This window comes from Plectropomus leopardus, chromosome 4 (genome assembly GCF_008729295.1).
Source record: "Plectropomus leopardus isolate mb chromosome 4, YSFRI_Pleo_2.0, whole genome shotgun sequence".
NCBI lineage: Eukaryota > Metazoa > Chordata > Actinopteri > Perciformes > Serranidae > Plectropomus > Plectropomus leopardus.
The window spans coordinates 12,201,249-12,254,808 of record NC_056466.1 but is presented as its reverse complement, the minus strand read 5'-3'; the positions used below and the strand labels follow the sequence as shown (position 1 = coordinate 12,254,808).

At 38.0% G+C, this 53,560-nt stretch overlaps 6 protein-coding genes across 6 annotated transcripts; 3 read left to right on the top strand and 3 right to left on the bottom strand.

The window, feature by feature from the left end:
* The first annotated feature begins 848 nt into the window (after window positions 1-848).
* Window positions 849-7,887, top strand: LOC121941618 (solute carrier family 22 member 7-like). The gene is made up of 9 exons (XM_042484444.1): window positions 849-1,210; window positions 1,321-1,424; window positions 3,966-4,134; window positions 4,251-4,374; window positions 4,467-4,576; window positions 4,796-5,010; window positions 5,558-5,666; window positions 7,414-7,620; window positions 7,710-7,887. Exons 1-9 carry the CDS (start codon window positions 849-851, stop codon window positions 7,723-7,725), a joined length of 1,416 nt encoding a protein of 471 aa, XP_042340378.1. The 3' UTR covers window positions 7,726-7,887.
* A 331-nt stretch (window positions 7,888-8,218) lies between these two features.
* LOC121941819 (solute carrier family 22 member 7-like) lies at window positions 8,219-12,302 on the top strand. The gene is made up of 9 exons (XM_042484700.1): window positions 8,219-8,645; window positions 8,775-8,878; window positions 8,982-9,136; window positions 9,255-9,423; window positions 9,952-10,075; window positions 10,230-10,339; window positions 10,494-10,708; window positions 10,862-10,970; window positions 11,873-12,302. Exons 1-9 carry the CDS (start codon window positions 8,265-8,267, stop codon window positions 12,081-12,083), a joined length of 1,578 nt encoding a protein of 525 aa, XP_042340634.1. The 5' UTR covers window positions 8,219-8,264; the 3' UTR covers window positions 12,084-12,302.
* A 75-nt stretch (window positions 12,303-12,377) lies between these two features.
* Window positions 12,378-22,221, bottom strand: LOC121941818 (pre-mRNA-splicing factor ATP-dependent RNA helicase DHX15-like). The gene is made up of 14 exons (XM_042484699.1): window positions 22,071-22,221; window positions 20,027-20,369; window positions 19,716-19,909; window positions 19,449-19,608; window positions 18,572-18,790; window positions 18,301-18,468; window positions 18,063-18,149; window positions 17,136-17,285; window positions 16,895-17,003; window positions 16,600-16,791; window positions 14,399-14,521; window positions 13,258-13,448; window positions 12,955-13,124; window positions 12,378-12,830 (listed from the first exon to the last, which is right to left on the bottom strand). Exons 1-14 carry the CDS (start codon window positions 22,133-22,135, stop codon window positions 12,713-12,715), a joined length of 2,289 nt encoding a protein of 762 aa, XP_042340633.1. The 5' UTR covers window positions 22,136-22,221; the 3' UTR covers window positions 12,378-12,712.
* Window positions 22,222-23,385: 1,164 nt separating this feature from the next.
* Window positions 23,386-28,447, top strand: LOC121941815 (extracellular superoxide dismutase [Cu-Zn]-like). Its single transcript, XM_042484695.1, has 2 exons — window positions 23,386-23,539; window positions 24,988-28,447. Exons 1-2 carry the CDS (start codon window positions 23,517-23,519, stop codon window positions 25,616-25,618), a joined length of 654 nt encoding a protein of 217 aa, XP_042340629.1. The 5' UTR covers window positions 23,386-23,516; the 3' UTR covers window positions 25,619-28,447.
* Window positions 28,448-28,452: 5 nt separating this feature from the next.
* On the bottom strand, window positions 28,453-35,385 carry LOC121941814 (coiled-coil domain-containing protein 149-like). Its single transcript, XM_042484694.1, has 12 exons — window positions 35,191-35,385; window positions 33,825-33,986; window positions 33,676-33,714; window positions 33,111-33,218; window positions 32,800-32,916; window positions 32,182-32,354; window positions 31,839-31,911; window positions 31,633-31,717; window positions 30,183-30,330; window positions 30,006-30,082; window positions 29,599-29,664; window positions 28,453-29,503 (listed from the first exon to the last, which is right to left on the bottom strand). Exons 1-12 carry the CDS (start codon window positions 35,239-35,241, stop codon window positions 28,971-28,973), a joined length of 1,632 nt encoding a protein of 543 aa, XP_042340628.1. The 5' UTR covers window positions 35,242-35,385; the 3' UTR covers window positions 28,453-28,970.
* Window positions 35,386-36,316: 931 nt separating this feature from the next.
* On the bottom strand, window positions 36,317-43,704 carry LOC121941813 (leucine-rich repeat LGI family member 2-like). Its single transcript, XM_042484693.1, has 8 exons — window positions 43,277-43,704; window positions 43,014-43,085; window positions 42,723-42,794; window positions 42,331-42,402; window positions 42,108-42,179; window positions 41,287-41,456; window positions 39,622-39,786; window positions 36,317-38,311 (listed from the first exon to the last, which is right to left on the bottom strand). Exons 1-8 carry the CDS (start codon window positions 43,450-43,452, stop codon window positions 37,476-37,478), a joined length of 1,635 nt encoding a protein of 544 aa, XP_042340627.1. The 5' UTR covers window positions 43,453-43,704; the 3' UTR covers window positions 36,317-37,475.
* Between the last annotated feature and the right edge of the window lie 9,856 nt (window positions 43,705-53,560).

The window sequence follows — 53,560 nt, the reverse complement described above, 5'->3', positions numbered from 1 at the left end:
CAGCTGTCACCGAAGCGGAGGCCGTTTGAAGTAAGTTTTGTTTGTATGTTCGTTTGTTTTTTAAACGTTATAAAATTAAAGTTTGGCAATTGCAACATCGAAAAAATACAGTTCAAACTGTGAATTTAAAAAATCACTGACTGAGCTCAATATGCCAAAAAAAAAAAAAAAAAAAAAAAAAAAAAAAAAAACAGGAAAATGAGCTTAAAACAAAATAAATGAATAGGTCAGAGGTCTGATCTGAAGTCGATATATGTGTGTTAATTCATTCATGAAGATAATGATCAGTGGACTCGCGTGTCCAGGCTACTGTAAGGTGACGTCAGGTCATTTCAGGTAAAGTGAGCCAGATTAGGTTTTACATCTTCACCTTTTTTAATAGGCCAATTAGCAGCCAATAACATGTTATTGCATTAATACTACAGACGTGCTAAAACAATCATTTTTGATCGGTCTGAGCAAAAAGTAAAAAATGTATATTTTATATATTGCATATTTTTAAACTGTCTATAACCTTTGAACTACTTTCTTTTCCTCAGGAAGCTGCAGTTTTTTTCTTCTTCAAAGCAAAGAAGTGTGGTTCTTTGTTAAAGGGCGCCCTGACCTGCATTGACTTTGGTGTTCTTGGGTCATAACCTAATTATATCTGTCTAATGCACATTATGTCATTGTCTGTTCAATGCAGTTACACAATCTCGTAGCTGTCCATTAACCAAAAGTCTGAGTATGCAAAGAGGCTCACTTTCAAACAAACATCTTGTGTCCTTTGTGTTTATCAGGAATTCTACTTTTTCTTGTCTAGAAAATAATTCCTTTCATTATTTTTTCTTTGCTTTCTTATCTTGAAGATGAAGTTTGAGGATGTGCTGGCAGAGGTGGGCAGCTTTGGGAGGTTCCAGTTAATGACAATCTTCTTGATGGTAATTCCTCGTTTGACTTTGGCTCTTCACTTTCTGCTCAATAATTTTATTGCGGTAATTCCCTCTCACCACTGCAACATCAGTTCTCTGGATGATGGAGGTATTTTTAGGAATTTATCCCAGGCCGAGAGACTTGTTGTTGGTCTTCCAGTCCAAAAGGATGGGACGCCAAATTCCTGTCAGATGTTTGCAGAGCCTCAGTATCATCTGCTGCGTAATTCCTCCAGCATGGCTGAGCTACCCACAGTGCCGTGTCAGAATGGATGGGTGTATGATAACACCACTTTCAAGTCTACACTGGCCACAGAGGTGAATCTTATTTCCATTTACAAAGTGATAAAAATCTCAAATAAGCCTCTTTAGGCACTTCTTTTCTGATTCTTATCTGTTTCTCCTATAGTGGGATCTGGTTTGCGATAAAAGAAGAGTTAACAAAGCCACCGCCACTATCTTCTTCATGGGTGTTATGTTTGGAGCTGCAGTATTTGGCAATCTTAGTGACAGGTGACTTTAACTTTTAAAGTGATCACACTGCCACCTTGCGGTTTTACTTGGTTTCATGTTTTTTTAAACAGCAGGATGTGAAATAATATTTTTCTACAGTATAACACAGTTTTTAGCTTGCATTGGTCTCAGTGCTGTTATTTGTTATTAGCCAGGTTTCAATTGTGCATAAGAGAGTTATGAAAGCTATAACATCAACTAAATGCAAAATTAATAAACGAAATCTGTCACTTCTTCAGTGGTAGAGAGTCAAAGTTAAATACTTGACTGTTGGCTGGTTTTGCTGTCAATGGTAACTTGACCTGTTTCTAGCCCAATTGTAACCTTTAGATTATTAAAGGTTACAATCATCATCCACTTTTTATGCAGGAACAGTATTACTGGCACTCAAAAGTCAGAACTTTATGCATTTGAAAAAAAAGATGTTTTCAAAGTAAAATGTCATCATTCATTCCTCTGAAGTATTCAAGATATTTTTAAGATTTTTTTTAATACACAGACCCCATCACCAAAAAACAGCCCAGCTGCTCTTCCCTAAGACACTGCCATCATAGAGAGCATACTCATCTTATCCATAACACACACACGTGCAAAAAGCTGCAGTGCATGAGCAAGAATTTTTTTTATGATCATTGGTTACCCCTCCATCAGTCGAATCATTGTATCACACATGCATAATCGAAAGAGCAAAAAAAAAGAAAAAAATCCCCACTGACCCCCTCACCCTGCTCAACACCACCTCCAGCTCCTGCCCAGTAAATCATCCTGTTTCAGACACAGCTTTTTCCCCATTGCAATAAGGACTCTGAACACTTTCACCAACCCTGACAGTCGTACTGCAGAAAAAACACTTGTCAGTTCTGCATACTGTCTTAATTTGTCTTGACTAATTTGATGTGATATTAATTTTGTCTGTTTGACGTATATGACACCGCTATCTATTGAGCTTACTCACCATGCACTACTGATTGCAAGCTCTTTGGCTGTGTATACCTTAATAAATGATTGAGTCGCTGATTTTACCTGACAGACAGGGTATTAATCTATAATCAATCTGTCTCACAGGTTTGGCAGAAAAAGAGCCCTTTTGGTCTCCTACACATTAACCACCATCTTTGGATTTGGAAGTGCCTTCTCATATAATTTCACCTTGTTTGCTGTCATGAGGTTCCTCACTGGATTTGGAATTGCTGGAGTCAACATAATCACCATCGTCCTTTGAAAGTTTTACTTTATAGTATTTTGTTGTCTTTTCAAATCAAATGAATGAACAGAAAAATCATACAAGACAGAGCAGACACGTTGCACAAATTAGTAAGGACAAGTTTTTTTTTGATTGAACACAGCAAGGAAGAAACCTTTGACTTACAAAGTTAAATGAAAATTATGTGATTTCAGCTTTATTTCTTTAAAACAGTGATTTAAAATGGGTCTAGGTCTGAATATGGCTTTAATCAAACCAATTCAACAAAACCATATATAGGAATGACCTGCTGCACTCAAAGTATAAATCATAGACTCTATAAAGAAATGGATGCAGCAAATGTGACATTACCCATTTGTCTGTAGAATACTGTTTTGCATTTTGGCCATTGCCATAGGGCAATGGTAACTGTTACCTTTAAGGTAAGCCCAAAATAACCCAGCGCCAAGAAGTACCAAAACATCTCCAATCGAACAGTACCAGGTGCCATTAGCACATAAAAATGCTAAGGCATCAGTGCAGAAAGGTGAATCCACAATTCATGTTAATGTTATTTTGGCGAGTGAACAACTGAATGTACTTACCAGAGTAAATGAACAGCTGACTCTTTGGAGCAACATTTCCCAAACCTCTCCTCAAGTACCACTTGCTGCATGTTTTAGATCTCTCTCTGCTGCGACAGAGCTGAATTAAATGAGCATGTTATCAAGCAGCTTCAGGAGTTCATAACGAGAAGATCATTTGAATCAGCTGTGTTGGAGCAGGGAGAGGTCTAAAACAAATGGTATTCAAGGAGAGGTTTGGGAAACTCTGCTTTTGTTTTTGTTAGTACAACTGAACTCTGAAAAAAATACATTTTTAGGCAACCAAAATGCTATAATTATTATTCATAAACTTAAAACACACTGTGATAGGGTCCAGTTCCAAAACAAAAACCCAAACAACACCCAAAAAGAAGTTCACTGCTATTTAAAGTTATACGGTGGTGGTCGCCAAGCCCTAAAACATACCATGCTTTATCATCTACTTTTTACTCTACCATAACTTACAAAATGAACATCATGCTGCATTGAAAAAGACCTAAACTAATTAGAAAAATGTGAGTGAGGAGTCAGGTCACAATCAGACTTATTTTTGCATCTAGTGGAGTCGCCTCCTGCTGGTTATTACAAGGAATGCAGGTTTAAGGCACTTAGGCATTGGCTTAACTTTCAGACCTGGAGGATTACGTCTACTTCTTTCATCAATTCTACCAACTCACCCAAGTCTACACAAAACAATCTATTATCCTACATGATAATATTCAGATTTGATTTATTGGTCATTATTCATTGCAGGTATTGAATGGGTGGACATCAAGCATCGAACTGCAGTGGGCATTTTAATAAGCATGGACTGGACCGTTTCTACAGTTCTGCTAGTTCTTTTGGCCTATTTTGTGAATGACTGGAGGTACCTGACTGCCACAGCAACTGCTCCACTTTTGCTAGCAATTGTTACCTGGTGGTAAGGATAAAGTACTAATACAGCTTCAAGATGAAACAAGCAATTTCCTGTCTTAAAAATCAATATGTTACTAATTTTTTGAAAAGGTGTCCTTAATTAAATATTTTTTTCCACAGGTGGGTCCCTGAGTCTGCCAGATGGCTGATAAGCAATAGAAAGGTGAACAGTGCTCATTTTTACCTGAGCAAGTGTGCAAAAATCAACGGCAGAGAGCAGGTCATGGCTGATCTAAAACCTGAGGTACAAAGTTTATATGATCTATCTTTTTTTAAGTCACTGATATTAAATGTGGCTCTGTTATCTAGCAAATGGTGTTCTTTTTCACCTTCCAGGTACTGTCTAAAGCGGTACCAATAGATAACCAAAGCAAAAAATATTCTTATTTGGACCTCGTGAAGACCCCAGAAATGAGGAGGCTGACTCTTCTTACCGGCGTTTTGTGGTAAATAACGCTATTTTTGGCATTTAATGGTCTAAACATTAATATCTTCCTTCTAAAGCCTTAAAGCATGCACAATGTATGATCTAAAGCATGATGTTTACTCTACATTTACCTATGATTTGAGAAACAGATGAAAGTTAAATCACAGAATTGTAGGTTAGGATATTTTAACCCTAATTAAATAAGCACAGGTTTAATTTGCTCCTCTTCTGTTCATAGGTTCGGAGTGTCTTGTGTCTATTATGGAATCAGCTTAAATGTTGCTGGATTTGGTGTAAACATTTATCTCACACAGTTCATCTTTGGCATGATTGAAATTCCTGCAAAGACCTTCATCTTTTTCACCTTGCAAAAACTAAGCCGAAGGTTGAACCAGGCTGGAACGCTTGGCCTGACTGGACTGTGTTTATTCTGCAACATGTTTGTCCCACGAGGTAAATGATCAATTTATATTTGAATATCTTTGAATGTATAGGGATGTTGTGTAGCTATTACTACAACAACTTTAACAACAAAAATCCAATTAAAATAACTCTGTTATTAATTAAGGAATGTCTTAAAAAGGCATCAACTAATCATGTTCTGAATTTTCATATTGTTTATCTGTCGCACCATGGGTGGGTATAGGCCTTAAAGCTATGATCTTTTAAATTGTGTCTAACTGTGTATTTGTATCTATAATTTAGTGTTTAATTAGTGTAAAATCTGGCGTAATAGTGTCGAAGTAAGTATAGTAGTATAGTATATTCTGGGTCTAATAGCAGAGGAATTTTATGTGTTCTAATTACAGCATAATGTAGGTAAATACTGTCTAATAAGGTTAAAATTGTGTTCATTTACATCAAATAGAGTATGTTACTTATAGTTTTGGTCTAATTTTATACAAAGTACAAAGTATATCTTATTAGTGTACTGTAGATTATATTTGACCATACATTTCTCTGTGTTTAAAAGAAGCTGGGGTTATTGTTGTTTTTTCAGATATGACACTCTATCGCACAACTGTCGGAACTTTGGGAAAGATGTCCGCAGAGGGAGCTTTTACAATTGTAGTTTTGTACACATCAGAGCTCTACCCTACAGTAATGAGGTTAGTGAAATACCTCATACTAAGTTTTTCTTTCGATCCATCCACTCTTTGCCTTTTATGTGAATGCAAATCATAGTTGCAACGATTAAGCAACATAGCCATAATGTCCTTTCTCACAGTCATGTCCTCAAGCTCCTTCTAAGGGATCCCAAGGTGTTACCAGGTCACCTGGGATTTAAAATCTGTCAAGCTGGGTTTGAGACTGCCTTTAGGTCTCCTTTCAGTAGAATGTGCCCAACATAACACCACCAAGGCATCTAAACAAATCCTTTTAGCTCAGAGGACAGTGGTTCTGCTCCAAGCTAAATAAAGTTCTTCACCCTTTCTCTAAGGGAGCATAGTCATCTTGTGAGGGAAACCCATTTCATCTACTTTCATCAGATGATCTCATTCTTTTAGTCTCCACCTAAAGTAATGACCCTAAGCGATGGTTGGAATGTAAACTGACTCATGACCCGTAAATTGAGAGCTGCACCCTCAGGCTTAGCTCTATTTTCCACACAAGTCCTTCACAGGAAAGTGGAATGGATGAAATAGGACTAGGGTCTGACCAGCAACTGAAAATCAGGGACTTTTGTGCCCACATCTTTGCAAAGGCCCAACAGAGTGCAGGACTCTGGTGGGACGCTGGGAGGTGGACACTTGTGTCTGTTATTTTGGGAGTAGTTAAAGTTGATGGACAATGTTTGATGATGTCAGTTATTTACTGTTATTAACATCATGTTGTCTGCCCAGAGAATTCACTATTGTTTTTGTTGCTGTTTGCAGTCCTCCTGATGTGAAATCAATCATGAACTAAAGGACTGCACTACTGTTTTGATGTTTTGTTCTTGTGCAACAGAACAATCATTTTGTTGTACAACCCTGTGATGTGCAATGACAATAAATAACTGAATCTCCAACATCCATATTACTGCTTCCACTGCACCAAACTGTCAACTGATTACCTACTCTATCTTTCCCTTGTGATCAAGGCCACAAGATACTTGAACTCTTTCACTTGGGACATTGATTCCCAACCTCCAACCCAAAGACAGCAGTCCAGCATGGTCTAGCAAGGTACAATAGCCTTAGATTTTTGGGGTGTTGACTCTCATGACAACTTCTTCTCCACAATGCAACAAATATTCATCACACTGGAAGTCACAGTCAGATGAGGCCAGCAGAACAACATCATTCAAAAAAAGCAGACGTTCAACCCCGAGTTGACCCTAATGGACACTATTCACCCCTCCTGTGCATCGTGAGGTTCTGTACGTGAAAATCTAAGTTGGTGACCAGGCACAACCGTGATGAAGGTTAGCCTGCACTAATGTGCTTGAATTGGAAACAGCCCTCACTTCTGTTATGAAATGACTGAATGGCTAAAAGTCCTGCAGAGTGGATTTCATGACCACAGACATCAGGGCAATGGGCCTGTAGTAATTTAATCCTGTGTTGGAGGTTTTGTTGGGGGACTGGGGTGATTGTGGAGCTTTTGAAGCAGGAGGGGACTTCATACAGCTCTGGTGTTGTGGATTTGTGTGAAGATTGGGGGCCAGCAGGTCAACACAGACTAACCTGAGAGAAGCTGCTTTGCTACAAATTTGCCATTTCATAGGGGTTCTTAAATTGCTCTTTCATATTAATTCAGCAAAGTTACTGAAAAAGTAACTCAGTGCCCCCCCTCTAGGAACACGCCCCTTATTTTTAGTAATTGACATGCTTTCTAACCTGTAGTCTGAAATATTTTATTTTTGTTACACAGGCAGAGCGGATTGGGTTACAGCTCCTTTGTGGCCCTCATAGGTGTGTCTCTGTCCCCTCTGATTATGGTTCTTGAAGACGTGTGGCTGTATCTACCAAGTACTGTTTTCACCTTCCTGGCCTTTGCTGCTGCTCTGTCAGCGTGTTTACTTTCAGAGACCCAAAATGTTAATCTACCAGAAACCATTGAAGATGTGGAACAGACAAGGTACTGACCCTTATTTTGAACAGTATTTTTAAGTTTTGAGCTGTCATAACGAAATGCACTTAAAGATGATACTTTTTTGTTTGTTTCAGAGGCCGATTAGTCTGAACATCTGAGGAGACTTCTGCTGTTTAATTGTTTTCTTTATGGCAATGTATAGCTTCCAAGCTGGATGATCATTGATTGCAACATGTTTAAATAACAAAACTGAAACCACCCCAATCTGTCTTACTTAAGCAAAATTTGCATACAATATGCTGTTTATTAACAAATGCGATCCATTTTACACTATTGCTGATTTATGCTTTTTATGCTATAGTGCAATAAAGAGATATTGAAAAGCAATAAAATGATGGCTCATTTAACCACATAATACAAGGTAGATGAGTATCCCACTTTAACTATTACCAAAAATGTGTATATTGCTTTACACTCAGACAGACAAAAGTTATTTTAATGGTTATCCAGGTAAAATATTCACTCACTTCAACCATAAACCACAACACCTGGGTTGAGGAAATGCCAAAGGTTACTTTGTCAAAGTCTTAGAGTCAGGGTTGCTGCTCTGCTTCTTTTTAGTGTGGATGCAGGGGCATATGAGGATTGTTTTCTCAGCTTCAGAGGATTTTGCACAGTGAAAGACCACAATGAAGTTTGAGAATGTTCTAGCTGATATTAATGGATTTGGAAGATTTCAGATAATGATCATTGTCATCAGCTTCATTGGCCGTTTTACAATGCCCTGCCACTTCATGCTAAACAACTTCATAGCGGCTGTTCCCTCTCACCACTGCGACATCAGCTCTCTGGATGATGGAGGTATTTTTAGGAATTTATCCCTGGCAGAGAGGCTAGTTGTTACTATTCCAGTCCAGGAGGATGGGACTCCAAATTCCTGTCAGATGTTCACAGAGCCTCAGTATCATCTACTGCTCAACTCCTCCAACATGACTGACATACCCACAGTGCCGTGCCAGAATGGATGGGTGTATGATAACACCACCTTCAAGTCTACACTGACCTCACAGGTGACATTTATTTGTTGTTGTTTGTAAAACAATGTGAAATGTACTTGTTCGCAATTACAAAGACATTTTAGGGAGAAGTCACCCATGTCCTCAAACTACAGAGTAACCCTCTTTCTTTCTTTGTACAAGTGGGACCTGGTGTGTGACAGAAGAGGGAAAAACAAAGCAACCGCTACGATTTTCTTTATTGGAGTAATGTTTGGAGCCGTGACCTTTGGAAGTCTGAGTGACAGGTATTGCAGCTTGGCTACTTGACATTCAGCTTATTACTTTAATTATCTAATATTTCAACCAATCAGAAACATTTAAGTTTGGAGTCTTTCTGACTTTCCATAGGTTTGGCCGTAGGATCATGCTGCTGGTGTCGTATGTCTCTGGAATGCTTTTTGCTGTTGCAAGTGCTTTCTCTACATCCTACGTGATGTTCGCAGTGCTGAGGTTCTTCACTGGGTTTTGCATCACAGGCATCATCATTGTCTCTACAGTCCTCAGTAATAATACATTTTAATTTCTGTATAACCTGTCATGTTGAGTTGATCTCAGAAGCCTAGGCTAGCAAACGTAGATCTATAGAATATAAAACACGATTTAAAGTGTTGTTCCTTGCAGGTGTGGAGTGGGTGGACATCGAGCACAGGAAGTTGGTTGGAGTGATTGACAGTTTATCCTGGACATTTGGCAACACAATATTTGCTGCTATTGCCTACTTTGTGACTGACTGGAGGTGGCTAATTGTTAGTGTCACCTCACCTGTAACCTTGGCCATCATCACCTGGAGGTATGACTCAAAAGCCCAAAGATAAACATTGGGATGAAAAAACTATAATTTGCACACTTGTGTTTTGCAAACACTTACAAATGTCATTAGACAATGTTTCAACTATCAAGGTTTCCTCTCTTAAAGTTTAACTGTGGCTTAAGACCAAATGTGCAACGTGCAGCAAATAAAACATGAGCTCACAGCTTCGTCTGGTTCCCAGGCTAGAGGACACTGGCTTTTGACAATGATCAAGGATGCTTGGAATAAAAAAAAGGAGATATCTCAGGTTTGATGTTGTTTAATCATCACAAGTCTGACAAAGTTATAGCCTTGCAACGTTAAATTGGTGGCCTACTCTAACACTAGTATGCAGACTTCTTCTGTTTTGCCTTTTTATGCTACTTTTGTGCTGCGTCCAAATCCAACTAGATACATAGGTTAGGTCCATATTATTCATCAAATTTGTTTTTAATGCAAATAGCAATGAACCTAATAACCATGTTTTACATCGGGAGTAAAAGAAAACATCTTTACCTTCAACATTAGGTGGATGCCAGAGTCAGCAAGATGGCTCATTGCAAATGGAAAGCTGGAGCAAGCTCAGATGTATCTGAGAAAATGTGCCAAGATGAACCAAAGGGAGGACTTGGGTCACAATCTTAAGACAGAGGTTAGCGTATACCATCTGATGGTTAATCAAGAGAACTGACAAAAAAATCTTACAGATTACATCTAGTTTGTGTTGTCTAATACACAATTCGTTTTTAATAATTTACATTTTCATCACATGGTTTAGAGAATAATGCTGCTTTGCATTCTTTCAGACACTATCCGCTATTGTTGTGACAGAAAAAAGAGATCGTCACTATTCATACCTTGATCTGATACGAACACCAAAAATGAGGAAACTGGCTCTTCGTACTGGTTTACTATGGTCTGTATTTCCACTGCTATTGTGCTTAATTACCTTAAAGTTGCCAAATATCTTATGTTTGGGCCTAACAGTCAGCTTTACATTTTAAAAAATCCAGGTGAATAATTTTGATTATTTCTAAATGGACTATATATTTTGATTTCTCTTCCTTTAGGTTTTGTGTGGCAAATACATTTTATGGCATCAGCTTCAACATCACTGGCTTTGGGCTCAATATCTACCTCACTCAGTTTAGCTACGCTTTAATTGAGGTCCCAGCCAAGGTATCGGTTTACTACTTACTGGATAAAATAGGCAGGCGACCCACTGAGGTGGGAACTCTGCTGATGGCTGGCATCTGTCTGGGAATCAACATTTTCATACCTAAAGGTAGGCATTTGTTGATATCCATGGACTTACATCTAAGGTTTAGACTTCAGTAGGGGTTACAGTCATTATACTCAAAAACAATAGTATTTTATAATAAAAATCAACATTTGAAGCAATAAAAGCCATCCCTCAGTTACTTTGTTTTGTTTTCAGATATGTCTGTTGTCAGAACGGTGGTGGCTGTCGTTGGAAAAGGGTTTTCTTCAGCATCCTTTGCAACGGTTGTGCTCTACAGTTCTGAGCTCTATCCCACTGTAGTAAGGTAACTATGCATGCCTCCTTTTCATATATTTCTTATCAGTCTCATAAAAAAGCCTGTCACATATTCAGATTTGTTACATACAGAAATATGTCAGCTACAACATTCAAAGCACTGACAAGTATTGAGAGAATAACATTGATTATCATGTTACAATGCAATGTTTTGCATGGAAACTTGTGGTCCTGGCATTACCATCTAGCCAAGTACACCCTTTTATGGTGACAACATTCCCCGTGGCAGTGGCCCCTCAAACAGGACAATGTGTCATGTCACACTGCAAAAACTGCTCAGGAATGAGCCGAGACAAATTTCCCACATCCCAATCTCATTGAGCACCCGCAGGACATGCTGGTAGCTAAGAGGTCCCGTGCCAATGTCTGTAAAGGTTATAGTCAAGTCTGATTCATGGTTGTGCAAGGACACAGGACCTTGGGGGTATCCTGTTGTGTCAGAACCAAGGTGTTGGCGGTGGATCTTTTGAGCCCTGTGGGTCGCAAGGTGGAGAACTAGTGCGTCCCAGGGATTTTCAGTTGGATTGGGATCTGTGAAATTTGGATGCCCAGTTGATGCTTTGACCTATTTGACACATTCCTGAGCAGTTTTTGTGGTGTAGTGCATTATCCTGTTGTGGGCCCTTGCCATTGGGGAATGCTTGGTCTGCAACGTTGTCTGATGTTTGTCAAATGACAAACCACTTGAATGCCAGAACCCAAAGCTGTCATAAGAACATTGCATTGTAATAAGATGATCAATGTTATTCACTTCTCTGTCAATGGATTTAAATTGATGGCTGATTGGTTTATATCAACACTGCCAGACAATGAAAATATCTTTTTTTTTACGTTAAACTCATACAATTATAATTTAGAGCCCTAAAGTTAGTGTACTCTGTGTTTTTTTAGGCAGAATGGTATGGGTTACAACTCCTTCATGGCTCGACTTGGTGTAGCTATGGCTCCCTTGATTCTCTTACTGGATGATGTGTGGAAGCACCTGCCACAGGTCGTCCTGTGCTCTGCAGCTGCACTGGGGGGACTTGTGGCTAGCACTCTTTCAGAGACACGCAACCGGTGCCTGCCAGAGACCATAGAGGATATTGAACAGCAGTGGTAGTTAACAGTTACTGATGTGGATTTTTAATCATGTGGGGAAAAAAAGTAATAACAGTACAGTCTGAATTGGATTAATTCATTTTCAATTCATAATTTAAGTGACTATATTTTGAAATTGAACTCTGTGCTCTTTATATAAAACTTATATTAGCATTTTTTACAGTAAAGAAAAACTTAATTAAGGTGGTATAAGGCAGTGATTCCCAAACTTTTTTGATTCATTCGAGTCAAGCGCAAAACAACTCCACACTATTTTTGCTGTAACAAGCTTCACTAATTAATATGAACACAGAAATTAAGTCAAAGCTCCTTTATTAAAGAAACAAAGCAAGCACAATTTTTTTAAAGACTCAGCAATCCCCTAAAGGAAAGTCAACCACATCTAAATGACATGTTTCTGATATTCCTTTTGAAAATCTTTATAACCAGGTCTAATATTTGCTGCTGATATTTCATCTGACATAACACTTAGTTACAGAATTAACATTGATGGGAAAAAGAAACGAAACAAAAAGCAAACAAAATATAAAAATCAAAAATGCCAAATTTTAAACATTAAGATACAATGATACAGAAAGATCTAAAACTAAAGTATGCAGTTGTGTTTCCAGGACACTTCTTGGCTATTGTTTAGTACTGGGAATACTCCTTGCTCTCTAGTTTGGCAATGATTCGCTCCAGCTGTCTTTTAGCTTCACATTGTGGGAAGTTACTCATTTCATAGTACTGCGGTGCAATCTTCACCAGCCTGTAACAGAAGAAAGAAGGCAATGAGCAAGTCTGTCATGCACAATCATGCACAGTCAAAGTTCAATTTGTATGTATCTTTATAAAAGCTGTGTTAGTAAAAGTTTTAATCTTGGCACACGTACCACTCTGGTTTGATGTCTGTGCAAGTGCGGATGTAGTTTTTGGTGGTGAGGACAAATTCATTGTAGAGCACCCACTCTGGTTTGTGGTCCAGGACTGTAGATGGGTGCAGTTGGACCACTTGGTTGTCTTTGACTGTGAGGTAATGACCTGTGCGCTCCAAATGGGCCACCTGCAGGGTAACAAAACAAAAAGTATTCATTAACAGATAAATCTAGACTTCTCCTGTTAAAATATCACAAAAGATATCATTACATGAATGTCTTACCAAAGAACTATCCAAACATTTCATAATCTGTACTCACCTGCATGAAGAAGCCGGTGCAGAGCGCTCGGCGGATGTTCGTGTAGTAATCTCTGCTGGTGAACTCTGTGCTCCTGCGCGGCAGGTTAAAGCGGTCCATGATCCTGGACAGCTGCTGCCGCACGTTGTCAGCAGACATCAAAGAGCGGTAGTTGACAAAGTTGTCATAGCACCACTGGTTAGACTCGTGGTCTGAAAAAAGTACAACAGGGATTTAGACATTTGGTTGAGTGTCAGGCAAAAAAATTAAAGCTGCACTCATCAATATTTTTCATACAAACAATAAATCAAATGACTGTTTGTGATGTAAAACAATCACTTTTAATGACAAACCCACTGAGAATTAGCAACCATTTTTGCAACTTCTATCTCAATGAACGGTTGTTGTCCACTGTTTTGATCTCCAGCACCTAAGTTCACTCTAGTAAACATTTAGTTGTGGTGAAAATACTGTTAAACAAGCTGTATGCTACATGTCCAGCAATAAACAGCAGACACACAAAAATACAGGGCTGTACCCAATACAGAATTTTGCCAGTAGATAGCCAGAAGATAAAAATGAATACAGAGAAACAAGTAGGTCGTATTTGTAGAGGTAGAATGTAACTAAGTACATTTGCTCAAGTACTGTTCTTCAGTACAAATTTGAGGGATTTTACTTTTATTTCATTTTTTGCCACTTTCTCCTTCTCCTCCACTTGACAGTTTTCCATCCCCTTCTTATCCAGTGAAAACCACCCATCTCTAGATGTGTTGATGTTTCTGATAAACTGAAGGATGAGGTGTTTCTTTGTGTTGGCAAAATTCTCGTACTTCTTAAGCTAAATAAGCTCTTAAAAAAAACCCCTTGGATCAGCTGGAAATTGCATTGTCACCAAGCTTAAAACAGGGCTGTTTTTCTGACTTCTTAAGAAATATGCGGTTCTCACAGGACAGCCACGATGATGATCTTGTAGAATATAAAGCATTACATCTACAGAAATCACACAAATGACCTATTTCAGTTTCAAAATGTCAATTTTTGCCTAAGGGTGACAAGTTTGCACCCTTGAATTTAACATTTTTTTGTTCAAAAGACACAATTCATTTAATAAGTATATTTAAGTCTTGAAACATGTCCCACATGGATCTTGAATACTCACTTTGTTTGAAGGCGTGGTAGACGTTGAGCAGCGTCAAGTGGTCTCCGTCGATATGAGCAAACCTCATCTTGGACTCGTCTGCTGCCTTCTTAGCCTCCGTGGGGCGGACAAAACACTGTGGGACTAAACAAGGTTGGTATGGGCCCCAACAAAGCCGCCCATAGGGATGAGTCAAATATTCACAGAAAAATGGAGCAAAGCCTATGATGCTAGGGCACTCGACACTGCGTTGGGACAGGGCAGGACCACAAGCTCTATCAAAGGGGACTGCAGTCTTTTCTCATGGTCATTCCCAACTGTAATGGCTATTAGCTCGTAGAGAGGGGGTCATTTAACCACATCTGTAAAACAAGAGTTTTCACACAACTACAGAGTGTTAGGGACATCAGCAAGTGTTTAACTTTTCAAGATTCAGAAATTTAACTTTTGGTAGTACGACAAAATTCTTAGGCCTTTAAGAAAGCACACAATGAAAATACTTAGAGGCTACATACTATAAATATACATAATTGTCAAAATTCACAATGTGATATTTCAATGAAAAGATTCTAAAATGCGATGAATATGAATAAAATATCAAGTGGTGCCTGCCCTATCCACTTGCTTTGGTGATGAAACACAAGTGAAAATACTCCCTCACTATCTAATAAACATCCCAGACCATGGTATTATAGCCACAATAAATTACGACCTAAACTTAAAGTGACACAAAATTAAAGTACAGCTTAAAAATGTAAGTGTCAAGAGTGAAAAATATTCCAACCAAAACTGAATATGCGGATTAAAACAGCTTTTTGATGATGACATACAAGTTTATATTGAGGCTGCATGGCTATGAAAAAAATGACATGCAGATTATGTTATTGAATATCAGCAAGTTCCTCAGGAAGCAGGCAGCTCAGTGTGTCTGCAAAGATACATGCACAAAACTATGTTGAACAGTGCACAAATCGGGTATGTTGTGCTGAGTATTCAGTTTTGGATGCACTGAGCCGCCTGCTTCCTGAGGAACTCCCTGCTGGTCGAAGACGCATTACCCACGCCAACATCAGCTCTACCAGCAGCAGCTGCTGGCATGATGGACCTCTAGAGTTTAGATTTTTTGTCATGTCTGTAGGTGAAACATGACCTTGGCTTTTAGAAAATTTGAACCACAGGAAAACTTGTCTTGTACTATTATCGCACAGGCATCTTTTTCACCAAATAATGGTTGAATCAGCTCAATGCCAACATCAACATCCAAACAACTAATGTTTAGCTGGTATAAGGTTAACCCCATATGTAGTACCCATAAAAAACTCATTAATCATGTAATATGTAATATTACCCATATCTTGTCATAAATATGTAATGGCAATTTATACTTTGTTTTAATGTCTGTTAAACACTTTAACTCTTTTTTTTAAAAGTGCTTTTTAAATAAAGCTTATAATGGTAAACCTATCACAATACTTTACATTGTGTCTCTAAAACTGCACATCAGGCAGCAGACTCATGACCAAAGTTATTCACCTCTAGATGTATTGATTACTTAATGATGCTATGAAGCTGCCTTGGTCATGAATTTTGAATTTTGTAGCACTACTGTCCAGTGTTGGCACACTGTAATATTTCGCTGGAAATAGTACGAAATTCACAGCGAATTGGTTTGATACTAAGGTTTCAGACATATCAAAAACTTTAAGATGAAATTTGGCATGCAGCCTTTCTCACATCTGACTCTAACTACAATACAACTGTTAACTTGAAATACTGTTGAATATGAACGTAGCTGTTGCCAACTAAAAAAATAGTTCTCATCATTATATCAAAAAATATTACACTGAAACAAAACCTTGTTGCCTTTTCTTTGTTCATTTTCTTAAAATGACAATTTCCTTTTTCTTTTTTACTTCCTGTTTCGGGTTTCTGTTTCTCTATTTTGTCGTATCTGTACATGTCACACAGTGGAGATAACACATCGGGACTTTCATGGGATTCCAAATTTAAAAATACTGAATACCAAATTAGATATACAGATGTGTGTCATTAATAGTTTGTATCCACATGTTTTCAAAAATACTGTGACTACCTAAGTTTAAGTAGGACACTTCTCCCCTCACAAAAAAAAAACCTATTAGTGAGTATCAGTAGTGTGTTCAACCCTGAGAGGCTCAGCCTACAGAAGGCAAGGAAGAGGTCAGCCCAGTCCTGGGCATTACCTGACAGCATGGCAGTAATGGAAAGGATCTCGTTAGAGCAGTTGAACTCGCAACTGGCAATGACCATCTTAGCCAGCTGGGGGTCCAAAGGAAACTCTGCCATCATGGAGCCCAGCTCCGTCAGATCACCGTCATCATTCAGAGCAGCCAGGTAATTCAGCAGCTCAAGGGCCCTCATCAGTGTCTCTGGAGCTGTAGGAAGAGCGGGAGTAGACACAAATGTCAAAAGGTCGTGCCTGACTGAAGATCAATAAATGTTTTATTATTATTCAGTCTCTAATGCAAACTAACTCACCTGGTGGATCCATGAAGTCAAAGTGCACAAGATCATCAATACCCAGCTTTTTCAGCTGCAGCACCACAGATCCCAAGTTGGATCGAAGAATCTCAGGATAGGTGTTATCCTGAATTGGGGGTGTTTAGAATGTTAAAAAAAACCCAAAACAATTATGAATCATGCATCATGTATAAGTTTTTTCTACTGCCAAATCTCAAAGTGTGAAGAGGAAAAGAAGTCTGTAACTGCTGTCACTTGCCTGCATCTCTGTTTTGTAGGCCTTCTCTGTGTAGAGGCGGAAACATTTCCCTGGACGTGTTCTGCCGGCTCGTCCCGCCCTCTGCTGGGCAGAAGCTTTACTGATGGCTGTGACGAGCAAAGACTCCACTCTGATACGGGGATTATAAACCTGGAAACACATTTGAAAGCATGTTGACATGCAAAACACCCTGCACCAAATTGCACAGTTTTCGTATTTTGAAACAGCTACATTTTAACACTGCAATAGCTTCAAAATTCTTTCAAGTTTAAAATAAAACCGATTCTATATGTCCTTGTCAAGACTGTAAACAATAGTGCAATAAAATAAAGCTAAACGTGAACGCGCATATTTTATGTTCACAAACACGGTCACTCAGTGATAATAGTTGCAGGGTAACTGTTGCTCCCTGGTTCCTTTGTAGTATGCTGGAGTGTACAGACAGCAGCTTTGTGAGTCATCACTCCTTTATCAACTAAGGCCACATCTTCTTCAAGTTTCATTAATCTATTTTCCATTTTTAAGCCGAATCAAACTATCTAACACTAAATCACTACCACACACTGCTAACATTAGAACCAACAGTGTCAGTGTTGCCAATGCCCGCCCTCCTCTGCTTCTGATTGGCCAGTAACATTTGTTATGTTAAGCGTGAGAGCTGCTTTCCTCTCATACCATTGGTAGGTGAACTCCTTTGCCTTAATATGTTAAACCGTATCCACAACAAACCTAAGTGGATCGCCCAAAGATTTACACTGGAGATCTGGCACAGTGCCGGACTACTTGAAGCCCAGCATAATAAAACATACGGTATCTGCATTTATACCGATGAATTTTATAGGATTTTCCAAATGTTGATTTAGCATGACATTACAAACAGGATTAAATGCAATAAAAATCTAGAGAGGTGAGTTGTACTTCGCCCACCTTTTGCTTAGCAAATCCAGGATCGATGACAAACACCACACCATCAATTGTCAAAGAGGTCTCAGCAATGTTTGTTGAAACCACAACCTGAGGACAAAGCAAAAGGCTGTCAGTTATCGATAAAAATTGAAAAAATGGGTACAAATAGAAACATAACTCAGACCATCTACTACATAAGATCCATTATTTATCTGATCTTTTAGAGTAAAATCTGTCTGATCTAGGAGTTTAAACGAACCTTTCTTCCTATTGCACCATTGGGCTTTCTTGGAGGAGGAGGCTCAAAGATCCTTTGCTGCTGCTGTGGTGGCAATGTGGAATACAGTGGAATGATTTTGATGTCTCCGACTTCAGGTCCAAGGTCATCTACTTCACGCTTGATCCGTTTGCAGGCCTCATCAATTTCCTGGAAGAAAAAAAAAAGGATTCATCTTTGTGCATTGAGTAAACAGAACATTGCTTCTTTAATGAGTCTACTGGACCAGCAATGCAAGCGCCACAAATCTTACCTCTTGACCTGTGAGAAAGAGGAGGCAGTCGCCTTCATCTTCCTCACACATATGAATCTGGATGACGGTGCGGATCGCTGCCTCAAGATAGTCCCGCTCTGGTTCAGGAGTGTAGAAAATCTCTACAGGGTGAGTACGCCCGGGAATAGTCAGGAGAGGACAGTTGTCAAAGTACACTTGGAACTTTCCGGCATCTAGCGTGGCACTCATCACGATCACCTGTGCATGAAGGAAAAAAGACGCTTTAAATATGTTTTTTACGATTTGCACTTGTTCTCTTTGAGCAACAACTTGTGCCTGTATGTTGCAACATGGTTGCAAATTTCTCCCTGATGTTGGATCATAATGCTGCTTGAACATGTCCAGTTATGAGCCTAATAGGTCACCTTGAACAGTGATGTGAGTCTTTGAGGGACAAAAATTGCATTTTCTGGACTTAACACCTGTGTGTTTTGCAAAATGATTAATTTTCTTGTGAGAACAAGGTAGTGGTGTCCTCCAGGACGGTCATTATCATATGAAACTCTGAAAACGCTGGTGCTCTTAAAGAAAAGGGTCAGCACATGAGGCAAACATTTTATAAACAATAATAAAGTGTTTTCTTGATTCTTGCTCACCCTTTGCACTCTGATGAAGACATTAGTGTTGAAAGTTTTAATACAAGTAGCCATGTTTTAAATAAAGGCAATTCAATTGCATGTGTTCCTGCTCCACACATAAGTGCCTGGAGTTTGCTTTTTCCTCTCATGATTGATTTTGTTATTGACTTCGATTTATTATCTGTTTAGTTAAGCACCTGGTTGTAGCAAAACACAGCATAAACCATGACAGAGGCAAACACATGATTCACAGCTGTATTTAAAAAATTAATTATTACCTTCAGATCTGGTCTTTGACGCACCACCTCCTTGAGTACTCCCATCAGGATATCTGTGGCCAGAGTTCTCTCGTGGGCCTCGTCCAGAATGATCACACCATATCGCTCCAACAGCGGGTCATTCATAGCCTCTCTTAGTAACATACCATCTGTCATGTACCTGAAGAATAACATATAATCTTTGTAATATTGAGATATCCAGGATCAAAAAAATAAAACTAGTTGCTCTGTGCCTTTACTGTGCATTTGCAAACCACAATTACTTACTTGAGTATAGTCTTAGCTGAGCTGCAGTCTTCAAATCGGATGGAGTAGCCGACTTCCTGTCCAAGCATGACGTCCATTTCGTCTGCCACCCTTTGAGCTACACTCATAGCTGCCACTCTCCTGGGCTGAGTACAGGCTACTGCCCGCTTAGGCCCAGGCAAGCCCCTCACCATGTCCACACACCACTGTGGGATCTGGACAAAAAAAAAAAAAAACAAAAGCAAAAATTGCATTAGTTTCAGACAAAATAATACAAGAGGATATCATTCTTAAGCAACACAAGACACTTCTTAAATTGTTGCATTTTTGACCTGTGTTGTCTTCCCAGAGCCAGTTTCTCCAACAAGGACGAAGCTCTGATGACGTGTGATGATATCGCTGAAGCTTTCCTTGTACTCCCATACCGGAAGCTGTAACCTCTTCTTCAGGATCTCGTAGTAGCGCGGCGTGTGCGGCAGGTTGGTGAACGGGTTGATCTGCTGTTGCATAGCCATCTGCTTGATGGGTGCCAGGCATGGTGCAGGCGCCGTGCTGTTAGATGGGACAGTAGCAGGCTTCGAGTCTCTGTCCCGGTCTCTGTCCCTGTCCCGGTCCCTATCTCGGTCCCTGTCCCTGGAGCGGTCCTCACGGTCTCTGTCACGGTCCCGGTCTCTCCTGTCAACATCAGGACAGGGCATTATTAGAAGTATTTACAGTGTAAAGGAATTCATTATGAAGCTATCTTGAGATTTTCTGCTGATAGTGCTGTCAAAACTGCAAAGAATAAATATTAGCTTTGCCCTGCTCGCATCATGTGGGATGAAAAGCAGAGATGGGAAACTTTATCACATATAAGACTTTCAAGCATTCACATCAGATAACTTGAGACTGTTGTATTTATGATTGTAGAATTGCTTGCACAATGATTAAAAATACAGTGCATCCATGACAACATAAGGGAATTATCCATCATTTTTAGGTTGAATTACCTTGAATGGCAGGATTTGTTTGATATTATTAAGAAGCAGGTTGAAAATATCTGCCCTCGTGGTTGCCCAATCATGATTATGACATGGACATTGATGTGAAAAATATTTAAAAGTCGAAGTCTAGTAATTATGGTAAGTCTTATATGACATAACACTGTTAACATTAACCTGCTTTAACTTTCCTGCCTGACAATGGATTTTAGAAGCAGTCAATAATATCTGACAACAATAAATTATTGTTATAACAATAAAGTGGTCAACTTTATACTGTCTGCCTCTACCTGTATTTTATTTTGTTGCCTGTGCAATGCTATTTTTGGGTTATGATTTTGTCAGGGTATTGTAAGTTCTTATTTATTGTAGTTTTTATTTGATCATGCCTCTGTGTTATTTTATCTCCCTGTGAAGCACATTAGTCAACATTTGTTGATTCAAATGCGCTCTATAAATAAATGTGGCTTGACTTGACAATAGTTTTCAGTCTTTTGCAAATGCACATAACAATAAAAACAAATCTAAAATTCTCAAGTTGTCTTTTTAAGGGATTATGACCATCAATAGTGCACTCCATTGTGAAAAACTATTTAAAACAGTCCTGCAATAAATCACACTCTAAGGAAGGTTATAACATTCTAGTTTTCTTAAAAACTCGGTCAGTTTAGAGGTGTTATATAATATTTTGCTAACTCTGACAAGGTTTAACCAAAAATAAGATTAAAATAGCAATAAAATGCAATACAATTAAATAGGCTATCACTCCAAAATAACAATAAACTGAATAAACACATCTTCAGCACCGCTTCAGCTAATACTTGGTAAAACAGGACTGTTGTATAAAATAACATTAGTTTAAGTGAGCTGAACACTAGCTAAAGAAACTGGCGTAAAGTGTCTTAATAAACTGTTTCTCTGTGTAATAAGATCCCTCAAAGTGCCTTAGCGTACACGTTTGGGCTCTTATTTTGATCACGTTTAGCATATACAGCATATCTAGCATGTATTTTATTTGTAGCTAAAGTTAATATATTTTCTCCTTTTAAGCTAACTGGCTCAGGCTGTTAGCCACTCGCTAACGCGAAGTGAACGTTGGCCACAAACACACGTGCCTGAACGGTAAAGGTAACGTTTGTTAGCTCCTCTGTAGCTGACCTAACTACGTTGAGTTAATAACACAATAAAGCTAAACGACAAAAATCTTTAAACCTGTATCGGTGAAACACTCGGACGTCGTTAAGCTAAGTTCAGAGGCACAACATTAACAGCTATAGTTATATTGTCCCGGTTCTTCATCCGTGGTGGCTATTAGCCAAATAACCTAGCATCAGCTAACGGTGAGCTAGCACCTAACTGGTTAAAGCAGACATGTTAACTGTGGAGCTTCACCTACCCTTCAGACCTCTTCTTAGAGGAAGAGTAGTCATCCCCCAAATCCAGGCGATGTCTTTTGGACATCTTTAGGGACGAAATTTAGCTTATCTTTGATGTATTAACGCGGACACAATTCTGCCGGGCTACAACTCAAGATTCCTGTGCTTCTGTTTTCTTCTTTTCATTAGTTTTACGGCGGCGGCGCAAATTTACAATACCGCCGCCTGCTGGTCTGGAGTGTGCACTGGTATTACATTACAAGACTGCAACTGGGCCATGTGCAGGTACTTCTTCAAGATAGCTTTTAAGACTGTTGTTATGTCGGTTTTAAACCTATGTGAAAGAATGAATCAGCTAATTTTGAAAGCAGTTTCATAATGTTAACATTTCATATCATGCACAGTTTTTATTGGGTTGCTTTGGTTATGTCTTTACACATGATAAAGCAGAAACAACTACCAGTTTTCATTGTTACTTAATTTATTGATGTTTGATTATAATTTTTAGCCAATTAATTGATAAATAAAGTGATGATTGTTTTTTTTTTTTTTTTTTTTTTTTTTTTTTTTTTTTTTTTTAAACAAGTTGAGTATTCCTCCTCTAAGCCAAAACAAAAAAAACTCAAATCCTTCCCTGGTACCCAAAAAGTGAAGTTTTCCCCCCATTTTACACCACTGCCGACACTATCATAAATAGTTCCTCAGGAGATTAATTTGAGAAAAAGAGCTTTAACTGATGCACATGTTTTATCTGTTATATTTTACAAAGTGCCATTTGACCAAAGACTAAACACTTTTTTATTATTATTTATATGTTTCATTAATAACAGACCTAGAGAGACAGGCTTTTCAGATAAAAGTGAAAATTTTCAAGCATGTTTAGAGCATTTTTACACTGTAGTCCTGCCACTCTGTGTTATACTGGTATTAATATTATAAACTAACCCTTTAGTGTTAGAGCTGCATGTAGATGCAACATTTTGAGTCTTTCCATGTCCACAGGCAGCTTTTACAGCTTTGGCACCGCTTTGAATAGTTAACAATAATTTGGTGAGGCTATTACCTCATTACCATACTTGTGGGATGTTACATCAGTTTTGTGTTACTTCAAAAAGAGAAGTTTGAGCACCATAACTGCATGACAGCATATTTTAATTTAAATTTTTACTCAATAAACAGGCCTCTAGTAGCCTATAAGAGGAACTAAAGCAATCAGGTTTGACTGCACGTCTGGAAAGAACAATGAAAAGTTGCCTAAATGCCAGCCTCCATGCCTTTTAAATTGTGCAGAGAAAAAAAAAGAAACTTTGCTCCACCCTCAGCAAACAACGCCTACTGACACGCTTATACAAGACCTTTATGAAACATTTTGCATCTTATGAAACATTTTGCATCTTGACTCGTTTATAAGATCAGCACTGAACATTTTCTAACAGTGAGGACTTAAAGTTTTTGCAGCGGTTTAAATGCTGACCATGCGTCTACACGGGTAAGTGGGGCTTTGCTCATGTAGCGGGACCTGAAGTCTCTGTCAGGCTCGATGATTAAACTTCAGCTGCAGTCTGAAGTGCTGCGACATTATGTTTGTGTGCGGATACGAACAACGTGTGCCTTTCATTAGCTCAATCTTCTGTTCAGAGTAAATATACTTTAGCCTACAATCAATATTGAGTTCATTTATGTTGATTGTGTCTATATGAGAAATGAGTGATATGCAGTACATTACCGTTTGAATAGACAACTGTGACAATTTCAGTTAAAAAGTAATTTAAGTAATGGGCAATGTTTGAGGAAATGTTGGGTACCATTTGTGGCGCTTTATGGGCTACTTTTACGTTAGGGGAATATTGCACTTTTTCTTTCTTGATGTTTTTTTTAAACTATTTTTTCGTGGATGAAAGTAGCTAAATGCATTTTTTAAACAGTACGTTTTTACAGTACGTGTACCAAAGTGCACGTTTCAGGTACTTCTGTGCTTGAATAATTTGCTTTTTTGATGCTTCACTACATTGCAAGGTGGAAATTTGTACTTTTTACTCCATAATGTGAATAGTTGTTTTTATTTCGAGTATTAAGAGTTCATATACAATACATTTGATTACATAAAATTTAGAAATCTCAATAGATCAAATCATTCATCTTGAAAGAAGCTCAAATGAGCTTAAGCATCCACTAATAAATATAAATTACACCTTACATGTTAATGTATTAATTGTAATGATGTAAAATCAATATATATATATGTATACACACATGTAAATTTAGTACTTTTGACTTCTGTGTTAAGTAATGCAGGACATTATAACCTTTGATTTTTTTTATAATGTTTTGTTACTACATTTGCTTTAGTAAAGGATATAAATACTGTACTTGATGGGTATTTTTTAAAGTGGTGTAATGTAACAAATAATAAGACTTTGTTACAGAAATTAAGTAGTTTCTGAGAGTGTTTGTACTTTACTTGAGGAAAGGATGACAGATGAATGACAGAAGCGGAGGAGGGAAAAACTAGATTTTGTTCTTAAAATCCTTTAATTTTTTAGAAAAATGCCTTTTTTCATCAGGTGTAATAAAGGCTCTATTGATCAGGTGGTGCATGTTACTAGGAAATAAACTTAAAAAATAATTAACTCTCAAAATCCTGACCATTTGCTTTCTTATTACCACCATATAACCTGCTTGTTCCTTTAAATTATATATGTAAGTATATTTAATATCATAAGTTACTTTTGATACCTAAGTACAGTGAATATCAGATACTTGAGAGACATTATTCTAATAGGTGACTTTAACTTTTACCAAAGTCATTTTCTGGAAGGAAATCTGTGCTTTTACTCTATTGTGGCTTTCAGGTACTTCATCCACCACTGGTAACTCCATGCAAAACATTATGATGATTTTATTTGGCACTGCCCTAACAATTATAATATCTTTCAGGGCAATGAGTATATTGGGAGCAGCACTGTTGGTTCTGCTGGCAGGCCATCAACAATTTGTCTCAGCCCAGAGTGAATCAGCACCAGAGGTCTCTCAGAACAATGGCACCCTGTATGCAGCCTGCAAAATGAGACCCAGCACCATGCTACCTGACAGTCTGCCCAAAGTGTACGGTCAGGTGGTGTTTAAACAGCAATATCCTGTGGGAAAACTCCAAGTCCTGGTACGGATTAACGGCTTCCCCACAGATGACAATCCACGGCCCAGAGCAGTGCACATCCATCAGTACGGAGACCTGAGCCAGGGCTGTGACTCCACTGGCGGCCACTACAACCCACATGACGTACATCACCCCAACCACCCTGGAGACTTTGGGAATTTTGAACCCCAGGAAGGAAAAATCAATGCAATGCTAGAATCTGAGGCAACCCTGTTCGGAGCGCTGTCTGTGATCGGAAGAGCAGTGGTGGTGCACGAGAAGACAGACGATTTAGGGCTTGGTGGAGATGCTGGGAGCCTGCTGCATGGGAACGCAGGCCGGAGGCTTGGCTGCTGCATAATTGGGATTTCCTCCGTCAAACCCTGGAATACGCACCATAAGCTGTATAACAGGCGGATGAGGAGAAATTAGGCTGATGCTGGTCAACATACACATGTTGCCTTTGTAGTCATTCATTGTATCCATTGTTCTGCTTGTCTGATAACAAGAAAAAATCAATGACTTTATCAAATCCCCTTTCTCCAATCACTCAACAGTGGATCAAACATAGTGGAAGCTTGCCTTAAAAACAAGTCTTTTCTTAAATGCTGGCCAAAATAAACTACAATAATCCAGATATTAGGCTCTATATTTTTAATTCATGCAAGCGGCAGGGCTTCTCAGTCGGTCAGTCCACCACTTTAGTCCAGACGGAGTATCTCAGCTATTGAAATTTGGGACAGATATGAACTCAAAAGTCTTTATTTATCCTGGAAGATATCTCCAAGATGGATTGGTGCGCAATTTGGCACAGACATTGATATATTATCCAGAAGATGAATCCTACTGATTTTGGTGATCATGTGACTTTTCCTCTCCCACTATATCAATTCCAAACTTCAATTTGTTTTGGTAATTTCTTTGGTACCTCAGCTGTACTTGCGTTTAGCCAATGTTAGAATGCTAACATGCTAAACTAAGCTGGTCAACTTGGTAAACATTACATTTGCACGCATCAGCGTTGCGATTAACATGTTAGCACGCTGACATTAGCATTTAGCTTAAAGAACTTGCATTACATTTGCGCAACACACAGCATTATACTTCAGGGATCATTTTACGATTCAGGTTTTTCTTGCTAAATGGTAACCAAACTGCATTTATATCAAGCTTTTCCAGCCTTAGCAACTACTCAAAGTGCATTACAACACAGGCACCATTCACCCGTTCACACACTAGTGACACCGAATCTTCAGCCTGTAGACTGCAGATCAAGACGACAGCTCTCCCGAGCTGAAAGTTACAACAACCCAGTAGTTGAAAATCATTTATTTGGCAGAAATAAATATATTTTGTAGACATTTTTGAACACATTACACACATACAGTATGGCTCTAATTTCTATCTGGTGAGGTAATAAATATTTCCACCACAAAAACATGACTGAGACATCAGTGCTGGTAATCTACATGTTGTGGCTTCACTGTGTTACAGAGTAAAACATTCTGCAAATGTGTTCCTATCTAAGATGTTGGTTCAGTGTCAACTGACAAATTCTTCAAATATTTGCTTTTTCCTCCCCGTTGAGGAATTAAATAAAAGCATGGATTTAAAGAAGAAAATGCAACTATCTTTAATAATCAAATAGTATACACCATGCAGCATTTTCTATAGCTTTGATATTGTTTACATTATTAAAAATAAAAAGCTATTGTAAGGTGTTTAGCAAAGAAGAAAAATGTCCTACATTGTAAAATTTAAGACAATAAGAAACTGAATATGTTTGTATTATGTTTGAAAAGACAAAATAAACCTGCTGCTAAGCTTAAACATTGTCCACAACAACTGGCTGTCTATTTATTGCACCTTTTTTCTCTCAATTTTGAGTTAATTTCTATGTGAAACCCAATTCAGTGTGTTACTCCAGAGTTAATTAACAGCAGATTATATTCTTCTTCACTGCTGAATTCAGTTTTCAGTCAAAGTGAGAATTCCCATGACTTAGGCAACTAATTGAAAACTGGCATTTTTTGTGTCAAAGGCAGAAAAACCAAAATCATTACACCTTCATTTGCTGCTTTTTTTTATCACAGTAAATCATAATTTCTCCAGTCTCCAGTAATCACAATGTAAAGCTTCAAATTTTGTGGCAACAGTTTGAGTATAACTGTTTCATAATGACAATGATGTGAAAGAATTTGACTGTTTTGCACGGAGTTCTCAACTAAAACACATCCAACACCTTTTGGGTTAACTGGACTGTGACCGAAGCTTTGTTGCCAAACCTCACTAATGCTCTTCTGGCTGAACGCTTGCAGATCTTTGCCAAAATCTGTTTTAACATTTTGTATAAAAACAATCCCAAGTAAAGGGCAGGCTTCTTCAGCAGCATATCACTGTTCAACAATCACATATTGGCCGGAGGTCAGACGTAGTTATAAAAAGATGCCCTGTGCTTCGTCATGTAGTGATGCTTTTTAGTCAACTGATCATCAAAGTGCACAGATTTGATTGGCTGAGCAGCATCATGTTAGATGATTTAAAGCATGTAATTGGTCTGTAAGCTTCCTGGTCAACTTAACCAGTGCTACAAATGCTAAGTCAGAAAATGCTGAGTCAGAAAACAGAAATGCTCCATCAAAGTGTAATTACTCTTATAATCATGGATTCAGATAGGACTGGGACTGAGCCTGGATCTGCAGCATAGAGAGGAACAACAGGTTAATGAGGGGGACACGTTTTGGTCATTTTTGCTAACCAGGGGGATGTCGCCCCTCTCGAATTCCCAACTACATTTGCCGTTGTGTTCTGGTTTCAACATTAAAATTGGGCCATGTACACATGAGATTCTCAAAAACTGATCAAATAAAGGAAAAAAAAGGTAGTCCGTTACTGACAGTTGACAGTTAAGTTAATAATCTCAAATATTTTCATTCAAATAAATGTGTGTTAAGTCACTATCTGTCCACAAAGGTGATTGAGCCTATGGCCCACTCATGAAAGTATTGCACTATTTATGTAGTAACCCAGAATTATGAATTGGGTTTTAGGAACATTTGTGTAAAAAATGGTATATTGATGCAGCTTCATAATAATTAACTGGTAAAACATGAGATGACTTTTAATATGACGTAGTCACAGGAAATGCAGTGTGTCTGTTAGTGAGAATATTGCAGGGAGTGATGAAGCAGTCATCAGTGAGCTGTTTGATGAAGAACTTAAGGTGACAAACACATCAAACTTAGTGAAGTAACCAACTCACTGTGTTCTGCTGTCAGCAGAATCATGCCGTGTGCAGCATAAAATCAGGTCATGGTTGCTCACAAAATTATGGAAATTTTTCAACTAACACCTGACTTCCATATTAAAATAACAGTTGTTTATTTTGCTGCCTCAGAGCTGTGTGACCTGTGGTGTTAAAGTGCATTTGCTGTTACCACCTGTGACTACAGGTTACCCTATCAACCAAGACTGAAATCTCTCTCTTTAACACTAAGATATTTTTGAGGTCTGATGTCATTCTTGCTACTTTGACAGGGCCATATTGATAAGAAAATCCCTCATGTATTGATATTTCTTGGATTTACAGTAAGTAACAGATGTAGGCATCCATTATCAACGCACCATCTGTATTTAGATTCAACAGTAACACTTTCCTCAGATTTCTTTTCATTATTCATAAAAATGAATACACTAGCATCATATTACACTGAGATCATTCCTTCTTATCTTTCAGAGAGTTTTTCCTGATGTTCTGCAGCATGTGAGCAGCTCATGGAAGACTTCACATGTCCTGACTTACATTGACATCTGTCCCATCTGAAAGCTCCTGGTTTGACTGGACATCCTCCTGCTCTTTGTCAAAACTTGCAGCAGCAGTAGTGGATATTGCGATATTGATGTTTTCTTCTGTTGGATTACTCTCTGTGTCAACAGTTTCCAACCCTACAGTGCACTTATCTGACTCATCCTTTGTTCCTGCAGCGGGGTCAGAGTTCTCTAAAGTTTGCTGTGAGGCGCAGAGGTCTGTCGAATGGTGTGTGGGAGAGGAATTACTCACGCACTCCTCTTCTTTTGACCGGTGAGTTGTTAATTCAGTTGTGACCTCTGATTGGCCGCTGTCTGGTGTTTCTGTCTGTTGGCTGACTGGCTCTTCCTCAGCTGAGTGGTACGTGAAGTTCAGTTGGCATGTCTCCTCGCTGGATGGCGACGACTCCTCAAGAAGCTCCTCTGACACAGATGGAGGTCCACTCTCTTGGATTGGGACTTCTGTGGAGCTCTGCTGATTGATGGCTATTTTTTCTGACCCTTCCTCACCTGTAAGAATAGTAGATCTAAGCAAGATACTCTCACCAACACACAGAATGATAGATAGATGGTGTACACTGACAGAAGTTACACTAAATAATTACCTTCCTGTCCAGGAGACTCTGTCAACTCAGCCTGCTGAGGATTCAGTATGATGGTGTCTTTTCCTCCTGTTGTGACAGAACATTATTCAAAGTCAGCCTTTATAAAAGCTCAGCTGAATGTCTCTACTTAAAACTCTTTGGATTGGATAGGAAAGATTAAAAGTCATTTGGGCAGATGTGAGAAGTGATGGAGGGAGGTGAAGTTCAAAGGTTAAAAAGTAGTGAGAGGAGTGAGAGGAAGTGAGAGGAACATACTTCCATATATTCCCAGAGACACATTATAAGTCAGGCCTCCATGTAGCAAGAAGCAAAAGGACAGAAGAAAAAAACAGATTGTAAATTACTGTAAACACTAAATACAATACAAGCTTTAATGAAACACATTTGTCTCTGCATATTAGATTCACCTGGCAGGCTCCATAATCCAGACAGTTCTAATGTTTTTAGTTTCTTCTCCAGCTCTGCTACTCGATTTCCAAGAATCCTGAAGACAAAAGACACAAACTCTGAAATCTGAACTCTCCATCGAGCATCCACGTTATTAGAGAGTAAACAGAGGGAGCGTAAAGTATGAGATCGAGTACTTGTTGATTTGCCGTTGGTGCTGAATCACCATGTTCTTCTCGTGGATGGTTTCCAGCAGAGCTGTGGCGAGTGACTTGAGGTCTGAGATGGACTGAGGAGTCACCGGCAAACTGCAGCCGTTTTCTTCAGACAGCAGCAATTCCTTCACTGCACATAAATCGTTAGTCACAGTTAAAGCACATATTGGCTGTGTACGTTTACACGCACAAAGTACTATGGTTTTGCCCTTATTCTGAAAAAGACAATATTCCTACTAAGTACTTTATGCATCTAATGAAAATGAATATGTCGCTAGCATTCCTGTTTACATAAAGCTGTGCATATTCCGATTTACATGCCCTATCACATCTTTTACCATATCAAAATATGAAGAAAGTGGAAAGCAAAGTCATTTTGTTTCTTTGCCCTAAAATAGGATTTTTTTTCAATTTCTGTATCAGTTGCGAACTTGTTCGACCATGCGAAAACAACCTCCCTCTTTCATTGCTTCAACCGCTTTCATGAGAAAGGTCAGTGTTGCAACATGTTCACATATACAAAACCTGTTGAAATCAAAGTCTGTTGTAATATTTAGTAGGCGTGTTTCTTCTTCTGACCAAAAATATGGGCTTGCCTTTTGTGCGTGCATTTCTACCACGGCCTTGAAAACTGTTGGCTATTTGGTTTGTGTACAGTGTTTCCATGACAACACACAGAGCCAACCGTAAACAGGCAAGAAGCCCTGTGTCACTAACTGTATTAAAAACCCAAATTGAGACAAATTCTTAATGCGCTATATAAATGTCCAAAGAACGCTCCGAATACTATCGATATATTCTTCATCTTAATCGGAACATGCTGAATTTGGAAAAATTCATATCCATATAAAATATGCTGTTTATTAGACCTGCATCAAATTCAGAATATTATTATATTTGGGAATAATAAAGTGAAATATTAGCGTGCATGTAAGCTATTTCACATGTGCTGTATGTGCTGTTTGCTTCATGTTCTGCCTGCATGCATCTATTAATATTTGTTTTATGTTGCTAAATGCCGTCCTGTTGATTGCTTCATGTATTCTATGCATTTTGGTTACTGCCAGCCTGCCTTAATGTTGTAACTTATGTTTAGCTGTATTATCATTAAAGTGACACTAATGACACCCTATTTCAATAATTAGGTTATATCTTCACCTTTTCTTGTTACTTTTAGGAAGCCTATTATAACATCTAGCCATGAACTAAGGTTGAAAAATAGCCTTTTGGCTAATTTTGTCATATTTACAACATCCATTATCCATATGCTCTGTCTTTGTCAAATAAACTAAACTAGACACCACATGTTGTTTGCAAAATAAGGGTTTATAAAAACATCTTTCTTCACCGCTTGTGTAAATGTTTACTTGGCATTTTGCAACACCGCACATGCTAAAGTATGAGAGGTTTTTATATAAATAATCCTGTTGACCTTGTTTAGCAGAGAGCACCCCAGTCAGTGCACTGCTGTTGGGTTTCCCACAGATTTTAGAGGTTTTCCTGCAGTCCAGTGCACTCTGCAACCAGTAAAAAACATTATTGAGCATGAGAGGTTTATGTTTTTTTCATCTGCAGCTTTGAAAATATTTAAAATATAACTGCTAACTAAATAAAAACAACACTAGAAATTGTAGCTACCTTGTACTTCCCCAGGTTTGTTTTGAGCAAGTTGATTTCTTCTTGAAGCTGACAGAAGCGTTCATGCAAATACCTGAAAGATTATTTTGATCAGAAGCCTGTTATCATCATTTCTATCAGTTTACATAGTAAAGAAGACTTCAGGGGAATCACTCAGCAAATGTAATGTAAATTTGTAAATTATTTCAGTTAACCAGTCAAATAGCTGCACTGTTTCAACAGCATGCTTAACTCGTGCAAAACTTAGAGTTCGTTCCTTAAACTGTGGAGTAACTGCTGCAGATACTCTAATATTTCTCACAGTGAGGCACCAAAACATTATCTGATATAAAGAAAAACCCACCTGTTCTCCATGCAAAGTGCATCGATGTCCAAAATGCGTATCTCATCATTTCCCACAATGTGGTTCATTTCCACATTGAGGCGATGAGCCTTCTGCTGAAACACGTCACGCTCAGCTCGTACGTCCTGAAGCTCGTCTGTGAGCGACTTCACGCTGTGCTCCAAAATCTCATTCTACAGCAACACAAAACACACGCACCTGCATCAGGGTTGTGGTTAAAGCTGATAAAAAATGACTTTTTATCCAGCTTTAAGCCACATTTTTACCATAAACCTTTTAGATCTTGGTCGTTTTAAACTATATGTTTTAATCAAGTTAAAAGTTTTAGTCATTGGACGTCTGGATCTTAAGTTACCAGAGAAACAAGCTGAGCAAACATTAGCAGCAGCTCAGCTCTGGCCCCTGCTGTGCTGTGCTGAACTGTGTGGGCGAAACACTGACCTTTAAATGAAACTTCTTCATTCAGTGCTTTTACCTGGTTAAATTACAGGGTCTGTTTGTTTTGGAGAAGAAATATTTGAATAATTCCTCCACTACTGACTGAATTTGTTGACAGGAAGTTGTTAGAACTAAATTATTGCATTTAAAAGCAGCAGCCAGTCGGCGTCTTGTTCTCACCTGCTCTCTGGCTCTTTCCAACTGTTTGACAAGATCCTCTCGCTCATGAGCAGGAAAGTGTCGAGCTCCGACCTCCTCATCTCCTAGCCTCTGTTTGGTGATGGTCATTCGTAGAAGCTGTTGGGACAGAGAGACCCACTTACATTTTCCGATCAGTTTTGCAATATAGCATGTGATTCTGCTTTCATACACTGATGAACTGGCACATGTTGGAGATATATTCAAGACTCAAAAAAAGAAATGAACATACATTAAATACCTTAATTTGATTTATTGCAACTCTCCATATAGTGCACAGTATGTCAGGGTACCTTGTTATCACCTTGAGCTTCCACCAGTCGTTGTTTCAGCTCCTTCACCTCCTCCGAAAGTTGACTGCTTTTTTCTCTGGAGTCTCTCAGTAGCTGGGCTAAATTCACCTGAACAAGACATGAACTCGAGGTCACATGACTTAGATCTCACAGGCTTAATTCAGCTTTTACATAAATATTTCTACGACGAACAAGAATTTCATGTAAATACTTCCACATCTTTTAACCTTAAATAATAAAGGGGGCAGCAGCGGTGAAAAGTGTCCACTTCATCAATTAGTCCTTCTTGCCCAAAATAAAATTACAGGGTTGTTATGAACAATTGCAATTGCATCAGTGATCAATTAAAAACTGTTGACTAATATAACTGATGGCTATGACCCGCCTCGCCCACAAACACAAGTGTACTTAACTTAATTCAAGGTATTTAAGTCCACTTACTTTATGCTGTGTGCAAGGTTGCAAAACACACTTTTAAGAGCCTATTCTAACACAGTTTACCACTTTATGCATTTTTGTTAAGACAGTGATGTACAAAGAACATCTGCAGGTTAAAATCACTTACTTGATTCCTTTTCTCAGGAGGCAGAGATGGATCTCCGTCCTGTACGTTATAAAAAAGAAAACTGTCAGATTTAATAGTGAACAATGACAATTTTTAACACAATTTTCTGCTTTTTCTAATACTAATGATGCATCTTTTGCTCAGCTTACTATTAGTTCTCTGTACTTCTTTTTGAGCCCTTGATGTCGCTCACGGAGCTGGTTGGCCATCAGTTTGTACTGATCCCTCTCCTGCTGGCAGGTGTCCAGCTCTTTCGACAGAATAAGTAGAGCTTCTTTCTTACTCTCCAGCTTCCTCTTGCAGATGAGGAACTGCATATAAAACAAATGATTTACAATTGAGAGAAAAAAAGTGGCATTTTGACATGAATAATATTGACTTGGTATGCAGTTTCATTTTCCAAAAGCCAGAAAATATATGTAGGTGAAATCCAGCAACAGTTTTGAACAATTTAATCATAACTAAGAGTATTTGGCAGTATATGGGAGTATGTGAAAATACAAAAACTAAATAAAACACTGAAAATAAATAAAAATAAGACAAGATTCTCTGTACTTTTTTTCAAGCATAGATAAGCAAATACACAACGTATGATAAGTGTCAATTTTTATACTACTCTATAGCTTTAAACCAGTATACTGCTGCAACCCCAGTGATAAGTATGGCCAAAACCTAAATGTAACAATAATAATAACAATAAAAATAATAATAATAATAATAACATGAAAATTTGCCTTCTGCTTTACCACTAGGATGAAACTCATCAATGTAAATCGCAAAACAGTAAATAACACAACATGCACAGTACAGACAACAATAACGGACATGGTCCTATTGCAAATGGTGGTTGTGAATTCATCAAAGTTATTACATTTGGTATAAAATACTTTATACACATGTTCTTGGTTGCTGCGGCAGTTCTTGAACATCTTCCCTGAGGACAGTTTTAGGAATTCTTAAAAAAGGGGATGAACAGGATCGACCACAATTTGTTGGGCTTTTTGTTTCACCTGACTTTAACAATAATCCCAAAACAGAAGAGCAATGTTAGTCAATATATTCGTCATTACTGCATCACACTGGATCTGTGTAAAACACGGACATGTGGGTGATCATAAAGTCATCATGAGCTGTCATCTACATGTATTTACTGATTAATTGATTGTGCTAAATTATCTGTAGGTGAAATAATAATCGGTGAAAGGTCAATACACCTGCAATCTGGTGCAGTTTTCCTCTCTGTGTGGCTTTGTATGTATGACTCTGCAGGTAAAAAGGAAAAATCATGCACTTCCTTATCTACAAATTGAAGAACCCACAGCAGCTGAGATTTAATCCTCTTTCATCTGAACATCTTTAACTGTCTGAGCACGCAAACAGGAAGCGACACACAGCGTTTAAAGAGTGCAGAAGGACACAGATCTACAGCTAATATGATACTTTGGTGCACAAACACGAGCGGAGGTTATTGTGAGTGTTATTTTCACGCTGCTCTCTGCGTCCTTCCAGTCTCACCTCGTTTATCAATCCCTGCCAGTCACTCTCGCTCCTCCTGGACGGGTCCATCTCGCTCCGCTGCAATAAAAAAATAAATAAATCAATAAAAATGACGCCAGGAGAGTTTCAAACAAGCATCACCATGTTGAGATCAGATTTAGAGACATTTCGCATCATCAAAACGGATTAGGTGATCGAGGAAAGCGAGCTGCATCACTTCCGTCCGTCCCCGACGTCAGAGATGCGTCGTGACGCATTTAAATACCCTCGTAAAATTGGGCACTTCCGTCTGTATAGAAACTTGAATTGCTCAAAAATAAAGTGCACAATAGAAAGTTAGTAATCATATGAATAAATACAACATTTTATATTTTACCTACTTATCCGCTGTTTCTAAGGTCATTAGTTAACCCCTTAGACTAAAAATTTAGAATATAGTCTGTCAAAATTACCAGCTATACTATAAATAATAGTAGAATATAACAGTAACAGTATTTCTTAGTAATGAACTGAGTCATTAAATATTTTGGTTTTTCAAAGAATTTCGTTTTGATAATGTATCATGATACATTGTATCAATATTTTTTGGGTGATTGCTAATTTCATAATGCCCTGTCAATTAATATGATATTGCTTATTTTTGCTTACTTATAATGTGTGCATTTTGTGGCATAAGTTAGCCTACTTGAATGCAGTGTTTTAGTACTCTCAATACACATTTGGGCTTAAAAAAAGTTTAATGGCCCATCAAATGCAAAACAAATCATAACTCATGATCAATCCTTAAAAATGAACCTTTTTTTAAATGCAAATATGAACACTTTTAGATATATATTACTGAGTTGATTCATGACTACAGCAACTTTGCAGCAACTATTTTTGGACATGCTCTAGAGTCCAAGTGTGCATGAGAAAGAAGCACTGGTGAAGTATTTCCTCAAATAAACCATTTTTCACAAATTTCTCAAATTTGTCATTTGTCCTCTGTTGCAGTTGAAAGAAAATGCTGTCTCAGACATCACATGCTGACAACACTATCAATTTCAAGCATGCTGCCAGAGGCACTTTGCTTTGTGGGTACATTTCAAGCCTATGCATCAGAAAAGCAAAAGTGAAACACAGGTGAATACAGTGTGTGGTTAAATATTCTTTAATGCATTAACACAAACTTGTTCTTAGGATGCACATCAGGATAGATATATTGAAAATACTAACAGAAACATATTGTTTATGCTTGATTGTTAGCATTTTGTGACTTTGAGGTGTTTGATAGTCTATAAAGACCATGGCCTAATTTACACATCATGCCATTGTTAAGTATGTGAAAAAATGTTTATATATCAAGCCAAACTGACTGTAATGAATTATGTACAATACATAAAAAAATAACAAAAGATCAGTAGCCTAAAGAAAAGAGCACAGATTTGTGTCTTGAAACCATTCAAGTCACATAGCAGCACACAATTAACCTCGTGATTGTAATTCAGAGCAACACTCAGTATTATACATTTGCATAGTAATCAGGATGAAATTATATTTAGTTCTGACACTAATCAGGCACTCTGTTATAACAGTAGCTTGTTATAAATGCCGTGTAATTAGGCTTAAGCTTGTTATATTTAGCTAATACATTCAGCTGTATTTTGGGGGGAAACATCTTGTGGAAAACCTCTGTTTCATGCACATTTAAATAATATTAAGTCACAACAGTTACTGGGATGAGATGGCTTCATCTTTTCTACTGGCTGCTCAGAGGACATAAGCTCCAGCTGTCTCAAACAAATCATTTTACCCACAAAGTTAAGAGCATTTTAGGATAACTTTGGACATTTTGTAAGGGTTGGCAGATTGATACCAAAACATTGATACTACAAATGCTCAGTTTTCATTTTGATTCTAGCGTCAATAGGTGCAAATAGATGGCCAAACTATATTCAATAGTAGGTATAGCTGTAATAGACAACCCTTGGCTCAGCCATTTTTTGACAGAATTAAAATAAAAGCCAACACCTCTTAAAATTTAATCTATGCAGTAAAATCATCTTCATGCTGTTTTCATTTCAAAAGTTGCCATTTGATTATGTTTCTGTCAGCCTTCAGTTTAAAGTTAACTATGTGGGACCAGTCATTGTTATAAATACATATGAGTTGCAGAAACTTGCTTAAAATTTTTGTCTCAAACCAAGAAAGATATATCTAGTTGCATGAAGAGGATATGCAGCATTTGAAACTCCTTTGTAGCACACACACAAATATTGATCTGAGAGACCATCAGCTATGATTAGTCATTATTTTGCATGACATTATAAGCTCAAATCTACAATAATATTCTCAAAAACCATCGATTTGCCTTTGAAGCTTGAGGAGAAGATGAAATTCTTTCGGTCAGTGGTCATCACTGTAAAGGACCGGGGCGACTGCACATAAATGTCCTTGAACTTGTGGAAGGTTTTGGTCTCGGCATCCCAGAGGTAGATTTGTGTGAAAGAATAATCGCTGCCAAGAGCAAGGTAGTGCCTGTCTGTGAAGGTGAAAGGCTGGAGGATCATCGCTCCCCGAGAAGGCAGAGCCTGCACCTCAGTAAACTGCTTATTGGTCCATTTGAGGACTTTTGAGTCACCAATGTAGCAAGTCATGGCCAGATATAACTCATCCTCAATCCGGAAAGATTTGACTACCACCACGTCATCTACATTTGGGATTTCACTGTGAAATATGAACTTCAGGGTGCTCTTGTTCCATAGGTAGATGACAGGTGACTGAGACCGGCTGGTCAGGATGAGGTAAGACTTTCCGTCCAACTCCACATATTCAGCATCTGTATCACGAAACCACTCGTGGAGAAACTGGTAGGAGTAGAAACCTGTTTCATTACGGTCTGGTTGGTCGGTCCACTTGTACAGAGTAGACAAACCCGCCTTGGAGCTGTCCACAATCACAAAGTACCACTCACCGTCCATTTGGAAGACCTCAATGTCATTTGGCTTGGAGATGTTGAAGACCTCAATAGTTTGAAACTTTGTGAACTTGTTTTGCCGATCGTCAAACTTGTAAATGTGGGAGCCGCCAAAGAGCTGGGTAACAATTATCAATACATGGTTGTCGATCAGAACTGACTTGCATCCAACAACAGACTTCCCTGTTAAGATAAAAAAGTTAGTGGTGAAACAACAAACAACAGATGGCTGACACTAATATAATCATGTCATTATAGAGAAACCTTAAAGGGTCAGACACACCAAACCGACATCAAAGAGCTAGTAGTAACAAAGGCTGATTATTGCCCTGCCCCATGCCGCCTGTGTTTCATCCCAAAAAGTTGTACCTGAACACACTGAAAAGACTACAGCCAACAGCCAACTGACATGTATGCTCATATCAGCTGTATATATCAAGTGAAAAGGAAAACTGGAAGACCAACAGGATGGATTCAAGACATTGGTTAGTCAGTTAGCCCATTAACACAACCCTATGCTGAGAGAACAAAGGATATTTTCAGTGTGTAAGCAAATAATAACACAATTACGAATCATTTCTGCTGAAGAACTCTATGGCCAAAAAGAAACCTCAAGTAACAAAGAAGCTTGTTTCAGTCAAACACCCTTTCGACTTTTGTTTGCTTTCCTACCTTCTGTTTATCCTCTTGTGCACTAAGCTGAACTACCAAACAGAATAATTTCATTCACCAACGGGCTTCGCAAGCTGAGATGCTGATTTAACATGCAAAACTGGCTAAAAAAAATGCCAACCAGGGCCAACTAGTGCCAACAGTTTTGGACATATCAAAAAAGCTAAGGTTACAGACACTCACCCGACATTGTCTGATGGCCAACTGTTGGCTTGGTGTGTCAGGGTTCTTAAAAGGGTGCCATATTCATAATATCTGACCAAAGCCAACAATGATATAGACACTCAATACTATTTAAATCAGCCTGTCGCTGGCTCTCAGTCCTGAGGCCCATTGGTTTCTGCTAAAGATGTAATTGTTTAAAAACAGGTCATGAACATATATGTTAATTTCTGAAAAAGGCTGAATTATTTCTAGAAACAGATGAGCCCTGTGGTTTCTACAAAAGTTTCTTTAACAGGAGTAAATAATGAATTTGTTTGGGACTATTTCCAGCCATGCATTGATACACATTTGATGATCTCCAGTGTATTTACAGCACCAGGATGTTGTGGGATCAACTCAAAAAAAAAAAAAAAAAAATCCCACAGTGCTCATGTTTATTGTAATGAAGCAACATCAATAGCAACATGTGTGTTTAACTCATGTAATGAATATCATGTCTTGTCTTATGTCTTATTTGTTATAAACTTATTTTCAAGATCAGTGATCAGTTCACCATTGATTTTGGTCCTTTCATGAGATTTTCTGACTTTAAAAAAAACTAAAGAATATCACCAGACTAATCGTTAGAAAAAGACTTTGTGTGGGTGTTGCCATACCTGTTATATTGTCAAATTTTCTGAAATTCATTTCAATGTGATCCCACTCCATGACCACACAACTGTTGGAGTTGGGGGCAGCCATTGCCACGTAGATGTCTTCTTTAAAGGAGAAGATGTCCGCTGACATGGATTGAATGGGAATCGACTGATGACGCACAAAGTCTGTGAGAAGTAGGCAAAAACAGAAACTACCAGTCTGCTGACAAAGGGAGAGAGTCGACATTTAAAACCTCACTGCCTCCATCACATTTTTCACGCTGTGATAAGATTCTGGATGACACTGTGTAGAGTCATGGCTATCATATTCATCATTACATTTTATGCAGCATTTCAATGATTACACTCCCAAAGTCTGGCCTTTAGCTTCATATTCATCAGATGTTAATAAAACTTGTTGCGTGTGTCTATGACTTTAGTGCAGGATGTCTTCACTTAGTTTAATAAGGATTGCTAACAGACAACCTGAGTCATGCCCTTTTTCTTGCTAATGTCGGGTTCACACTGGATGCAGAATGGCCACAAAGAGAGCCAGTTTCCATGGGGCGCCAGCTGCTTGCTTTCAGTGGCCATGTTGAGCAGCACAGTCAAACCTTTCACATAAGACGTGCCTTGGCCCCAAGCTCCGCAGCAGGTCTGGTCTATTTGTTACGTGAGCCACAAGCAAATCTGACAGGAAAACACACTAAAAATACTCTATTATGAACAATATAATGGCTATATTAGATATGATATGAATTATTTTATCATGATAGATAATAAAATATGCATCCAGTGCTTTCACAATGCTTGTCAACTCAAGTCTAATTAGAGAGGACGGAGATGAAGACACACACAGACAGATGCGCACACACACTAAGACACACAGACAGACAGCCAGAGTCACAGAGGCAAGCAGGGACAGAGCTCTCCATGTTATTGGAAGAATCTCTGCTGACCAGTGAGAAGAAATGCTCTCCTGGAGTGAACAGCCAGGCAACTGCTGGTACATGGCTGCACGATAATTAACATATCAGGGTGCTTCCTCGTCCCACAGCCACATTTTTTTTAATAATCTTGCAAATTTATAGGAGGAGAGTGTATCTCAGTCCTGCAATGCTATATACCAAATTTGGTGTTGATGGGTTTTTTTTGTCAATCCTCCATGTTGGACCTCAATGGCCCAAGCAGATTTTTTTTTGTGGTGCACATTGAGTTAGATATGTGTGCCAAATTTCAAGTCAATTGCACATACAGTTTTAGGGCCGTGGCCTTTTGAGAATTGTGTTCTTGCCTTAATTACAGCGCAACTATGTTTGCATGTTAACATGCTAAACTAGGATGGTGAACATGGTCTGCTAAATATCAGCTTGTTACCATCGTCATTATGAGCATGTTGGCATACTAACATTAGCAATAACCTCAAAGCCAAGATCAAACCTGCACTTAGGCACAGTGTGTGTGTGTGTGTGTGTGTGTGTGTGTGTGTGTGCATGTACATGCATGTGTGCATGTGCTTTCAGAGCATACATGAGTGCAGTCTGCTTGTTTGTTTTTGAGAGCACGGTAGTGTCCTTTTGAATTATTGAGCAGTTTCATTGATTTCTTTCTTTCTGTCTTTTTTAACATGACATCTTTAGCTGTGCCTGTGCACAATGGCCTCCAATAGTGTACTTGTTATTTTACCTGTGGAGATACATTCGCCCGGTGGAATAGGAAGGTCATTGAGCCGCTTGCCCTTCATATCAGCGGGGCCTGCGCAGAAGACATCTGATACTGTGGCATTTGTGTTTTTCAGCCACACCATCAGCCACTTGTTCTCACAAATGCACTGGAATGAGTTGCCTCGCAGATCCCTGACATAAGACATGATAAAACCAGCTTGGAAACATGAACTGAACACAGTGACACATGTGACTTATTTATATATTCATTAGAGGAAAATATTGAGTTGGTTTAGATGCCACAAAGACAGTGCAGTAAGCATGAATCATTGAAAGTATTGTATGTGAAAAACTTTTACGATAGTGCAAATAATAATGCTGCATGTTGCAACATAAAACCTTGCATATTGCTAAAAGCTGAACTTTGAACGAGAATTAAAAAGTAGGTGTCATAATGATCGAGTACTGCAGACACTGGTTGATTGTTTGATACATACTGTATAAGAATAATATTGACAATAGTTTATGTTTCAAAAAGGTTGTTCTTATACGATCATTCACAAACAAGTACTTTTGCATTATTGTAAGGGCAATTTGTTAATAAAATTAATTTTAAATTATTTAAAAAAACTGACAATTCTAGCTTAAAAGCATAGTGCACTACAGAGGAAGAAAAAAACACAAACTTGTGCTCTCCATATCATTCTTGTGGGGTTTAATGCAGCCAAACACAAAACAAAGCCTGAGTCAGCCTCACTTAGGAACGCAGACACACACACACACACAGAGACACACACACACACACACACACACACACTGCTGACACCACAACTGCTTACTCACAGTTCCAGCAATGAATCCAAGTCGAAAAAGAGATCTCTTGGCAGAAACCTCATCTTGTTATTGGCGAGCGAACTGAACCAGAGACACAGGGAAAACAGAAAAATTACAACACATTATTGTCCTTCCTAAGTCTTTTTTAAGTTTTAAAATCAACATTTCTCTGTAACTGTAAATATTGGTGATGCAGATGCTGCATGGATGGAGAGAAAGGCAACAGACTTACAGATGAGTCAAATCTCGCAGACCACGAAAGGCATTTTTGGTGAGCGTTTCAATCTTGTTCCCTTCGATGAATCTGCTCAATGACACACAAAATAAAGACTTAAATGTTGCATAATATCATACCATATTCTATCATGTCAGATAGGTTGTTGTGTGAATAAATGTTGATACACAGGACAGGAGGTGGCTGTATTGAGGGGTGGGGCTGGAGAGAAGAAGAAATGATCAGCAGATTTATTTAAAGCATGGTCTGATACAATCCTTCAGCATCATCGTTAATTATTATGTAGTATTTAAGTTAACTGATACATGCATCTCATTTTTAATACGTTTTATTAATAAAGAACATCACAAAACACAAACCAAATAGTTAGTTTGTCATCTCATACTCACAAATATTCTAGATGTGGAAGGCCAGAAAAAGCATCGTCTTTAATTGTTGTCAAAGAATTTGCATTTAGAAGTCTGTGAAAGAAAAACAAACACAAACAATTTGAGTAAACTGAAATTAAAACTCCCTCTCTGTCACTTTTGCTTCTTTTCTAACTCAAAATTACCACAATAGACAAAAAAAACCAAAACAAAAACCTTTACATTATAGTGATAATTCATGTACTTTTTTGTTTGTTTCTCTTAAATGCTAATTTCTGATCACCAATGAATCTGTGAAAAAAATGCACTTACAGCAGCTGAAGAGAGGGCATAAGTGAAAACATCCCTTCCGTGATTTCAGAAATAGACCCATTTACTATGCTTCTGTTGAAAGAAAACACACAGAAATCAAAGTCTTGCACGGGTTGGGGCATTTTTACAATCTGCTCCCGACAACACCGAGAGCCAACTCTGCAGCGAAGCACCGAGGAGAAAGCAAATCGCCTCCCTGAACGCAACATTGAGTATCATATGCTTAACTGAAAACATGAAACATGAAATACGATGTTACTCACAGTGAGTTGGCCTCACTCGGTATAGTTCGTGGGATCTGTGAAGCACCGACGCATATGATGGTCTCCTTGGTACAGGTGCATCCTGAAGGACATTTGAAATTCCTCTTAGATTCAACTCCTCCGTAAACACACAGAAGCGCCAAACCGACCAGGAGCCACTGCTGAGTAGATTTCATGTTGCTTCTTGACCATTAATGATAGTAAACGAGGTCGTGGTCGGTGCAAGCAGCTGCTTTTACCCGCCTGGACGACATCAAAATGCAGCACAAGTGGAAAGCCCTGACACAGGCTGATACGGCTGCAGCTGCGTCCCGGAAGGCTGCTTCGCTTTCGGACAGGAGGGGCAAAAAAACAAAAACATCGAGTCTCCAGTAATCACGACTTGTTTGGAAGAGAAAATCTAAAATTTGTTTTATATATTTATGTGTGTGTGTGTGTGTGTGTGTGTGTGTGTGTGTATGTGTGTGTGTGTGTGTATATGTATATATATATATATAGATTATATATATATATATATATATATATTATATATATATATATATATATATATATATATATGTCATAAATATATATATATATTATAAACATAATATATGTCATAAACAATTATTTATCAAACATAATTAGAAAACTTAGATTTACGGAGGAGAAATCACTCCTAAAGGACAAAAATGTTATAAAAAGGTTATTTCAGCACAAGGGACATCATTATGAAACACGTTTAAATGCACATTACAGACTTTATCGCGTGACACTTTCTGCATACATTAGCTCTTTGACTTCGTTAGTTGACTATATAAGGTCCCATAAAGTGGAAATGCATTAACAGCTACTGCAGACTGTTGGCCATAAATTATACAATATTTGCTCTCTCTAATGCATGCGTTGTGCCTAAAAATATTCTCCTCTCAGCTACAGTTACCTTTTAGTATTGCAGTTGGACTGGGACAGCTATAACTGATGCATATCTGAGGAAAGAGCTCTACACCGGGCCCACAGTAAACACACACAGTGGTGTAGTGTGGTGGTCAATATGTGCTGTGACATGATAATACCACTAGAGGGTAGCTACTGATAACAAAAAAACTTCAAATCTGAATACAAGTGGCAGATTACATATCAAAGGGGAAAAGTTAATCTGCTGTCTGAGTAATACCTGTAGGAATTATTCTGATGGTTTAACTCATTCATTCTTGTGCCCCCCCAGGTTTAATTTTTAAATCCAACACAAAGGAGCTTTCAAATAGATTATTTGGGAGAGTTATATACTGAGACATTTGATTATTTTAAACATTTTTTCTATCTATCTATCTATCTATTGATGGCAATGCAGCAACTTGTCGAATTACCCAGATCCCAATCTGATCGAGTATCTGTGGGATGTGCTAGCTAGTGACCCTCCTAACAGCCCACACGATTAAAAGGATCTGCCAGGAAAGACCTGGTACCGGACACCAAGGACACCCCCCGAGGTCTTGTGCTCATGCCTTTACAGGTCAGAGCCAAATCCAATCCAAGGAGCCCCCACTGTGGATCAGGGATACCTCTGCATCCCAAAGATTCTAAATCAGATTGAGATCTGGGGAATTTTAAGGCCAGGTTGAAACATTGGGCTCTTTGTCACGTTCCTTTGTTCATACCTTAGCAGTTTTTGCCGTGTTGGATGGTGAATTGTCTCGCTTGGGGGGGAGGCAACTGCCATCAAGGAGTGCTGTTACTGTGGGAGGGAGGGGGGCTTGGTTTGCATCAGGGTTTCGGTGGCTGGACCGTGTCAGGTGGCATCCACATGGCTTCCAGCACCAAAGGTTTCCCAGCAGAATATTGAAATATTGCATTGTCAGAAAATGATCAATGTTATTTGCTTCACCTATCCGTGATTTTAATGTTATTGCTGATCGGTGCATGTATAAAGAGTGGGACACAATTTTTTCATTTGACCTTTTGGGATTTTCAACCCAAAATAATGGCCCTAAAGCTATGAAATTGAAAAACATTATCTTTGCTTTAAACCACATAGTCCCATTATTCATGGAAAGAAGCATTCATTAAACAATAGGGTTGTTAGTTGTCGCAGCAGGCCCTAACAAGGTGCTGACCTTTGCTGGTGGACCGGTAGTTTATTAGCATGAGTGAAACCAAATACCCATCGCCAGAAGGGGGCAACCGTACATGTCTGCCATTGCTGACATAATTCATGGCAGCTCTGCATCTAGCATTGCTGTTTTTAGGCTAGAGTATCCCTGAAACACTCAGGACACGTGCAAGATGAAACCAGATGATGCCACAGCAAACATCTCTTTGCTGTTTCTTTCTAGATGATCGTAAAAATGTTATGCAGAGGAACATTTTGTAGAGCATAAACTCAGCTCATGTTAGGCCCAGCTATTTGTCTTAAATGGACATCATAAAATGTGTGTTACTCATCATGACCTCAGACACAGTAAACGTCATATGATAATGTTTTGCTTATGTTAAGGATGTCTGTATATGAACACAATAAAATGAACTTGTTTTAACCTTCTGCTTACTCACAAATCAAATAGAAACATATAAATGAAAACAGTTTGTGCCTCCAGGTGTTTCAGGGTGATACAGACTGGATTTCTAGACAATAAGGTAAAAATCTGAATTGACAAGACTGTAGAAGTGTTTGCATAAAGTTTTTCTCTATTGCTTTGGCTCTTTTCTACACTTTGGGATTAATATTCTGAAAACAACATATGCAACCCCCCACTTGTTCACCACAGATTTGAATTTCTCATTTCTTCCAACCAATTGCAAATGCCTTAGCATATGAGAAAGTAGAATCGTCAAAAGTTTGCACGATTACCTATTGACTATATCTTGTTGATCACAACTGATTGTGTTGCTTCTCAGTCAAATAGCTGTTCCCTCTAAAACATGTAGACATAATTTCATTGTGTAAGTCATCACATGCACAACAGTCCATTCCATCAAAATCTGTCGGGCATATATATCATGAAAACATCACAGTAAATATGGATCACTTGAAACATCTGCCAAATTAGTAAATTGCCTGTCAAGTGAAACTTGAACTTGACTAATGAAGGGGGAGTGTCCCCACATCTCAGATCACCAATCACACATTATGTTAAACTGGCTGACAGGTGCTACCCATGAGTATAAATGTTGCCAAATGTAAGTAGGCCTATAGAGCTTGACCACAGCAGAATCCATAATTTCTGAACATGGAGGAACGTGGCCAAGTAAATGAACATTGGCAGCTGCCTGGTGAGGAAGAGTAAGAATCTGTGGCAGTGAAGTGAGGGGAAGAGGCTGGGGAGCACAGACACAGAGCTGTCCCAGATGAAATACCAATGAAATACAGGCTAAATTTTCAGGCAAAGGCAGGTCGCTGAGTGCAGTCAAATGAGACCGTTCTACGGTGTCTTTAATCATCATTTCAGTTTGATAAACAATAGTACTAGGTCAGCTAGACAAAGAACATTCTAGATCAGTAATGTCATTGAAGAAATGGGGCAAAAAGAGTGAAATGTGGATGTGAGGGATACTTCCAGGGTCCGCTACTATACTTACAAAACACCTAAACATTTTGATCAGCATTGTTTACACAGTGCCAAAAGAAGTTTTCATTTTGGGGACAATGACTTTTCCTACGAGAAAATGATTTCCTTTCAAAGCACGAGTTAACTGTTTTGGGTGAGATGTGACCTTTTGCAGGTGAACTAAGGTGTTGTGCTGAACCATATAAGCTAATTTTGGCAAATGCACCTGAAGTTTTGAGAAATCTTATTTTTGTTTCAAGAAATGAGCCAAAGTAAAAGAGAAAAACTGTAACAATGTAATATAAATGTTTCTTATGTATTATTTCAAATTCAAAGATCATTCTAATAAATCTACAGCTCTAAATGTTAATAAGTTGCAATATAAATAATTGGTAAAATGATAATAAATAATTGGTAAATTATTCATTAACTTTTAATAAACCATCCGTTTCAGCTTCTGTACAGTATAAAGGATACCCTGATTAAAAAATGTCACCAGTAGCTTGAATTATCTTTGCTTTTCAAAATTAAGAGGGTGGTGTGTGCTGTACAGATTGTAAAAATCTTTGAGGCAAATTTTTGATTTATTTTGAGCAGTTATTATCCCTCTATCATTCTCTTTAAGCTGTATTCTTATTTTTATTATTATTTTAAATTTGTGACATTGATAATTTGTTAAACTTGGTCATTAAAAATAACCAAAATACTCACAGTGACCATTTTTTCTCCTTAAATGAATTGTCATTATTGTTGGTATAAGGTAACGCTCTAATCCCTTACATCCAGTAAACTAGCTCACATTTGACACTTTCAAATCCAAAGTTGACCTTTACCCTTTGAACCATGAAACCCTTGAGGGTTGGGAGGGGTAACCTGGAGCGGAGCGGAGTCCGGCTGCTGGTGACTGCTTCACAGCAGGTGTTGAAGCTCTAAAACTTCTCCTGTTCCCACTCAGGAGCTCAAGAGTCGGTATCAGAAAGTCCCTGGTACTGCGAGATGTCACAATCCTGCAGGACACACAGAAAAATAATGCTGGAAATATGCATTCAGCAAGTCTGTGTTTGCAATAAAAGCAGCAGCAGTTTTTTCATCATTATTGTCATAAAGTAATGACAATTGATCCCTTGACCCCAAGACTTCATCATTTCTATTGCTGCACCAATCCATTAACCTTTTAAAACCTGGATCAAATTCAGTTTTCTTGTGCTGTGTTCAGATGCCTTTCACAAGATATTTGAATCTTTGAAAACATAGCAAATTTATTTGATTTCTTTTGAAAACATAGGGAATAAGGCGATGACCAACTTAGCAAGAAATGTTCCATAAATTGCAAAAGATGTTACCTAAAAAAGGAAAGAAAATATATATTAGGGTGGGGGATAATATTTCTATATTTAAAAATTTTCTTACAGAAAAAAATAAAATAAAACAAATACTTTTGTCAAAATTCCAGCACTTTTTCAATGTCAACTATTGTTCTTCTATGTCAGTTACCTTTTTACCTTTTTAAAAATATGTGTTGTGTCTATGTAAGTAAATGCAGCCTAGAGTCTGGAAATTCCAGACTCTAGGCTTTCCAACAAAGCTTTATGAAACTAAAACAAAAACAAACAAGTGACTCAAAGATCAACAAATTGTACTGCTTTATTTCTGCTTTAATTTTACAATAGTAATCTATCTAGGATTAGGGTGGGGGTTTAGGGTTAGCTAATGCTGCTCTGTGGATTAATCCGTTGAACTTTTTTATAATTAAATACTGTAGAAATCTACTCCAGTGGCTCCATAAATTCACACCTATCAGAGTTTTTCAGATGCTCACAAGCTGCTCATGTAGAAGCACATCTGCTCTGCGAGTGGACAAACAACTGTCCAGCTAACGCTTGTCAACTCTGAAAATCTGTCACTGTAAAATCAGCACTTGTTAACGCTGGAAGATTTGCTGTTTTGCCGTTCAACTTATCTTTCACACTCACACAGTTATTTTTAGAGCAGGTACATATTGTGTATTCTGTATCAACACCTGATGTGTTTCAGGGTGCGAGCGAGGGTTGAAAAGGTCTTCACATAGACGGTCGGTGGCGTTGATTAATGGTGGTCATGATTTAACACCTGCTGTTTTAATGTAGCCACTGTAAGAAACTGATCTCGACATGCTTGCGTGAGCGATGTCCCCATTTTAAATAGCTGCCTAAATTTATCAGCTTTGTGGAGGTCAGTCAACCTGTGTGTGTGTTCATGTTTTGGCACAGAAAGAGAAAATCAAATCTTTAATAGCTCTCGCTCTGAGGAACTATGGACCAAACCAGCACTTTTCCACACGAAACTATGTCCAGACGGTGGTTGTAAAGTAATTTCTTGAAAATTTACATAATTATGGTAAATTTTAATTTGTTTTATCTATCATGTTTAAAACATCCGACTCAGAAGAGTAACTGCAAACTCAATAAAAGATTTACCAGCATTCATGCCCTGTTATGCTATCCAATTATAGGTATAATTTATTGATGTGAAACCCAAGCTTGAGTCATGACCTTTACTGCTGTTTGTCTTTGCAAGGCAGAGCAACTGATACAAAGTATTCAGATCCTTCACTTAGGTAAAAGTACAAATACACTAATTTAAAATGAATTCATTACAATTGAAAGTTCTGAATTAAAATCATACTTAAGTCAAGTATGAGTATCAGCAAAATGTACTTAAAATATCAAAATAATAGTACCTGTTCTGCAGAAAAATGGCTCAGATGAGTGACTCATATCATATTCAGCATAACATTACAATGCTATTACTGAGATATCAAGGTGTATGCATGGGTAAATTATAAGACGATGGGCCTCACAGAGATACAAAAGGCCAACCTCCCCTCTCAAAAGGAGTGTGGTAGTTTAGCCTCTTTTGTTGGTGGTGTTTTGTATTTCTTTTTTAGTTGTTATTTATCTTTTTTGTGGTTTTGTGTTTCATTGAGGTAATTTTACCTGTATTTTTGGTTGTTTTGCCTGTTTTTGTAGTTATTTTGTGTCTCTTTGCATCTCTCTGTAGTCATTTTGAGGCTCTTCCTTGTCGGTAATTTGAGTGACATTTTGCAGATGAAGGCCAGGCAGGCCACTGACATTTTGAGCCCCCGGGCCTGTGCCTTTAGGCCCATTCATCAGGTGATGCACACAAAATGTTGTTGTTGTATCTGGTGGAGTTGGAGCTAACGTTTAATGTACAATTGAGTATTCTAATCTAGTGGTTAGTGGTTTAATCTAGTGCCCCCCTCAAAGTGTCACAAGATAAATCTGAGAGGCTTTAAGATGATTAACCCTTTAACACCTGGAGTATTCATTTTTCCTGTGCTGCTTTCAGATGCCTTTCACAAGTCTTTAAACTATTGAATCCTGAGGTAGTTTGTGTGATTTCTTTAAAAAAAAAAAAAATATGGGAAAAAGGCAATGAGCAATATTACAATATTTATAATTAAAATTTTGTAACAATTTTTATCATCTTTTGACACCTTTTCCAGAACATTTCCATGTTTGTTTGTTTTACTAATTTTCAGGTAATTTGCTTGTACTTTTTTATTGCTATTTTTTTGGTAATTTCTTCTCTTTTGGCTCATTGCCTTATTCCCCAAAGAAATCAAACCTATTTGCTCAGGTTTCAGAAGGTTAATGTATATTATATTATCTTTACAAGGTGCTTTATTTAATACATGTATATTTTTTTATGTAACACCTTGTCTATAAAGTAAGTAAGCTGTCAAATGAAATAAAAAAGAACACGTGTCTCTGAAAAGTGGAGCAGAAGTGTTTAGTAGCTGAAAACAGGAATAGTCAAGTAAAGTACCTCAAAACTGTACGTCAGCACAGTAAAAATACTCATAAAACAGAATATAGTTAGTGTTTCTAAGAGGCTGCACATTAATGACAGTGAGAGTAAAAGTGGGATTTGAGGGTGACAAAGGCTTTATACTGGTGGCCTCTGTCCTTGATATTGCTGTCAGTGTGCCCTCCACACGCAGCAACTGTTGGCCCAACCCCTCCCTGTTGCATACCACCAATCTGGGGCTCTGTCCAGAAACAACACTTGTGTGTTCAACACTTTGACAGAGCTCTAATATCTAGATCATTACTCTGCAAGATAACAGTATTCAGTATTGTCCCTCACAGCAAACTACACTAAAACGGTTATCGAACACTTCAGGTCTTTCACGTCTTTCAGTTAGTTTTGGCCCAAGAGTCCCACATGGACCACTGGTGGGAGTGGAGATCAAACTGACAAAAACCTCAAACTATATCTACTAATGACTGGACGAACTTGTAGTAAATTCTTTTAGCTGACTGGCACCAGCTGGTGGGGAATATTTTTCTCCATCAAGGAAAGGCAGCTGTTTCAGTGTGAGGGCAGAACACTGACAGCATTCTCAGCTCCACAAATATTATTAGTGCCAATATTAAGTAGCTTAGTACTTTATCCATACAATAATGATCCCAGCCTTGTTTTACACACTCAAAGCACTCTTGCACCTGCATCACTAGATCACACCCCTGAAAAGTTGACCTTTATGCAGTGCTTTACCATTTGTTGTCATATCTTTATGTTTACATCTGCTTTTCTTTGTTTCTTTGTTTAGCTTTATTTCTAAGCTCCTGCACACGTGTCCTTGGCACCATGTAAATATGCTGAAGGCTAATGAGAACAGGAGTCAAATTTGTCAAGTTTTAACATACTTTGCCTAAAGATTCTGTTCTTATTTTCTTATTCTTCTGATTCTGATATAACTAAGGATTCAGTTTAAGCTGTCAGGCTGCAGACAACACAACAGAGACAACAGAATTGGCTTTTTCGTGCTTTCAAACAACAGTTTACATACACTGTGATAGGCTTCGCAAAAAGAATGATTAATTTCCAACTTAATTTTTAACTCAAACTTGACTTCATTTGGCAATATAACAATTTGTTGTATGAAAAGACACAAAAGTTCAAGCATGTAGGAAAAAGTGGCATCTAATGGTGAAAGTGCAGATTGCAACTAACAGAAACTTATGTACCAAGCATGTAGGAGAATTACAGTGGTCGATGTAAAAATGTGTATGGCCCGATCTTGAGCCAGTGTTTAGTTTGTCCTTTCTGGGCTATTGTAGAAACAACATGGTGAACTGTGTGGAAGAGGACCTGCTCCCATGTAGACATAAATGGCTCATTCAAAGGTGGCGTAAACACAACTATCCTTAGATTCAGGAGATTATACACTGATAAAAACATAATTTTGTTTTTTTTATTCCATTTCAGCCAATATATTCCCCTAAACCCTACCTGCTGAACCCATAAAAACTCCACACCAATGTCTAAAGCACCTGCAAACAAAAGATAAATTAAGAAATTTATGCTGCTTTACCTGAGTGGCTTTTATGTCAGTTACAATTAGTATTTTTAGTATTCTTGAACTATGTTAGATTGCATTGTTATTATCAGATAAAACAGATTCAGTCTAATTCAATATTATTGACAGTAAGGTCAAAGTTTGTCATAAACCTAAGAATGCATTTATATCTTAATTTAAAAAGTATAAACATACCCCCTTTACAATTAATATTAAGCTCATTGAGTTACATTACAGTTTCGTTTCAATTGCTTTAGCACATTTTCTGAAACATAACATTAATAGCAGTCAATACATCATTTTTGCTGTGCATTTCTTAAGTCCAGCAAAAGGCTGAAAAAATTTAGAAAGTTTTACTCATATGGCAAAATAATTTATTGCTGTCAGTGCCACCAAATCTGAGTATCTTGAGACAAGACCATGAATAAAATGTTAAGGTTGAAAAATAGAAATATACAGATTAAAATTTTCTGTTTAAAAAGTGCTTTCTCTTTACTTAAAATTTAATCTGGATTCTATGTCATGTCATTTCATCACAAATATCAATATTCAAAGTAGCTTCAGACAACTTGCAAAACACATCAAACTATCTGTGAAGTCTGATTAACCTGATTTACTTCAAAACCTAAGTTGCAATCACTTACAAAGACCAGGTAAACCATTTAAAAATCTAAGCAAATTGGCTTGATTTCTTTCAAAAACATGGGAAGAAGGCACCAAAATAAGTTATGACCCCAAAATTAGCAAGAAATTGGTAAAAAGTACAAGAAATTCTCCTGAAAAAAAAGAAAGTTTAAAAAAAACAAAGAAAAGGCCTTTGGAAAAATTGCTTAAAAACTGTAATAATTCTGTAAAATAATTTTAAATCTGATAACTATGATAATTATAAATATAGTTTTCCCCTAACTTTTAAATTTGCAACTTGTGGAACATTTCTTACCATGTTGCTAATTACCTTTTTATTGTGGTTTTTAATCCAAAAGTTCAAATACTTGTGAGAGACATCTGAAAGCAACACAAGAAAACTTAAGTTGCTCCAGATTTTAAAGGGTTAAACAATATGTGCATTCAAAACACTACTTTAGTAAAAGACCTAAGTACTGTCAGCACATTGTAGTAAAAGTATCAACAGTAAATTAACTCATTTTGCAGTAAAATATCCCCTGTGGCTGCTATAATATTTAATTCACTTGACATTTTTAAGTTGCAACAGTTTCATTCAATTAAGTAAATACAACTTAAGTTTAAGTTAACTTAACAATTGAGTATGAAATTAACATAAATTAAAACTAATAGTTATATTTACTTGCCTTCATCAAGGCAATCAGTTTGCTAGATTTATCATAGTAAGATCAGCTTGTTAGTTTACGATCCAGAAGATTCTTCCTCAAA

Excerpts from the sequence above, each read along its gene's own strand:
- LOC121941618 (XM_042484444.1), top strand. The coding sequence starts at position 849 with ATGAAGTTTGAGGATGTGCTGGCAGAGGTGGGCAGCTTTGGGAGGTTC. Across the intron at positions 4,375-4,466 it reads TGGCTGATCTAAAACCTGAG|GTACTGTCTAAAGCGGTACC; the intron begins GTACAAAGTTTA and ends TTCACCTTCCAG. Across the intron at positions 5,011-5,557 it reads CAACATGTTTGTCCCACGAG|ATATGACACTCTATCGCACA; the intron begins GTAAATGATCAA and ends TTGTTTTTTCAG.
- LOC121941819 (XM_042484700.1), top strand. The coding sequence starts at position 8,265 with ATGAAGTTTGAGAATGTTCTAGCTGATATTAATGGATTTGGAAGATTT. Across the intron at positions 8,646-8,774 it reads AGTCTACACTGACCTCACAG|TGGGACCTGGTGTGTGACAG; the intron begins GTGACATTTATT and ends TCTTTGTACAAG. Across the intron at positions 9,424-9,951 it reads TTGGCCATCATCACCTGGAG|GTGGATGCCAGAGTCAGCAA; the intron begins GTATGACTCAAA and ends CTTCAACATTAG.
- LOC121941818 (XM_042484699.1), bottom strand. The coding sequence starts at position 22,135 with ATGTCCAAAAGACATCGCCTGGATTTGGGGGATGACTACTCTTCCTCT. Across the intron at positions 17,004-17,135 it reads CCTACAAAACAGAGATGCAG|GATAACACCTATCCTGAGAT; the intron begins GCAAGTGACAGC and ends CCCCCAATTCAG. Across the intron at positions 16,792-16,894 it reads TGACTTCATGGATCCACCAG|CTCCAGAGACACTGATGAGG; the intron begins GTGAGTTAGTTT and ends CTCTTCCTACAG.
- LOC121941815 (XM_042484695.1), top strand. The coding sequence starts at position 23,517 with ATGCTGACCATGCGTCTACACGG. Across the intron at positions 23,540-24,987 it reads CTGACCATGCGTCTACACGG|GGCAATGAGTATATTGGGAG; the intron begins GTAAGTGGGGCT and ends AATATCTTTCAG.
- LOC121941814 (XM_042484694.1), bottom strand. The coding sequence starts at position 35,241 with ATGGACCCGTCCAGGAGGAGCGAGAGTGACTGGCAGGGATTGATAAAC. Across the intron at positions 33,715-33,824 it reads AGAAGTACAGAGAACTAATA|GACGGAGATCCATCTCTGCC; the intron begins GTAAGCTGAGCA and ends TATAACGTACAG. Across the intron at positions 29,665-30,005 it reads TGGATTATGGAGCCTGCCAG|GAGGAAAAGACACCATCATA; the intron begins GTGAATCTAATA and ends CTGTCACAACAG.
- LOC121941813 (XM_042484693.1), bottom strand. The coding sequence starts at position 43,452 with ATGAAATCTACTCAGCAGTGGCTCCTGGTCGGTTTGGCGCTTCTGTGT. Across the intron at positions 43,086-43,276 it reads CCGAGTGAGGCCAACTCACT|AAGCATAGTAAATGGGTCTA; the intron begins GTGAGTAACATC and ends TTCTTTCAACAG. Across the intron at positions 42,795-43,013 it reads ATGCCCTCTCTTCAGCTGCT|ACTTCTAAATGCAAATTCTT; the intron begins GTAAGTGCATTT and ends TTTCTTTCACAG.